The sequence below is a fragment of the Narcine bancroftii genome, chromosome 5 (genome assembly GCF_036971445.1).
Source record: "Narcine bancroftii isolate sNarBan1 chromosome 5, sNarBan1.hap1, whole genome shotgun sequence".
NCBI lineage: Eukaryota > Metazoa > Chordata > Chondrichthyes > Torpediniformes > Narcinidae > Narcine > Narcine bancroftii.
In genome coordinates, this window is record NC_091473.1 from 132,243,623 (window position 1) to 132,315,711 (window position 72,089).

General features: G+C 42.1%; 1 long non-coding RNA gene across 1 annotated transcript; it reads left to right on the top strand.

Annotated features, from left to right (window-relative positions):
* Positions 1 to 897: 897 nt before the first annotated feature.
* LOC138762811 (uncharacterized) lies at positions 898 to 57,574 on the top strand. Its single transcript, XR_011357165.1, has 3 exons — positions 898 to 1,107; positions 6,179 to 6,260; positions 57,414 to 57,574. It is a non-coding gene; the product is annotated as an uncharacterized lncRNA (long non-coding RNA).
* Positions 57,575 to 72,089: the final 14,515 nt, after the last annotated feature.

Consider the following 72,089-nt stretch of genomic DNA (forward strand, 5'->3'; position numbering starts at 1 on the left):
CTGCGGGTCCAATTTTGTCCCTTACTATCCTTTTACTTTTGATATACTTGTAGAAACATTTTTGATTTTCATTCACATTATCTCCCATAAATATAGCCCTAATCATCTCATCTCTCACTGCCTCCACACACAGCAATTAAATGGAAAGTCCAAGCCTTTTGACTTTTTTCCTCCAGCTCTCTATCCCCTTTCCACTCCATCCCCCTTCCTGATGTGCCCTCCCTCCCTTATCCACCTTGCCGTGGGACTGTGCTCCTCTCCCTTCTCTCCCTTTGCTTCTTCCCCCTACCATTTGGCTTGGGCAGCTGCCGACATTTTTCATATTTTGATGAAAGGCTCAAGCCTGAAACATTGGTTATGAATCTTTATCTTTGAAATGTAAACTACACAAGTTTTACCTGCTGAGTCTCTCCATCTTTGTATTTTTATTTTATGTAAACGGAACCCCTGTTCTAAAATTAAACAGTTTAAAAAGAAAGCACACCAAAATATTTTGCTTCCTTGTACTTTGATACAGTCTGAAAATTTCACAATGTTCACCCTGACCTTAATTCATGTTGTAAACAATGTCTCGGTTGATAGGGTTCTAATGTGCACATCATCCTTTTATTATCAACATTACATCCTTTCATATTCATGTGAGTCTATAACAAGATTAGGGTTTGTTATAAGATTATGTTTCACTGAATTATGCCAGCTGACTTTCGACAATAATGGGTAGACATCATATTAAAATTGTGAGGATATATTTCAAAATGTTAACTAATGCCATTCCCTAATTCAGGAGAAATGTTGGAGCAGTTGGTTCGGCTGAGAGTCGGAGGAGGAGCTTGGAGAGAGTCGGGCTGTGAGTCAGAGGAGGAGGAGCTTGCTGAAAGTGACAGGGTTAATTGGTCAAGGGGCCAATAAAAGGAGTGAAAGGGGGAGGGAGTGGCCAGTGAGGAGTGGAGCAGTGAAATTCCTGGCTTTGGCTTATCAGGCGGAGTGAGACTTCCTGGCTTTGGCTTATCAGGCGGAGTGAGACTTCCTGGCTTTGGCTTATCAGGCGGAGTGAGACTTCCTGGCTTTGGCTTATCAGGCTTCAGCGAAAGCAGGCAAGGAGAAAAGGTAAGCTGAGTTATTTGCCTTCGTATTCAGAGTCATGCCAATAGGGTTAGTGCTCTGTACTGGGTGTCAGATGTGGGAACAACGGGTGACCTCCACCCTCCCAAATGGCCACATCTGCACCAGATGTACTGAGATACAGTTACTAAGGGAGCAAATTAGGGATATGGAGTTGCAGATTGATGACCTGCGGCTTGTAAGGGAGAGTGAGGAGTTAATCGACTAAACTTTCAGGGTGATAAATACTCCAGAATCCATGTCAGGTAAGTGGGAAACTGTCAGGGGAGGAAAGAAAAAAGCAAGGAAAAACGGAGAGCACACCAGTGACTATCCCACTCAGCAATAGTTATGTTGTGTTGGATTCTGTTGAGGGAGATGACTGGACAGAAGATGGCCACAGGCACCAAGTCAATGGCAATGAGCCTGGCAGAGTGGTGCAAAAGAAAAAGAAAAGGAGAAATGCAGTAGTTATTGGGGACTCCATTGTCAGCGGTACAGGCAGGAGGTTCTGTGAGCCAGATAAGTATACCCGCATGGTGTGCTGCCTCCCTGGTGCAAGGGTACGAGATATCACAAATCGGGTCCAAAATATTCTGAGAGGAGAGGGAGAGCAGCCTGATGTCTTGGTACATGTGGGCACAAATGACATTGACAAGAAAAGGGAGGAGGTAATGAAAAGGGATTACAGTGAGCTGGGACGAAAGCTGAAAGACAGGAATGCTAGGGTGAAAGATGGGATTACTACCTGTTCCAAATACAAGAGAAGAAAATAATGTAAGGATAAGGAAAATGAACGTGTGGCTGAGGTGCTGGTGTACAAGGCAAGGATTTGGCTTCTTGGATCATTGGGATCTCTTTTGGGGAAGGCATGATCGTTACAAGAGGGACGGGTTGCACCTAAATCCAAAAGGTGTCAACATTTTGGCAAGTATGTTTGGTACAGCAGTGGGGCAAGGTTTAAACTCATTTGGCAGGGGTATGGGAACCAGAGTGATAGGGAAAAGGGTAGGAAAGATAAAGTAATGGCCAGGAAAAGTAAAATAGGAAAAGTAATGTTGGGAGGAGAAAGTAAAAAATCAGATGGTGCAGTGAGTTTTCGGGTCAATGATAGTCTTAAGAAAATTACAAAGAAAAATAGTGGGCAGAAAAATCAAAAGAAAAGGTAACAGAAGTCACTAGATATTAAAAGGACAAAGAGCATAAGGGCACTTTATCTGAATGCCCGCAGTATTAGAAATAAGGTTAGTGAACTTGAGGCGCAAATCGGTACCCATGCCTATGATTTGGTAGCCATCACGGAAACATGGCTACAAGGTGACCCTAAATGGGAATTAAACTTTCAAGAGTATCATGTGGTGCAAAGAGATAGACAGGATGGTAAGGGAGGTGGAGTTGCACTCTTAATCAAAGATGAGCTCCAGGCAGTAGTGAGGAATGATATAAGATCTAAAGAGCATAATGTTGAGTCCATTTGGGTAGAGATAAAGAATAACAAAGGGAAAAAATTATTGGCGGGTGTTATCTATTGCACACCAAATAACAATAGTTTAGTGGCACAGGAAATAAATAGAGAGATAAGTGAGGCATGTAATAATGATATGGCAGTAGTCATGGGGGACTTTAACTTCCACATAGATTGGGAAAATCAAGTTGGTCGTGGGAGTCTAGAAGAGGACTTCATAGAATGCATCCGCGATAGCTTTCTTGAGCAGCAAATTAAGGAACCCACAAGAGAAAATGCTCTCCTGGATCTCGTGTTGTGCAATGAGATAGGTCGAGTAAATGATGTAATAGTCAGAGACCATCGGGGAAATAGCGATCATAGTATGATTGAATTTCTCATTCAGATGGAAGGGGAAATAGTTAGATCTAAAACTAATATATTATGCTTAAACAGGGGTGACTACCATAGGATGAGGGAGGAATTGGGCAGAGTGGACTGGGAGCACAGGCTAATTGATGAAACAGTTGAGGAACAGTGGAAGATTTTCAAATAAATATTTTGTAATGCTCAACAAAAATATATTCCGGTCAGGAAAAAGGGCAGCAAGAGAGGGAAAAATCAACCGTGGTTAACAAAGGAAATAAAGGAGAGTATAAAATTGAAGGCGCAGGTGTACAAAGCTGCAAAGAGCAGTGGGAAACTGGAAGATTGGGAAAAGTTTAAGAGACAACAAGGGGTTACAAAGCGGGTAATAAGAAATGGGAAAAAGGATTATGAAAGTAAATTGGCACAAAATATAAAAACAGAAAGCAAAAATTTTTATAAATATATAAAACGGAAGAGGGTGGCCAGAGTTAACATAGGACCCTTGGAGGATGAAAAAGGAAAACTGGTAGCAAAAAATGAGGAAATGGCCGAGGCATTAAACAAATATTTTGTGTCAGTCTTCATGGTGGAAGACACGTCCAGCATGCCCAAGTGCGGAGTTAAGGATGCGAATGTTGGGGAGGGCCTTGATAAAATAGTTGTTACAAAGGAAGTAGTGATGGAAAAACTAATGGGACTAAAGCCAGACAGATCACCTGGTCCTGATGATATGCATCCAAGGGTTCTGAAGGAAATGGCAGAAGTTATAGTTGATGCATTGGTGGTCATAGACCAAAATTCCTTGGATTCTGGGCAGGTCCCGGCAAACTGGAAGTCAGCAAATGTCATGCCACTTTTTAAGAAGGGATGTAGGCAGAAGACTGGAAATTATCGGCCAATTAGCTTGACGTCTGTGGTTGGAAAAATGCTTGAAGCCATCATTAAAGATGAAATAGTGAAACTTTTGGAACGTAAGGGTTCAATCAGGCAGACGCAGCATGGTTTTAGAAAGGGAAGATCTTGTTTGACAAACTTGTTAGGAATCTTTGAGGATATAATGGGTGCGGTGGATAGGGGGGAACAGGTTGATGTTGTATATTTGGATTTCCAGAAAGTGTTTGATAAGGGACAAGAGACTTATCAATAAGTTACAGGAAAGCCTCACAGTTTGGCGGGCAGCAACCTCCTTTGAAGAAGACCGCAGAGCCCACCTCACTGACAAAAGGCAAAGGAGGAAAAACCCAACACCCAACCCCAACCAACCAATTTTCCCCTGCAGCCGCTGCAACCGTGTCTGCCTGTCCCGCATCAGACTTGTCAGCCACCAACGAGCCTGCAGCTGACGTGGACATTTACCCCCTCCATAAATCTTCGTCCGCGAAGCCAAGCCAAAGAGAAGAGACAGGAAAGTGGAGTCTGGGGAAGAATATTGGCCTGGATTGAAAATTGGTTGTCTGACAGGAGGCAGAGAGTCGGGACAAATGGGAGTTTTTCAGGTTGGCAGAGAGTGGTAAGTGGGGTGCCGCAGGGGTCAGTGTTAGGCCCACAACTGTTCATCACTTACATTGATGACTTGGAGGAGGGGACAAAATGTGGTGTAGCCAAGTTTGCGGATGACACCAAATTGAGTGGAAGAGCAAATTGTAATGAGGATGTGGAGAGTCTGCAGAGGGATAGAGTTAAGCTGGATGAGTGGGCAAAGGTCTGGCAGATGGCGTACAATGTTAGTAAGTGTGAGGTTATCCACTTTGGCAAGAAAAATAAAAGAGCTGAATATTATTTAAAGGGTGAAAAACTACAGCATGCTGTTGTGCAGAGGGACTTGGGAGTGCTTGTGCATGAATCGCAGAAAGTTAGGTTGCAGGTGCAGCAGGTTATTAAGAAGGCAAATGGAATGTTGGCCTTCATCGCTAGAGGAATTGAATTCAGGAGTAGGGAGGTCATGTTGCAACTGTATAAGGTACTGGTGAGACCGCACCTGGAGTACTGTGTCCAGTTCTGGTCTCCATATTTGAGGAAGGATATACTGGCTTTGGAGACGGTCCAGAGGAAGTTTACTAAGTTGATCCCTGGGATGAAAGGGTTGACATGATGAAAGATTAAATCGTTTAGGATTGTTTTCGTTCGCGTTCAGAAGAATGAGAGGAGATCTTATAGAAACATATAGGATTATGAAGGGTATGGATAAGATAGATGTAGGAAGGTTTTTTGAGCTGGCCAGGGAAACTAAAATGAGAGGACACAGTCTCAAGATTCGGGGGAGTAGATTTAGAACAGAGATGAGGAAAAATAGTTTTTCCCAGAGAGTAGTGAATGTTTGGAATTCTCTAACCAGGGAAGTGGTTGAGGCTGCCTCATTAAACGTATTTAAAATTTGGTTAGATAAATTTTTACATGATAGAGGAATTAGGGAATATGGGGAGAAGGCAGGTAGGTGGAGTTAGGTCATAAATTAGATCAGCCATGATCGTTTTGAATGGCGGAGCAGGCTCGATGGGCCATTTTGGGCCTTCTCCTGTTCCTACTTCCTATGTTCTTATGTTCAGTTTTCCACTATGTTCCACTCTGGATCCACTGTTACACTTCCTACTCGGTACCCTCATTGCGATATTTTAAAATTGTCCCATTAAATTCTCTGATGACATCCTCATCATAATTAGTATAGCATTATCCCCAAATAAGTACGGTGAACAGCAGTATTCGGCAGAGAGTTTCAGTGATTTAAGCTATTTGGAAGTGCCAATGTAGCACAGTACAGTACATGAAAGAGACGTGCACATTCCCAATGTGAAATTGTGCACCTTCTCAGTCAGGTACATTTGTCTGGTTTGATGCAATTCAGATTCTCAATGAGACTATCTTATTGGGGCAGAGTAAATATTCTCAATAGAAAAGAGGACGATATCTAAAAAAATAAGACTGACATTGGGTTCTTGTCCAAAGATTGTCACAATGTAACCAATTTAGGAAAGAATTTGGATAACTTTCTGTGCTTGACTAAATTTACAGCAAAAATAATGAGATGTCTGTTTCTAAACCCTTTAATTCCTTATAGTACAGTAAAACACTAGTATCTGGCACCTGTGGGGATTGGTAGATGCTGGTTAAGTGTATTTTCTGGTAGCTTGAGACTGACTTACAATGCCTAACTAATACACCTGAATTAAAATGAAACAGTTTAAAAGGCAAAAATACTATACTGTACTTACACTGAACAAACTTCACTTGCATGAATATATAAACATTAAAGCATCTTATTTTCAGGCAACATTCTTTGAAAACATTTTAACCGTCACTGCATCTGCAAGTTCATCCCCCTCCACGGAGACAAACAATAACTTTAAAGGTAATTAAGTTCACCCCCCCCCCCCCAATAAATTTACAAATGTAGCCTCTGACCAGAGTGACTCTTACTAAGCAGACACTTTAAGAGAGTCACCCCAACAGTGAGCGGCATCCACCACCTCTTCATCCTGGGTGATGCCATGGCTGTTACACACAAGTAAAGCACAACCAAGGGACTCCACTGGCTGCATATTTGCTCCCATTTTCATCAAAGGGGTATGAATTTCTTCAGAGAACATTTACTTTTATAATTTTAAACATTCATTTTTACCTATTATATTATTCTTATTTATTTTAATTTTTAAAATTTATTTTCTTCGTTTTTTTTTGTGCCGGTTGCTTGAGGCTGCCAGTTCCTAGAATTCCAGATACCAGGGATTTTACTTTATAACTATCTGTTGATCTTAAGCTTGAATATATATAACGACACTGGGGTTATAGCTCTGAGGATGATCAACCGAGAGAAGAAATTCCTCCTCATTTCCACCTGCTTGTGTTGAAACTATTCCTTCTTGTTCTAGCTATTCCCCCTCAGGGAAACATCCTCAAAACATCCACCTTCTCAATCACCCTCAGAAAACAAACTGCTGGAGGAACTCAGAGGGTCAGGCAGCATCTGTGAGGGGAAAGGAATTGTTTTGGACTGGGAGCAGTGAGGAATGATAGTCAGTGTAAAGAGAGGGCCAGTTGGTGATGGGAGGAGAAGCAGGAAGGACAGATAGTGGAGGGAAGTGATAGGTGGAAGCAGCTAAATGGAGTTGTGGTGGGAGGAGGTGAAAATGGAGGCATCATCTGCCGTTTCTTGTGTCACCATCCGAATCCTGCACACTTAAATAAGTTTATTTCTTATTCTTCCAAACTCCAATGAGCATTGGCCAAGTATGCCAAACCCTTCTTCACACATCAACTCTTTCATCCCTGGATTTAAACGAAATTCTGGAGGGACTCAGTGGGACAGGCAACGTCAATTGGAGGAAGAGAATGGTTGCCATCGAGAGTTCGTAGGCATCCCAGAATTCAAACTAGATGAATTAAAAACCTACCTACTTTAATACTTTGTATCTTGAGGCTATGTTTCCCTCTTTCTAGTTCCACCTCTTTCTTCTCGAAATATATGAAATTATGAGATAACTTGGGTTTTCTTTTTCACTGGCAGGTGAAACTAGAATTCGGGAACTTAGCCTCAAGATTCATGTCGTTATCCCTCATCTATCGGCCTCTGCATAATAGATTTGCGAAGAGACTGATTTATTTTTGTTCATTATTTATTACTGTATATGTATTGAAGGCCATTATCCCATTTGCATTTGTAGTCAGTTTGTTTACAGTTCTTTTGTTGAGTACAGTTTTCAGTTGCCTGTACAGATACTATCACGGTAAAAGGAATCTCAGGGTCATATGGGATGTCATGCGACAATAAATCTGAACTTTGATCTTTCAAGAACCCCCCCCCCCCCCTCATTTTTCCCAATTCCAATGATCACAGTCCAAGGCTAAATAATCTCTCTTCAAGAGCTAACCTGTCCTTTCCAGAATCAACCTGATGAACATTCTTTGCACCGTCTCCAAAGGTGATATATATTTTCTCAACTTAGGAGGCCAGAACTGCACGCAATTCCCCTGGTCCATCCTCACAATATCCTGTACAGCTGCAGTAGAACCTCCCTGCTGTTAAATTCAATCCCTCCAGCAAATGAAGGCCAACATCCCATTTCTTTCCTGATTACCTGCTCTACCACCAAACTAGCCATCGAGAGTTCGTAGGCATCCCAGAATTCAAACTAGATGAATTAAAAACCTACCTACTTTAATACTCTGAACCTCTTGCAAAAAAGGCCTGCTTTTCATTAACTACCTGAGTTATTTCAAGCTATCTTTTTGAGTTTCATGTTCTAGGACCTCTGATCCATTTGTACCACAATATTTTGTAGTCTCAATGGTTTTAAATAGTAACTTGTTTTCTCGGTCTTCCGGCCATCATAGATAACCTCACGCTTTCCCATGTTATACATCATTTGACAAATTCTTGCCCACTCACTTAACCTATCTATAAATCCCCTTGGTGGCTCTTTCTGTTCATCATAATACACTAATCCACCTGGTCTTTGCTGTCAGCAGCAAACTTAGCAGGAGCAATTCATTAGGATGGTTAAGAGAGTTAGCTTCAGAATATTAGATACATCTAAAAATATATGAGGCCATTCAGCTCATTGTATACATACTGGTCATACCTTCCAATGTTAGGTCCATGGCCCTGAAAGATAGATCTCACTGAATACATATCCTTCTGAACGTGATGAGAGTCAGTGCAAATGTTGTTCCCCTTCATGTATTTCATTGAGATATCTGGTGCCCCTGCTGTGGTCTCCTCTACATCGGAGAGACTGGATCCAGACTGGAGTTCATTTCGTTGAATACCTTGTCTCTACCCGCCACAATAGTGTGGATCTCCCAGTGGTCACACTTTTCAATTCCCCACTCTATTCCCTTGCCGACATCTGACCATGGTCTCATGGATTGCCAGACTGAGATCACCTGTAAATTGGAGAAAATATACCTCATATTCAAGATTTCTTTTATTGTCTACCGTAAGGCAGACCATTTCCCACCATTTCCCTATCATTCCTTTCCTCTTGCTCTGTTTGAATTCTGGGATGTCTGTTTGTCGCTCTCCCTCTCTCTCTCTCTCTCTCTCTCCCTCTTTCTCTTCCCTTCTCTCATTTTCTTTTCCCAGAGCCAAAAGCAATCCCCCTTCCCTAATCTATTCCCACCTTTTCTCTCACCAAATTAACACCCTTTGTCTGCGGGTCTGTACTCCTATTCCTCCTCCCCTCTTCCCTTTCAACAGTCTTTTATTTAGGCACCTGCGTGCTTTTTAATTGTATCTGAAGAAAGGCTCAGGCCCGAACATTGGTCATATGTCCATAGGAGGTATATGAAGTGATTGAGTTCAAGGAACTGGAAGTTGTTGAAATGATGGAGTGCGTGTGAAGTGTCCCAGATGTAGGTGGGGGAGGACTGGACCAGAGTGGACAACACAGAGTCAAGGTAAGCAGAGACCAATTTGGTGGGGCAAGAGCACCAGGAAAATTGGGTTTGTGGGTTTTGGGTAGGAGGTAGAAACAGGCAGTGCGGGGCTGGGAAACAATAAGGTTGGAGGCCATGCCAGGGAGATGACTGGAAGAAATTAGTTCAGAGATGGTGTGAGATACAGTGGTTTGATGCGTTTTGGTGGGATCCCGTTGGAGGGGTAAATCAGAGGAGGTGCCTGAGAGTTGTCATCTGGCTTCTGGCAGATAGAGGTCAGTGCACCACACCACAACAGTGTCACCCTTGTCTTCACGTTTGATAGTGAGGTTTGGATTAGTGCGGAGAGAATGGCTTTGCAAGGGGGTGAGATTAGAATGAGTGAGGGGAGTAGTGAAGTCGATACGATTAATGTCACTGTGGCAGTTGGAAGTATAAAGTCCAGAGCAGGTAGAAGACCGGAACAAGGTGTCCAGGAGGAGAAACACATTTTAAAGTGGGAGAAAGTGGGTGGGGTGGGAGGGGGGGGAGGGTGGAGAATCATGGTTGTGGAAGTAAGCATGGACACAGAGGCGACTGAAGGATAGTTCAACATCTTGGCATGTGTGGAACTCATTAAGATGTCGGCAAAGGGGAATGATATTGAGGACTCTACTGAGGACAGAGTGTTCTGTCTCTGAGAGGCGAAGGTCGGAGGGGATGGTGAAGACCAGGAAGGGGTTGGAGGGAGGTTTATTGGGGTGGAGTGTGTCAGAGACTGGAGGAGGATGGGGTGGATCAGGAGATGGAGGGTAGGATGGGTCCGAGGGAGGATGGGGAGGGTTACATCTCTTTTTTTTGAAGACTTTATTTAAAATTTTATAACATGAATACAATAGAGAATTACATTTAAAGAAAAAAAAATTAAAATGGTATGATTACAATATTGCATCAGAAAACTACACAAAATAACCCCCCCCCCCGTTAATTGTAACACAATATTAGTAATCTAACTTAAAATTAGTCCAGCCCTCCCCGCCCCCCCCAAAATAAAGAGTGAAGAGTTAATAAAATTAACAATATTATATATGGGAAAAAAAAACCCACTAACAAAAAAAGAGATAAAACTTAAGGGTTACGTCTCAAGATGCATTTACTGTCATATATATAAAACACAATCTTTGTTTCACAAAGAGGCATCATGAGTCCAGCATCACCATCAATATGAGAAAAAGTGCAAAGAGAGAATCTTCAGAGATGTCAAGTGTTTCTGGATCCTGCCATCCTATTGTAACATCTGTAGCCACATGGCCTCCTATCCCTTCCAGTGGTGAACTCGTGCTCAAGGCTTCCAAATCTCCCCAATCCCCAAACTGATCAGGGAGCTACCAGTGGCCGAATCCCTTCTGGAACCCTGCTGGCGATCAGCACCCTCATGAATCCTGGTCCCACTGCCCTGGCTTCCAGACATTTGTCACCAGCGGCCTGGAACCTGGTGTGAGTCTGCTGCTGTGGTTTCTTATCATGTAGGGCCCCTTCCCAAGTTTTTCTTCTTGGTGGGGGTTGTTCTCCCATTCTGGTGACCTGTGCTGGCCTGATGATCCCCTGGAGTCTGCAGCCATTAAGGACTAAATTTCTGAGCATGGTGTCCGTCATCTTGAGCATGGTCCGGTATGGGTTTTTGATGTTTAAATAAAATGCTGGTGACCCTAGATTCATCGGCAGTTTAAATCTGCTCAGGGAAGTTGGACAGAGCATTATAACCCGGTGTAGAGTGCTGAAAGATGGATCTCCGCTCCCCTGTTCCTCCTGGGACCAGAGGTAGCACAGCTGTCATAACAATGTAGTAGTGCTACCATCTTGGTGGTCAAGTGACCATTTGTGCCCAGGTTCCGTGGAATTAATTTCAGTGCAAGGAACGTTTGATCCAGAAATCCTGCCAGGTGACTCCTAATGAAGCATTTAAATAGCCCTTTTCACGCACTCTAAGGAATAAATATGAACAAAAGAAAATAGGTGCAGAAGTAGGAAACTGGGCCACTCAAACCTTCTCCCCCATTGATTATTACTCATCTGTCCTCAGCCTCAATTCCTCTTGCATGTGTGTTATGTCTGGTTGTGTGTCTGCATGTTTTGCAATGAGGAGTAGAGAAAGCTGTTTCGTTGGGTTCTACTTGTACAATCAAATGACAATAAAATTGACTTGACTAGACTCTTCTGCGATTATTCCCCATAGCCCTCATTTCGCCAAACTTTCAGATTTCAGAGTCCAGATTTATTGTCAGAGTACATACTTGACATCAAATACAACCCTGAGATTCTTTTTCCTGCGGCCAAGGCAGAATTATCACTCAATCGCAGTAGGAAAAAAATGTACTCAATGTACGCATATAAACAAATAAAGAAATGTAAATAAACTGACTATGCAATACAGAGAGAAAAAAAAATCAATATAGTGCATAAGTGAGAGTCCTTAAATGAGGCCTGATTGAACTTTGTTCTTTTTTTAAAATTTTTTTTATTTAATTTTTTATTTTTCACACCATAAACCACATTAACCATGATACACACTTTTTCCTTTTCAAACATATACAGTGCCATTTTCTCCCCCCCCCTCCCTCCTCCCATCCCACCCTCCCTACCTCCCCCCTCCCGTCCATTTAAAGTACAAAATCTAGGATACATTAAACCAGTCAAACAATGTTGTCATTCAATAAAAATACACAATAAATTCCACTGAGTCAATTCTTTTCATTTCCTTCTCCTTCCGTTAATTTAGGTAGTGAATGTCCCCGGTAGGTTTTCGCTATTGTGTTTCATGTAAGGCTCCCATATTTGTTCAAATATTTCAATATTATTTCTTAAACTATATGTTATTTTTTCTAATGGAATACATTTATTAATTTCTATATACCATTGTTGTATTTTCAAATTATCTTCCAATTTCCAGGTTGACATAATACATTTTTTTGCTATGGCTAGAGCTATCTTAACAAATCTTTTTTGTGCACCATCCAAATCAATTCCAAATTCTTTGTTTTTTATGTTACTTAGGAGGAAGATCTCTGGATTCTTTGGTATATTGTTTTCTGTAATTTTATTTAATATCTGATTTAGATCTTCCCAAAATTTTTCTACTTTCTCACATGTCCAGATTGCATGAATTGTTGTTCCCATTTCTTTTTTACATCGAAAACATTTATCAGATACTGTTGGGTCCCATTTATTTAACTTTTGAGGTGTAATGTATAGCCTGTGTATCCAGTTATATTGTATCATACGTAACCTTGTATTTATTGTATTTCTCATTGTTCCAGAACATAACTTCTCCCATGTTTCCTTTTTTATCTTTATATTTAAATCTTGTTCCCATTTTTGTTTAGTTTTACCATTTGTTTCCTCATTCTCCTTTTCTTGCAGTTTAATATACATATTTGTTATAAATCTTTTGATTATCATTGTATCTGTAATCACATATTCAAAGTTACTTCCCTCTGGTAAACTCAGACTGTTTCCTAATTTGTCCTTCAAGTAGGATCTCAGTTGGTAATATGCCAGCGCTGTATCTTGAGTTATATTGTATTTATCTTTCATTTGTTCAAAGGATAATAATCTATTTCCTGAAAAACAATTTTCTATTCTTTTAATCCCTTTTTTCTCCCATTCTCTAAAGGAAAGGTTATCTATTGTAAAAGGGAGTATATTATTTTGCGTCAATATTAGTTTTGGTAATTGATAATTTGTTTTATTTCTTTCTACATGAATCTTCTTCCAAATATTGAGGAGATGATGTAATACTGGAGAACTTCTATGTTGTACCAATTTTTCATCCCATTTATATATGTGTTCAGGTATCTTTTCCCTATTTTATCTAATTCTAATCTAGTCCAATCTGGCTTTTCCCTTGTTTGATAAAAATCTGATAGGTATCTTAATTGTGCGGCTCTATAATAATTTTTAAAGTTTGGCAGTTGTAAGCCTCCTTGTTTATACCATTCTGTTAATTTATCTAGTGCTATCCTCGGTTTCCCCCCTTTCCATAAAAAATTCCTTATTATTTTCTTTAACTCCTTGAAGAATTTCTCTGTCAGTTGTATTGGCAATGCCTGAAATAGGTATAATATCCTTGGAAAAATGTTCATTTTAATACAGTTTATCCTTCCTATTAGTGTTAGTGGTAAATCTTTCCAATGCTCTAAATCGTCCTGTAATTTTTTCATTAGTGGATAATAATTGAGTTTATATAGTTGGCCGAGATTTTTATTTATTTGTACACCTAGGCATCTTATTGCTTGCATTTGCCATCTAAATGGTGATTCCTTATTAAATTTTGAGAAATCCGCATTATTCATAGGCATTGCTTCACTTTTATTTACGTTGATCTTGTAACCCGACACTTCTCCATATTCCTTCAATTTCTTATATAATTCTTTTATTGATAGTTCTGGTTCTGTTAAGTACACTATCACATCATCTGCAAATAAACTGATTTTATATTCCTTGTCTTTTATTTTTATCCCTTTTATATTATTTTCTGTTCTTATCAATTCTGCTAGGGGTTCTATAGCTAACGCGAACAATAACGGTGATAGTGGGCATCCCTGCCGTGTTGACCTGCTTAAGTTAAATTGCTTTGATACATATCCATTTACTGTCACTTTCGCCAATGGTCCCTTATATAATGCTTTAATCCAATTAATATACTTCTCCGGTAAACTGAACTTTTGCAATACTTTGAACAAATAATTCCATTCTACTCTGTCAAAGGCCTTCTCTGCGTCTAAAGCAACTGCTACTGTTGGCGCTTTATTCGCTTCTACTGCATGAATTAAGTTAATAAATTTACAAATATTGTCTGTTGTGCGTCTTTGTTTGATAAATCCAGTTTGGTCTAGATTTACCATTTTCGGTACATACTCTGCTAATCTGTTTGCTAATAGTTTAGCTATTATCTTATAATCTGTGTTAAGTAAAGATATTGGTCTATATGACGCTGGTGTGAGTGGATCTTTCCCTTGCTTTAGTATTACTGTAATTATTGCTGTTTTACATGAATCTGGTAAGCTTTGTGTTTTATCAATCTGGTTGATTACTTCCAGGAGGGGCGGAATTAATAAGTCTTTAAATGTTTTATAGAATTCTATTGGGAATCCATCCTCTCCTGGTGTCTTATTATTTGGTAATTTTTTTATTATCTCTTGTATTTCTACTATTCCAAATGGCTCTGTTAATTTATTTTGTTCCTCTATTTGTAGTTTTGATAGTTCAATTTTAGTTAGAAATTCATCTATTTTCCCTTCTTTCCCTTCATTTTCAGTTCGGTATAATTGTTCATAGAATTCTCTAAAGTTTTCCTTGATCTCTTTTGGATTATATGTAATTTGTTTGTCTTTTTTCCTTGATGCCAATACCATTTTCTTAGCTTGTTCTGTCTTAAGCTGCCATGCTAGAATTTTGTGCTTTTTTTCACCTAGTTCATAATATTTCTGTTTTGTCTTCATTATGTTCTTCTCCACCTTATATGTTTGTAGTGTTTCATATTTTATTTTTTTATCTGCCAATTCTCTTCTTTTAGTTGTATCTTCCTTCATTGCTAATTCTTTTTCTATATTTACTATTTCCCTTTCCAACTGCTCTGTTTCCTGATTATAGTCCTTTTTCATCTTGGTTACATAACTTATTATTTGCCCTCTAATGAACGCTTTCATTGCATCCCATAGTTTAAACTTATCAGTATAAACTGATTTTGTATTTATTTCAAAATACATTTTAATTTGTCTTTCAATAAATTCTCTAAAATCCTGTCTTTTAAGTAACATGGGGTTTAATCTCCATCTATACATTCTTGGAGGGATGTCCTCTAACTTTATTGTCAATATTAAGGGTGAATGGTCCGATAGTATTCTAGCTTTATATTCTGTTTTTCTTACTCTATCTTGCATACGAGCTGATAACAAAAATAGGTCTATTCTTGAGTATGTTTTATGTCTAGCCAAGTAATATGAATATTCCTTTTCCTTTAGGTGTTGTTTCCTCCATATATCCAAAAGTTGCATTTCTTCCATCGATTTAATTATAAATTTGGTTTCTTTGTTCTTTCTGTTAATTTTTATCCCAGTTTTGTCCATATTTGAATCCAAATTCAGGTTGAAATCCCCTCCTATTAATGTGTTCCCTTGCGTATCTGCTATCTTCAAAAAAATATCTTGCATAAACTTTTGATCTTTTTCGTTAGGTGAATATACATTGAGTAGATTCCAAAACTCCGAATATATCTGACATTTTATCATTACTTATCTCCCTGCTGGATCTATTATTTCCTCTTCTATTTTAAATGGCACATTTTTACTAATTAATATAGCTACTCCTCTAGCTTTTGAATTATATGATGCTGCTGTTACGTGTCCTACCCAATCTCTCTTTAATTTCTTGTGCTCCAATTCAGTTAAATGTGTTTCTTGCACAAATGCTATATCAATTTTTTCTTTTTTCAGTAAATTTAGCAGTTTCTTCCTTTTAATTTGGTTATGTATTCCGTTAATATTTAAAGTCATATAGTTCAACTTAGCCATTTTATACTTTGTTTATCTTCCCTTTCCGTTTCTCCATCATTACTTTTCCTTCTTATCCATTTCTGCTTTCTTGTTTTGAACATTTTATAAGACAACATTTCTAAAACATCAAACATTTTCCTTATTCTCCTATTTAAAACTTCTTTAGCCCCAATCTCCCCTTCCCTTCCTGAGTTGTCCTTTATCCCTTGTCGGACAAGCACATCTCCCCTCCCCATTTGGATTTGCGAATTCACTCGCAAACGTCAGCTGATTTTGCAGTGACCGTAACTCCTCCCCACCCAGCCCCCCCAGAAAAGATTTCAATTTTCATATGTAACAAAGGTCACTCTTTTAATTCCCTCCTTATTCCCTCTATTCCATTTCCTTCCCTTATTAATTCTTGTCTATACTCTATATATTTTCCTCTAAATACGGATACATTCATGTATGCACACTATATATATATATATATATATATATATATACACACACATATACTTCTTTACCCACATACATATAGATCGTGTTAATTTTTACTCTTATTACATGTCTTCATCTCTCTGCTTGTTTTGTAGTTGTTCTGCAAATTTCCTTGCTTCCTCTGGATCCGAGAATAGTCTTTTTCCATAAAATCGTTTTCGCTGTATTGAACTCCTTCCTCTTCTTCAGGAGTTCAAAACTTATGTCTTTTTAGTTTGCAGTCTTTTGTACTCTCATTACACGTCTTCATCTCTCAGTCTATTTTGTAATTGTTCTGCAAATTTTCGTGCTTCCTCTGGATCCGAGAATAGTCTGTTTTGCTGTCCTGGAATAAATATTTTCAATACCACTGGATGCTTTAGTATAAATTTATACCCTTTCTTCCATAAAATCGCCTTTGCTGTATTGAACTCCTTTCTCTTCTTCAGGAGTTCAAAACTTATATCTGGATAAATAAAGATTTTTCGCCCTTTTTGTACTCCAGTGGCTTGTTGTCCTCTCTTACTTTCTCCATTGTTTTCTCCAGTACCTTTTCTCTTGTAGTATATCTTAGGAATTTTACTAAAATAGATCTTGGCTTTTGTTGTGGTTGTGGTTTAAAGGCCAATGCTCTATGTGCCCTTTCTATTTCCATTTCTTGCTGTAGTTCTGGACATCCTAAGATCTTGGGGATCCAATCTTTTATAAACTCTCTCATATTCTTGCCTTCTTCATCTTCCTTAAGGCTCACTATCTTTGTTATTTCTTCTGTTATAATTTTCCATTCTATCTATTTTCTGAGCTAACAGCTCTTGTGTCTCTTTAACTTTTTTATTAGATTCCTCTAATTTCTTTTTTAAGTCCTCTACCTCCATTTCTACTGCTGCTTCTCGTTCTTCCACCTTGTCCATTCTTTTTCCCATTTCTGATAAGGTCATATCTATTTTATTCACTTTCTCTTCTGTACTGTTTATTCTTCTTCTTAAATCACTAAATTCTTGTGCTTGCCATTCTTTAAATGAATCCATGTATTCTTTAATAAGAGAAAGTATATCCATTGTCTTGCCTTTCCCTTCTTCTTCCATTTCACTGTACTCTTCCTCTTCCTCTTCTTCTTCCTCTGGGTTGGCCATCTGTTGTTTATTTGTTGTCCTTTTCTTCTCTTCTTTCTTGTTTTCGTTGTCTTCTATATTCTCCTCTTGCTGCAGCTGTTCTGCAGCTGTCATTGCCGGCTGTGGAGATCGACTCCCCAGCTGGTCGCCCCTCCCGTCGGTGTGTTTTTTTGCAAGCGCGGTTGCGCACTTTTACTCGGCTCAGCGAGCCATTTTTGTAGTCCACTTTCTACCGACCTGAGGGAGCGGGTTTCTCTCTCCACCGCGGGCCTCTTTGAACAGGTAAGGCCTTCTCCTTCTTCTTCCGTTGTCTTCTCTTCCTCTCTTCTTACCGTTGGTTTCGATTTTTCTTTTTTCATTGCCATCTTCTTTCCACCTTTATACTCACTTTACTTTAATTTTTATTTTTGAGCCTTTGTGTTTTCCTTTATTTTTTTCGACTTTTCTGGAGAGGGCTGGAGTTCACCGTCCGGCCACTACTCCATCACGTGACTTCCTCTTTTTGAACTTTGTTCTTGAGGAGTCTGATGGTAGAGGGGTAGAGCTGTTCCTGAACCAGATGTTGCGAGTCTTGTACCTCTTTCCTGATGGTAGCAGCGAGAAGAAAGCATGTGATGGGTGATGTGGATTCTTGATGTCTGCTGCTGCTCTCTGATGGCAGCGTTCCCTGTAGATGTTCTTGATGGTGGGGAGGGTTTTGCCTGTGATGTCCACTACCATTTGCTGGACTTTCCACTCAAGCTTACTGGTGTCCCATTATTAGTCTGTGATGCAGCCAGTCAGCACACTTCTGTAGAATTTTTCTAGAGTTTCCGATGTCATACAAACCTCCACAAATTCCTGAGCAAATTCATCTACTTTCTCTTTAAGGCCCATCTATCTAACTTCTACATCTTTCTGCGGTGAACAATTCCAGAGAATCACCATCAAATATTCTGAAGTGTAGCCACAGTATAATGCTGGAATCAAGTCAGCTAATTTCTGCAAAATTCACCCAAATACCAGTGCAATAGGACAAGCTGATTCTCCTGTCAGCTGGTATAGGAGATTAAATGGAGACATGGAAATAGTGATACCTTTCCAACCTTTGAATTGCTTGTTGTAGGTTTCCCATATCTCTGTAGTGTGACAGAGTATTTAGAGGTGGTTTGGGAGGAATTATTAGAGGAGCTTGCACACACACATTTTAAAACACAGAATATTTGCAGGACTTTCGCTGAATGCTTATTGCAGGAGGCAACAAAGTATCGACAGCAGCTTGACTGGGAGAGCATGTGATCTTTGCAGGCAGAGGAGAAAAGTTTTGCTCTCAGAGAGGGACGGTGTGAAACACAGAGAGAGGAGACAGAAATCAGTTCCGGAAGGACAAATGTGGCAAACTTTGGAAGGCTCCAAAGGAGAAGACTGGTGGTGTGAAAGGTGACCTGAAAGAAAGAGGATTATCTGGAGAACCCTGAAGAGGGCAAGTTTCGTCAGCAAGACTGATTGAGAAGGAATCAGTGTGGATGTCCTGGAAAAAGAATCTCTCTCTGAAAACCAGCAAGAACCCTCCTGAGTGGTAACCATTTGTCTGTTAAGCACCAAAGACTTGGTGAACTTTGTTAATGCAAATTTCTGTGCACAGAACAAGAATTGCCTGCAACCAGTGAGATTGGACTATGATCAAAGAACTTTTCTAATCTCAAATTTACATTATGCACACCTGCGCTTAGTGTTAGAGGGGGGATAGAGTAGTTAGGTAGGTTAGTTAAGTAGGTTAAGTAATAAGTTAGAGTTTAATTCTGTTTTCTTGTTTAATTATAATTAAAAACTACTTTCGTTTAAGTAACCCTGTGTTGTGGTGAATATCTTGCTGCTAGTTTTTGGGGTTCTCTGGACTCCGTAACAGTAGCAGGTTTCATTCCTGTCTGCTGCACCATAAACTTGCAGTGATCAAAAAGACAGGGCATTGGGTCAGAGAGGGAATGAGGTTAAAGGGAAAATAAATGGAAGATTAAAGGGGAGCAAAGATGATAAGAATTTGGAGGATGCTGTGGACAATGGAATGATGTAAAGGGAAAGTGATAACAAAGGCTATTGGTTGGGAGGAAGGACTTGAGGCCTGTATGATCCCCAGAACATTTGGTCTGGATCTTCCTCCGGCTGCCTTGCTCATTTTAATTACCCACCCACCCCCCCAGAGGGAGATGACAGCATGAGCAGAACTGCAGGTGGCTCCTGTTGGCACGTTTTCTCATTTACAGAAAGGACTTGGGAAAAGGTAACTATAATATTGGCAAAGTCAGTTGTGGGAAAAACTTTCCAAACTAAAATTTGAAATACTATCAGTAATCGTTAAAAAATGTACGGCTTAGTCGGAAACAAATAATGGGAATGGAAGTGGATGCAATATATTTTTTATTTGGACTCCTGCTAATATTCCATACCAAACGTTTGGGCACGATATTTGTTTTTTCTCTCTCTCTCTCTTTCTCTCTCTCTCTCTCTCTCTCTCTCTCTCTCTCTCTCTCTCTCTCTCTCTCTCTCTCTCTCTCTCTCTCTCCCCCTCCCATCTCATTCATTCTATGGATCTCTCTCAGTTTGTGTGTGTGTGTATTTTTCTGTCTCTCTTTTTCTGTCTGTTATTCAGTGGGGGTATATTAGTAGTGAACATCTTATATTGTGGATTCTAAGAGCAAGATGCATACATGTGTGTGTGTGTGTGTGTGTGTGTGTGTGTGTGTGTGTGTGTGTGTGTGTGTGTGTGTGTGTGTGTGTATTTTTCTGTCTGTCTCTCTCTCTCTTTCCCTCCCAATATGTCTACCTCTCTGAAGGCTCTTTTCTTGAGAGACAATGATAGTGTAAACAGCCAGGATCTTTTCCTAGGGCAAAAGTGCCATACGGGGCGATTATTTCACACAGCAAGATGATGCCTGGAACAAGGTTCCAGGACCTCTGTTGGAAGCATTTAAGAGGCCTCTAGATGGACACAAGGGAGGGATATCTACCAAGTGCCAATAATAAATTTTTGTTTGATTTGGACATCATGTTTGGCACAGACACATGGGTTGAAGGGCCTATTCCTGTGCTGGAATGTTCTATGTCCTATGGTGTGTAGCACCGTGAATCTACTGAAATATTCAGAGATTCAGGCAAAAAATATGAGGTGACAACAGGTAACTGAGTGACCGACTGACCTGCTTCTTATCCCATGTTTCTCTAACTGATGACGTCACATGTTCCACATGATCAGACAGGATTATTGGAATGACAGGGTAGTGAGATTTACTCTGGAGTATAAATTAATGGCATTTGCTTGCGATGCCAGGTATAGTTTCTGTACTCACATTGTAAGATCATGAGGTTTGCTGTGCTGAGATTCCACAGTTGTTTAAGTGGAAAATAAATAGTTTGTCTTTGCATACCATTAGCATAGTTTAGAGTTTATCTGACTCCACTCCCTGTCAAATTACCTTGTTTCAGCTGAATGGAATGTGCCCCCATCACTGATACAGATTCATCCTCCTGGTGCCCTCTCCTAGATAGAGGAACTAATCCAATAATAACTACCACTGTGTAATGTTCGTAGGCTATCACAAGACAGATGTTAAAAATAATCGACTTTGATTACACCAAGCAATATCGAATTAAACCAACTTTGATGCAAAATGTCCAAACGCTTCACAGGCAAATTGTCAAAGATATATTGGGACTAATAACCAAAAGCAAAGCCAGAGAAGCATCTTCCAAGCTCTGACAGTCTGAGAGCAGAGAGGTGGGAAGGTTGAGGTCTAGGGCATGGAGAGTTGAGGACACAGTTGCCAGAGGTGGAGAGATCATAGCTGTGAATTTTCAGGAGGACAGAACTGGAGTAGTTTGAGAGGGGGTAAAAAAGCAATATACTGCTGACAACACAAAGAATCAACGCTATTAATGCTATATACAGATTTGGTGGAGAAACTTAACAGGTCATGCAACATCCTTAAGGAGTAGAAGATAACCAACGTTTTGCACCTTTATTAAGAATAGAGAAAAACAGGTAGGTGCTCCAAGACTTACGATGGTCTAATTAAAGATTTTTCAAAGTTGCGATGGTTCAAATCTGTACTTTAAATTCTGAATTCCAATCTGTTCCTGCTCTGGCGATATGCGGTACGCTACTCTCTCATGATGCTGGGTGATGGCAGCATCGCATGAGAGTATCAAACAGCCTACCCTCTGCGAGGCTGATTCAACCACACTCACGATCTCTGTAACAATCACGTGAGCAAGTGCACTGTAAACGTCCCATCATGTCTACTAAACGCCCATGCGTGTCTCCTTACTATCCAGCAATTAGCTTTAGTTCAATGCTTCAGACATTCTTCATGCCCAGTGTGTACGTTAATGATTTTTTCACTGTGGAATACAGGTATTCAAAATTTGATTATTAAAAAATGGTAGGTGCAGGAGGTGTTCTTTCTCGATTTATGATTTTTCTGACATGATGGGTTGGCCAGAACCTGACCCCATCGTAAGGTGAGGAGCACCTGTAGATGCCTGAACAGAAGGGTGGGAGAGGAGGAAGGAAGGAGAAGGGGGAGGAGCATCTAACAGGTAGGTGGTTAGAAGTAAAAAGAATGAGGAGTGATACGGGGAGAGGGCAGAGGATAAAAAGGGGGAGCTCTCTGGTAGGAGAAGGAAAGGAAGTGGGTGAGATGCTGGAAAAAAGGAGACAGAGGGATAGAGAAAGATAAACACAGGAGAGAGTTTAACAAGCACTTTTAATAACCTTAATACGGACCATAATGCGTATTTATTTTACTTTATGATTTCTGTCATAGTTGGAGTTTCATTATGCACTTTAAAAATAAGGCATTTTAAAGTCATGATAGTTTTGGCACAAGAACAAAATTCCATATCTCAAGATTTGTTCCAGGCCCTCAATCGAATCCATACTTGGTATGCTGATTACATTTGAATTTGAGCCTATATCAGTGTCCAGTCAAAATATACACAGCAACGAAGCAAATTGCTCTCAAATTTTCCTTTGGGAATCTCTGTGCCATGATAACTTGCGTTGTTAAAAAATATTAAACAAACCTAATGCGTTCAACAATAAATCCACAGATACATTCAAATGTCCTGCTCAAACTTAGCAGTACAGAAAAATCCCTATTATCCAGAATTCAAGCAACCGCCAACCTCAAGCAATCGGCATAAAAATTGCAGAAAACAAATGGGTTAAAAAGTACAGAAGTTTAAAATTGGCGCACCTCGCCATTAGTTCTCTATTCACGCAACGTGCAGTCTCAAGCAACCGGAAGGTTCGCTTATCTGGCATTTACCAATCCCCGTGGGTGCAAATGTGCCATTGCACATTTGCTGTATTTGTGAAAGTGCTCAGAGCTATTCTCATGGGTCCATAATCTAGCCTCCTAGATCCTTTTCATTTTCTGATGGGCACACTCTATGATTGTTCTTTCACTTACTTGGTGAGGTTAGGACAGTTTGTTCCTAATCAAAGCATCTGTCCATACAGAGCCCGCACATCTTGCTCCATTTCTCCATTCCTCAGGGTGTTCCGGTTCCCTTCCACATTCCAAAGACTCGCTGGTAGGTTACCTGGCTCCTGCACATTCCTCCTTATTGAAGGCTAATGGCAAAAAAGAATAATAATGGGAGATCGTGAACATTGCTCAAATCATTTCCCCTTCTTTGTCTCTCAGTCATCTCTCTGCACCACCTCTCCCAATCATCTGCCGCAATGATCTCCACAATAACTTCATGCCCTGTCTCATCCCTCCCTTGCCTCTGCAAAAGTATCCATGGGCATTTTAAATCTGCCATTGCACATTTGCTGTCACATACTCCACAGAGTATTCTTGCATTACTCAAGAGGATATACATTGAAGTGGTGAATCTCTGCCTTGAAGAAAACATCACACGCACACCTTCCAAGCAACACAGCAAAAGGGTTTTTTTTAAGAAATAAACACACCACCTTAGAACCATAGAATATTACAGCATAGAAAACAGGCCCTTTATTCCTTCTAGTCTGTGCCAAACTATATGCCAATCCTCCATACGCTTCCCATCCATGTACCTGTCCAAATTTCTGTTAAATGTGAAAATTGAGCCTGCATTCACCATTTCAGCTAGTAGCTCGTTCCACACTCCCACCACTCTCTGTTCTCACTCATTCTCCCCCAAACCTTTCCTCTTTCACACTTAACCCATGTCCTCTGGTTTGTATCTCAGCTAATCTCAATGGAAAAAGCGGTTTGCATTCACTTTATCTTCTGTATACCCCTCATAATTTTGTATACCTCTATCAATTCTTCTGTGGCACCAGGGAATAAAATCATAGCCTGTTTACCTTTTCCCTGTAATTCAGTTCCAGTCGTCATGGCAATATCCTGGCAAATCTTTTCTTCACTCTTTTAATTTTATTGATATATTTCCTGTAGTTCGGTGTCCAAAACTGTACCCAATATTTCAAATTTGGCCTCACCAATGACTTACACAACTTTACTGAAACATCCCAACTCCGAAACTCAATACTTTTATGTATGAAGTCCAATACACCAAAAACTCTCTTTAAAGCTCTATGTGCCTGATGAAACTTTCAGGGAATTATGTATCTGTATTCTCTTCATTACTTTACTTACTTTGGCTTGGCTTCGCAGACGAAGATTTATAGAGGGGGTAAAGGTCCACGTCAGCTGCAGGCCCGTTTGTGGCTGACAAGTCCGATGCGGGACAGGCAGACACGGTTGCAGCGGTTGCAGGGGAAAATTGGTTGGTTGGGGTTGGGTGTTGGGTTTTTCCTCCTTTGTCTTTTGTCAGTGAGGTGGGCTCTGCGGTCTTCTTCAAAGGAGGTTGCTGCCCGCCGAACTGTGAGGCGCCAAGATGCACGGTTTGAGGCGAGATCAGCCCACTGGCGGTGGTCAATGTGGCAGACACCAAGAGATTTCTTTAGGCAGTCCTTGAATCTCTTCTTTGGTGCTCCTCTGTCACGGTGGCCAGTGGAGAGCTCGCCATATAACACGATCTTGGGAAGGCGACGGTCCTCCATTCTGGAGACGTGACCCACCCAATGCAGCTGGATCTTCAGCAGCGTGGACTCGATGCTGTCGGCCTCTGCCATCTCGAGTACTTTGATGTTAGGGGTGAAGGCGCTCCAATGAATGTTGAGGATGGAGCGGAGACAACGCTGGTGGAAGCATTCTAGGAGCCGTAGGTGATGCCGGTAGAGGACCCATGATTCGGAGCCAAACAGGAGTGTGGGTATGACAACGGCTCTGTATACGCTTATCTTTGTGAGGATTTTCAGTTGGTTGTTTTTCCAGACTCTTTTGTGTAGTCTTCCAAAAGCGCTATTTGCTATATCTCGTTGTCGATCCTTGCATCTGATGAAATGGTGCAGCCGAGATAGGTAAACTGGTTGACCGTTTTGAGTTTTGTGTGCCCGATGGAGATGTGGGGGGGGGCTGGTAGTCATGATGGGGAGCTGGCTGATGGAGGACCTCCGTTTTCTTCAGGCTGACTTCCAGGTCAAACATTTTGGCAGTTTCCGCAAAACAGGACGTCAAGCGCTGAAGAGCTGGCTCTGAATAGGCAACTAAAGCAGCATCGTCTGCAAAGAGTAGTTCACGGACAAGTTTCTCTTGTGTCTTGGTGTGAGCTTGCAGGCGCCTCAGATTGAAGAGACTGCCATCTGTGCGGTACTGGATGTAAACAGCATCTTCATTGTTGAGGTCTTTCATGCTGAAGAAGATTGAAAAGAGGGTTGGTGCGAGAACACAGCCTTGCTTCACGCCATTGTTAATGGAGAAGGGTTCAGAGAGCTCATTGCTGTATCTGACCCGACCTTGTTGGTTTTCGTGCAGTTGGATAACCATGATGAGGAACTTTGGGGGGCATCCGATGCGCTCTAGTATTTGCCAAAGCCCTTTCCTGCTCACAGTGTCGAAGGCTTTGGTGAGGTCAACAAAGGTGATGTAGAGTCCTTTATTTTGTTCTCTGCACTTTTCTTGGAGCTGTCTGAGGGCAAAGACCATGTCAGTAGTTCCTCTGTTTGCGCGAAAACCGCACTGTGATTCTGGGAGAATATTCTCGGAGACACTAGGTATTATTCTATTTAGGAGAATTCTAGCGAAGATTTTGCCTGCAATGGAGAGCAGCGTGATTCCCCTGTAGTTTGAGCAGTCTGATTTCTCGCCTTTGTTTTTGTACAGTGTGATGATGATGGCATCACGAAGGTCCTGAGGCAGTTTTCCTTGGTCCCAACAAAGCTTGAAAAACTCATGCAGTTTGACATGCAGAGTTTTGCCGCCAGCCTTCCAGACCTCTGGGGGGATTCCATCCATACCTGCTGCTTTGCCACTTTTCAGTTGTTCAATTGCCTTATATGTCTCATCCTGGGTGAGGACCTCATCCAGCTCTAGCCTTAGGGGCTGTTGAGGGAGCTGGAGCAGGGCAGAATCTTGGACTGAGCGGTTGGCACTGAAAAGAGATTGGAAGTGTTCTGACCATCGGTTGAGGATGGAGATCTTGTCGCTGAGGAGGACTTTGCCGTCTGAGCTGCGCAGCGGGCTTTGGACTTGGGGTGAGGGGCCGTACACAGCCTTTAGAGCCTCGTATAAACCCCTGAAGTCGCCAATGTCCGCGCTGAGCTGGGTTCGTTTGGCGAGGCTAGTCCACCACTCATTTTGGATCTCTCGGAGTTTGCGCTGAAGATGGCTGCATGCGCGACGGAAGGCTTGTTTCTTCTCTGGACAGGACGGCTTTGTAAGGTGAGCCTGGTGGGCAGCTCGCTTCTTTGCCAGCAGCTCCTGGATTTCTTGGCTGTTTTCGTCGAACCAGTCCTTGTTTTTCCTGGAGGAGAAGCCCGGTACCTCTTCGGTGGATTGCAGTATGGTAGTCTTCAGCTGATCCCAGCGGGTTTCAGGGGATGAGTCCTTGAGGCGGATTGCATCGTCGAGCTTTGCTTTGAGGTTTGCCTGGAAGTTTCCTCTCACTTCGTCTGACTGCAGGTTTCCAACATTGAACCTCTTTCTGGGGGCTTTACTGTTCCTGGGCTTTGGCTTGAAGTGAAGGTTGAACTTGCAGCGAACCAGCCGGTGGTCAGTGTGGCATTCCGCGCTGGGCATGACCCTGGTGTGGAGCACATCTCGTTTGTCTCTTTCTCGCACCAGGACGTAGTCCAGGAGGTGCCAGTGTTTGGATCGGGGATGCATCCAGGTAGTCTTCAGGCTGTCCCTCTGCTGATAAAGGTTGTTTGTAATACAAGCCGCTGTTCTACGCAGAGCTCCAACAGGAGGCGCCCATTGTCGTTGCACTTGCCGACACCATGCTTGCCCAGGATTCCTGGCCAGGTTTCTGAGTCTTTGCCGACGCGAGCGTTGAAGTCGCCAAGGATGACCACCTTGTCGGCTGTAGGGGTGCGTTGAATGAGGTTGCGCAACCTTCCTGGTAAACTCCTCAAAAAACTCTGTAAGATTGGTTAAACATGACTGACTACATACAAAGCCATATTGACTATCCATAACCAGTCCCTGGCTATCCAAGTACTAGTATATCCAATCTCTTGAGATACTTTCCAATAATCTACCTACTACTGACGTCAGGCTCACCAACCTATCATTTCCTAAGTTACTTTTGGAGCCGTTTTTAAACAATAGAACAATATGAGCTGTCCTCCAATCCTCCAGCACCTCAAAATGGTTAAGGATATTTGAAATATTTCTGCCAGAGCCCCCACAATCTTTATACTAATCTCCCTCAAGGCCCGTGGAAATATCTTGTCAAGCTCTGGGGATTTATCCATCCTTATTTCCTTTAAGACAACAAACATTTCCTCCTCTTTAATCTGTATAGGTTTCATGACCTCACTGCTTTATTCCTCATATCCTTCGACTTTGAGCTAGTTTTCCGAGTAAATACTGATGTTAAAAAAAAAAATATCTCTCCATACAAAGCCAACCACTCTGATCTTCAAGGGGACCAATTTTATCCCTTACTATCCTTTTGCTTTTCATATACTTTCAGAAATCCTTAGGATTTTCCTTCACAATGTCTTCCAAAGCAGCCTCATGTTTTTTTTTGGCCTTCCTGATTTCTTTTTTGAGGATTTTATTGCATTTGTGGTATTCTTAAGAACCTCCTCTGCTCCTTGTTGCCTATGTCTGATGTACACCTCTTTTCTTAAGAAACTCAGCATGTCAAACAGTGTCCTTTATATCATATTTGGTCGTCCTTCTGTTGGAAGAAGACACGCTGTTGCGCAGTTCATCTGTGGACACGAAGGTGACTTTGCGATCCCAGTCTGGTAGCACAGAGTCTCGCACAATGGGGGCACTGGAAGTCCGTTTTGGTAAAAACTGTGGCTGCTGCTTTGTGACGCCGTGCAGAGTTTTCCATCAGTGTTTAGCAGCACCTGCCTTCAAAACTGGCGAAGGCTTCATAGCACAGGGCTCAGGATCTGTCAACAGCCTCAGCTTCTGGTTCTCTTGTCTGGATGCCACAGTAGATTAGGGTTTCCTTCACAGTGTCTTTATAGCACTTGCGTGGTTGACCTTAAGGTCTCCTTCTGGTCTTCAGCTCACTATAGAGTGGCTTGAGAGGCCTATGGTAATACAGATGCTCCTGTTTCAGAGGACCCCAAAACCCAGCAGCAACAGAAATTCACCAAGACAATGGTGACTTAAAAAAAGTTGCTTTTAATTATCTTCAAACATTATAATAAAATCAATCTAAATCATGATTAACTTAATCTATCTTTACCCCCTTTAATTCTAAGTGCTGTTAGGTCTGCTTTGTTCATGAATGAGTGAGTCAGACACCAGACTGAGTCGAAATCAAGGTTCTTTATTACCGGATTGTAACACTTGCAACTAACAGTGTTAGTTGGAGAAGGCGCATTCTGCCGTTATCAGCAAGTGGTGTTTTTTTTATACCTCAGGATACGTACTTAGTAAATTATCATACCATTACATTGTCCAATGAATTAGCTGTTGCTATCCTTCTCTGTTAGTCTGCTGCTCATCATTCTTGTTAGTGCAAAGCTTATCTTGAGTGTACAAGGTCACATCTGCATTCTGTTACTCCTTAGTACTGGGTGACTCCTTCTCCGGTCCCATGTCATGATGTTTTTACCTTACAGTGCACATGTATGTGTTCAGGAAAGATCTTTGTTTCACTGTCCAGTCATTCCCTTCTCACTTCTCCAAGTTCATTGGTATCAGGCAATTTTCATTCTGTGCACAGAATGTAACATTTATGATCCTCGCCAGGCTCTGGTTCTTTTTGTTTTGGAAAATATTATTTTTAAACTTTTCCAAAACAAACATTGTATCACATCTGAAAAAACAATCCTTTTAAACGTATTTACACTTGCTTTTAATATAATTCACTTCTCAGACACAAACTCTATATCAGCTTACTTACAATTTCCTGAAAATTAAACAACATCCAAAACAATTAAAGTGACAAACAGAAAAATGGTAAAAAGAAAACTTCAGCTTCACTGCTTTTATCTTCGTGTATTTTGTTAGCTTTTTAGAACTGTGGGCTGTTGTTACACCTGCGCACCAAAATGCTCTAGATACAGTTGCCATATTTTGGCAAAGGAATCGTATTTATTTCTTAAATTAGGCTTGGGCACTTTAACTTAAATTGTTATCGCAAAGGAAGGTCTTTGTTGGTGTCAGAGTGAATTATTTGTTGGACACACACACACGCAATCTGATCTTCTTCAATCAGTCGCTTCAGTGTCTTTCCAAAGAAACTTGCCCCCTTTTGGGTTTTTCTAAAAGATAACCCGGGTTACCACAGAGTTCTTCTTTTCCCCCTGCTCCAGGAAAAACACATTAACCAGCCACTTCCTCTTGTAATTGATGGCAAGGGTTGAGAATAGGCTGAGCTCACAGCTCAAAACCCATCTTCAAATGGGGTCTTCTAGCAGGAGTGCAAAGCTTGCAGCCTCCAACCAATTCCTGCTGTAAACTGACTCTCTCTCTCTCTCTCTCCAAAGAATCACATTTTTTTCCCTCTCTCATGACCCCTCTTAGAATAGCAACCTTCAACCAGCATTAGCCTTAAAAGCACAAAACTTTCAATTCTTGAGCCTAGGCCTATGATCCATTAACACCTACTCGTAAATTTGTAGGTTCTACTTTAGGCATAGTTCTTGCATTTTTAAATGCGATGTGATGTCGTTTGTGAAATGTTAATAGCCCCTTTAACACTGGCATTCAACTAAATTGGCTGTTCAATGTCCCAGGATAGGAGACTCCTAACTGGGACACTGAACGCTTTCACACTTGCAAGGAGCCATCCCTGCAATTAGGACTATTCTACCTTCTACCAATGCTGTCATGATGCTGTAATGGATAAATATTGGGAGAATTTGGTAAGATTAGTGAGTTACATACATACACACATTTTAAAACCGATCTTATTTGAAAGACTGAAGAATTCAGTAACATTGCAGGATCTCGAGAATGTGATGTGCACATTTCACAAATAGGTGCTAATTGAAATGACATCTCATGAAATGAATAGCCATTGTTTTGGAGGAGACAAACTGGCTGCAACTACCTACAGTGTGTTCACAGAAAGGTCACACCTGGGTTTTGTTTATCTAAGACAACAGCTTGACCAAGAGAGAAGAACTCCTGTGGTTTGCTGAAGAAGGTGGGGGTTTTTGCAAGTGAGAGAGTCTTCCTGGCACTCTCAATTGGAGAGAGAGCGAGAGAGGGAGAGAAGATAAGCCCTCTCAGCTTGTGTGTCTGACACTGAAAGGAGCTGAACAATGCAAGCCAGGAAGAGCTGATTGAAAACAGAAAGTTCCAGAACAGTGGATGGCTGGAAGTGCTATCTATCTGATGTTTCTCTTGGAATAAAAACTCTGTGGTGGTAGCCTGAAGAAAGAGGTTACCATCTGGAAAACCCTGATGGGGCAAGTTTCATCAGCGAGACCTTGAGGTGACTAATGGTGGTACCTTGGTTGTGGAAATCCTGGAACAACAAATCTCTCTGCAAACCCTACAAGAACCTTACTGAGCGGTAAACATTTACCTTTCGAGCACCAAAGCCTGGTGAACTTTATATATGTTAAATTCTGTGCACAGTATAAGAATTGCCTGCATCCAGAGAACTTGGAAGAAGAAGTGAGATTGAACTGTGAACCAAAGAGCTTTTCTTAAATTTACACACACATCATACACGTGCGCTTAGAATTAGAAGGGGGTTAATTTGGGTTAGTTAAGTACAGAGATAAGTTAAAGTTCGAATTTGTTTTAATGTTTAAAGATAATTAAAAACAACCTTTGTTTAAGTAAATACTTGTCTTGGTGAATGTCTATTGCTACTGGGTTTTTGGGTCCTTTGGGCTCATAACAACTCATCTGCCTAAATCCCATTCAATGTATTATGATCTTATATTTGAACAAAATTAATCATGCCTAATTATAACATAATAAAGCTTTATGTACAGCACATTATGAGCCCTTCAGCCCCTGTTGTTGTTGTGCCGACCTATATAAACCTTTATAAGGGGAAGTGGGAAACTGCTAACAAGAAATAGCAATAGTGGACAATTTTTAAACAGGGTGGAAAAGTTGGTAGCGCTATAGCGCACGTTTTATATTGTGTGGGAAAGTTTGTAGTGCTATAGCGCACATCTTGTATAGCGTGGGAAAGTTGGTAGCACTATCGCATACATTTTATAAATACCATGGGAAAAAGCAATGGAGGACCTTTCCTCCCAGAATTCCATGCGGCAGAGAAAAGGCTGTATGCCCAGCTGCAAGCACAGAGCATTCATGGAGGATTTTCTCTGCCGCATGGAATTCTGGGAAGTCAAGTCCGCCATTGCTTTTTCCATGGTCTTTATAAATTGTGCACTATAGCGCTACCAACTTTTCCATACTGTTTAAAAATTGTCCGCTATTCCTATTTACTGCTATTTATTTCCTTTCTCTCTCTCCCACTACGACTTTCCCACAGCAAAGCTTATACCTTCATTGTAATCTTTTCTTCCTTCACATTCCTGCACTCATGCAAAAATTAGTCATTTTGATCCCACAATGCAATTACCCACTTCACACTTGCCTGATTGCAACTCTGACATGTACAAGGAGTCGAGGCCGTCAATCCCTGGCGTGAGATGATGTCATCTGATGCTGGCGTTGAGATGATTTTTGCTTTCACGCTAAGCACTTTAAAGGTCGATTGGCAGTTAATTCCTGGGATCACTTGCAAGTGTGAAAGGGGCTAAAGTCTGTTTGTGAAGTGTACCTAAACTAAACCCCTACAATCTATACCTTTTAAAGACATATTTTAATTTTATTAACCCAATCCGTAACACAGCCCAACAATCAAGGCCTGTTGCTTTCTTTGGACCCTGCGTGACCTGCTGAGTTCTTCCAGCACTTTTGTACATTACTCTAGTTCCCCAGCAGTTGCAGGCTCTTTGTTTGATATCCATCTTTGCCTCCCTTAATTGGAGAAATTTTTCTCAATTCCCAATGATTTGATTTGTTATCAAAGTTATACCATTTTGTGCCTTAAGTTGTCCAAATAGATCAATTACATAAAAAAATGGTTAAAATTTTGTACAATTTCAGGCAGGATTTTTTTGTGATACAGTTGCTACTTGATTTATCAGGAGATTAATGTTTTTGCTATTGCATAAAGAAAAGATATTTATCCAATTAAAATATGATGAAATAAGTAACCCAACAATCTTTTATCATCGGACTGACTTGATATACTTTGAAATTAAAAAAAATAGAAAATGCTGGAAAACACTCAGCAGGTCAGGCAGCATCTGTGGAAAGAGAATGTGAGTGAACGATTCAGACCAAAGCCTGTTTATTAGAAGGATAATGACTTTGACCTGAACTGCTAAACTCTGTTTCTCTTTCTGCATCTGTTGTATGACCTGATGATGATTTCCAGCATTTTCTGTTTTTATTTCACATTTACAGCATCTGAAGTTATTTTGATTTGGACACATTCACAGCAAATAAATCATTTTATGTTGAATATTTTTATGTTTGAGCACTGGGTTAAAATGAGGTCAGACTTTAGTTACATGTCACAGGCAGACAAATTAATTCAAAACTGCATTCCTGAATAAACACTTCCATGTGGAGAGATGTGTACATGTGGTAGAATGTGTCTAACTGGAGGAAAGTCCCACATAGTAGTTGACGTAGGACTTAATTTCGGCCCTTCGGGTCTACTTCACAATTCAGCAAGGTCATGGCTGATCCAATTGTTACCCCAGCTCTGTGGTTACCTTTCGTACCTTTTCTAACCAAGAATCTATCCAACCCCAGCTTTAAAATAGTTGGAAACTTTGCTGCCACTCGAGAAAGAGAAATCAAAAGACACTTGACCCTCTGACAGAAACTAAAGTCAGCTCATCTCTGTCTAAAATGGGCGTTATTTTTTAAAATGTCACTCCCTAGTTCAAGACAGTCCCACAAGGAGAAACATCCTCTCCACATTCACTCTGTGAGGACCTTGCACATTTCAATCAAGTTCCCTTTCAGTCTTCCAAACACTAGCGTACACGAGTGAAGGGGAAAAGGAAGATGAAGGGGAAGAAGGTGAAAAATTACACAGATGAAGGAGAAGGAAGGGGAAGGAGAAAGAGAAAGAGAAGGAGAAGGAAAAGGAGAAGATGAAGGAGGAGAAGAAGAAGACAATGTGCGGGAGCCTCACCTGCTTTAAGCAGGGTCGAGGACAGTAACGTTCTTCTCACCTGCCGTTCATCAGCAGGGAGGCACGTGTGCCATCATACCCCAGTACTGGAGCCAGTACCATACTTCCGATCTTATTACAACGTGATAATGCGGAGTAAAATTACATGGAGAAAGGAATGGTTAATCTAATGCAAGGAAATTAATTGTGAAGTTCATGGAATTTCAGGGCAGGTAAGAGAGAACAATCTTCATATGATTCAAGAACTTCTAAGACATGGAAAGGGAAGCAGTAACAAGACTTCCCATATGCTACATTTCATGCCTTTTTCAGGACATCTCAAAGTGCTTTCCAGCCAGCAGAGTACCTGTATAATCCACACTGTGATTTTGGAGCCCAATTCATGCACAAATAGCAAGCTGCCATTAGCAGGAATGGAACTGCAGCCAGAAATTCAGAGTTTTAAACAGAAGAATGCAGGAAGATAAGGAAATAGAAGCCAGAATAGGCCCCATGTTTCATTTCCAATGAGGAACAGGACTCATTTTTCACCTCAGCACTACTTTCCTGCATTACCCTATATTCCACGGCTCCTTGACATAAATTTATCACTCTCTGCCTTGAATGTGCTCGGTGGTCAAGCCTCCGCAACCATTTTCTGTCGAGCAGGGTCTTAAATCTGAATAAAGTACACTATAAAACTACTAGGTTCTAATTAAGCCGTGGTAGAAGGTGAACCTACAAGAAAATGAAGAACAATGAGCCTGGGGCTTGGGAAGGTCCAGAAACGAGCAAAGTTGGGCCAATACAGTAAGGAAAAAGAAGATTTAGATTTCAGTAAGTTAAGTTTATTGTCACCTGATTGTACAAGTACAACCTGATGAAATAGCGTTCGTCAAGTCCTCGGTGCAAAAAATACAGGCACACAACCAGACATAACACACATGAAGACAAACAATATGTATTGGAGGACAAGTATTCATATATACAAATAAATAAATATTGTTTCATGGATATGGGAGTTGCGGATGGTTAGTGTGAGCAGTTCCTTTGGTCATTTAACATTCTCACTGCCCATAGGAAGCAGCTGAACCTCAGGCTGGTGGTGCCGGCTCCGATACTCCTGTATCTCTTCCCCGACAGGAGCAGCTGAAAGATGTTATGTGGAGCTTGCCCTCTTCAAACAATGATCCTGGTAGATCACATCAATGGTGGTGGGGGGGGGGGGGGGGGGCGAGGGAGTTTCCAGTGATCCTCTCTGCCACTATTATGCTCCTGTGTATTGACCTCCAATCCATTTCACTGCAGCAACTGTGCCACACTGTGAAGCAGCCAGACAGGATGCGCTCGGTAGAACTCCTATAGAAGTAATTGTGGTGGTAGCATTGCCCGCTTGAGTCTTCTCAGGAGGTCCAGTTGCCGTTGCATCTTCCTGACAAGTGAGGAGATGTTGAGTGCATACCTGACATCACATACATCCCTGAGATTCTTTTTCCTGTGGGTGAGGCAAAACTACCACTTATTGTGGTAGTGCACATGGAAACAAATAAAGAAATGTAAAGACACTGACTGCAATTCAGAGAGGAAAAAAAATAAAGTGCAAAAGTAAGAGTCCTTAAATGAGTCCCTGATTATGTTTGTGGAAGAGGAGTCTGATGGTGGAGGGGGAGCAGCTGTTCCTGAACCTGGTGGTGTGAGTCTTGTGGCACCTGTACCTCTTTCCTGATGGTAGCAGTAAGAACAGAGTGTGTGCTGGGTGGTGTGGATCCTTAATGATTGCTGCTCCCCTCCAACAGCAGTGTTCCCTGTAGATGTTCTCGATGGTGGGGAGGGTTTTGCCCGTGATGTCCTGGCCGGTGTCCACTATCTGTTGCAGGGCTTCACGCTCAGGGCATTGATGTCTTCATACCAGTTGGGGACAATTTGCAAATTGGAATATAAGTTAAAGCAAGTGAAAAATCAAAAAAAAATTGTAAGAGCTTTTACAGATGCACAATTAAAAAAAAAATGTAGACATACTGCACGGTAACAGGCCATTTCGGCCCACGAGTCCGTGCCGCCCAATTTACACGCAATTAACATACATCCCCGATATGTTTTGAACGGTGGGAGGAAACTGGAACCCCCAGGAAAAACCCATGCAGACATGGGGAGAAGGTACAGAATCCATACAGACAGCGTGGGATTCGAACCCCGTTCCTGATCGCTGGCACAGTAAAGGCATTGCGCTAACCACTAGGCCAACTGGGCTGCCCAAAAAGGAAAAGAAATGGATTACAAAAAAAAATCCAATGGGTCCTTCGAGACATGTTCAAAAGGGAAACACAAATGTTGCAAATGCTGGCAGACATTAAATTGCTGGAGGAACTCAGCGGGTCAGAGAGTAGGTCTATCTATGGGTAGAAAGAGTCAATGAGCATTTTGTATATTCAAAAGGGAGTTGGATGTGGCCTTTATGGTTAAAGGGATCAAGGGTTATAGAGAGAAAGCAGGAGTGGGGTGCTAAAGTTTTCATGATCAGATTGAATAGTGCTCCAGCCTCGAATGGTCTGAATTGTTTTGATTCAGTGATTTACGGACAGAAGTTACATGGAAGGTTGGCGTGGATATCGTAACAGTTAATGCAACTCTGTTACAGCGCCAGCAACTGGGATTTGAATCCGGCCTTGTCTGTCAGGAGTATGTTCTCCCTGTGTCTGTGTGAGTTTCCCCCAGGCATTGTAGGCCAATTGGGTGGCACAGGCTCATGGGCTGAAGGGGCCTGTTACTGTGCTAATATATCTAAATTAAACAAAATGAAATGGCAGAGAAAGGAAACTAGTTTGTTCATGTCTTTATGGAAAACGTTCAAGTTTATTATCTTCTGATCATACAAAGCTATGAAACTGTTCTCCAGTCCTCAGTGCAAAAACATATGCAGACTTAACACAGACATGCAGGCAAACAATAACATAACATAACATAACAATTTGCAGCACGGAAACAGGCCATTAGGCCCTTCTAGTCTGCACCGAACCAAACACCCCTCTCTAGTCCCACCTCCCTGCACAATGCCCATAACCCTCCATCTTCTTCTCATCCATATACCTGTCCAACCTTTTCTTAAATAATACAATTGACTCCGCCGCCACTATTTCTCCCGGAAGCTCATTCCACACGTCTACCACTCTCTGAGTAAAGAAGTTCCCCCTCATGTTACCTCTAAACCTCTGCCCCTTAATTCTTAACTCATGTCCTCTTGTTTTAATCTTTCCTCCTCTTAACGGAAATAGTCTATCCATATCCCCTCTGTCTATCCCTTTCATAATCTTAAATACTTCTATCAAATCCCCTCTCAACCTTCTACGCTCCAAAGAATAAAGACCCAATCTGTCCAATCTCTCCATATACTCTAGATGCTTAAACCCAGGTAACATTCTGGTAAACCTTCTCTGCACTCTCTCCACTCTGTTTATATCCTTCCTATAATTAGGCGACCAGAACTGCACACAGAACTCCAAATTAGGCCGCACCAACGTCTTATACAGTCTCAACATCACCTCCCAACTCCTATATTCCATGCAATGATTGATAAAGGCCAGCATACTAAAAGCCTTCTTCACCACCCTATTCACGTGAGTTTCTACCTTCAGGGAACAATGTACCGTTACTCCTAAATCTTTCTGCTCTTCTGTATTCATCAATGCTCTCCCATTTACCACATATGTCCTGTTCTGATTCTTCTTACCAAAATGAAGCACCTCACACTTATCAGCATTAAATTCCATCTGCCATTTTTCAGCCCACTTTTCTAAGCAGCCCAAATCCCTCTGCAATCCTTGAAAACCTTCTTCATTATCCACTATTCCACCTATCTTAGTATCGTCTCCATATTTACTAATCCAATTTACCACCCCATCATCTAGATCATTAATGTATATAACGAACAACAATGGGCCCAATACAGATCCTTGAGGCACACCAATGGTCACCGGCCTCCAACCTGACAGACAATTATCCACTACCACTCTCTGGCCTTTCCCTTTCAGCCAATGTTCAATCCATTTGACTATCTCAAAATTTATACCTAAAGACTGCACCTTCTTAACTAACCTTCCATGTGGTACCCTATCGAAGGCCTTACTGAAGTCCATATAGACAACATCCACTGCGCTACCCTCATCCACATTCCTAGTCACCTCTTCAAAAAATTCAATCAGATTGGTCAAACATGACCTTCCTCCCACAAATCCATGTTGAGTGCTCCTGATCAGACCCTGTCTATCCAGATGTTTATAAGTACTATCTCTAAGAATTTTCTCCATTAATTTACCTACCACAGACGTCAAACTTACAGGCCGATAGTTGCCAGGCTTCCTCCTTGAACCCTTTTTAAATAACGGAACCACATGTGCAATGCGCCAATCCTCCGGCACTATCCCCATATCTAATGACATTTGGAAAATTACCGCCAGAGCCTCTGCTATTTCCTCCTTCACTTCTCTCAATGTCCTGGGGAAGATCCCGTCTGGTACCGGAGACTTTATATTCTTCAAAAGCCCTAAAACTACATCTTTTGTAATCTCTATATTCCCCATATTTACCCAATTTGCTTTTTTTTTATCTCACATCTCCCAATATCCTTCTCCTTAGTGAATACCGAAGAAAAGAAACTGTTCAATATCTCCCCCATTTCTCTAGGCTCCACACACAGTTTTCCGCTCTGATTCTCTAAGGGACCAATTTTGTCTCTAGCTTTCCTTTTACCATTAACATATTTGTAGAACTCTTTTGGATTAGTTTTCACCCTGCTTGCCATAGTTTCCTCGTACCTTCTTTTAGCTTTCCTAATTCCTCTCTTAAGATTCCTCTTACATTCAATGTATCTTTCAAACATCCCCTTAACTCCATGCTTCTTATATCTAATGTATGCCTCCCTTTTTCTTCGAACCAAGTTTCCAATATTCCTTGAAAACCTTCTCCTTACTGCTCTGTACTATTTTGTTCCCTCCCCCCAACCATTCCAGTTTAAAGGATCCTGAGTAGCCCTAGAAAATACCTCTGCCAGGATTCTGGTCCCCCTGGGATTTAAGTGTAACCCGTCCTTACTGAATAGGTCACATCTCCCCCAAAAAAGGTCCCAGTTATCCAGAAACTTAAAACCCTGCCTCTTACTCCACCCCTTCAGCCACGTGTTAATCCTCCACCTCATTCTATTTCTATTCACACTGTCAAGTGGCACAGGGAGTAATCCAGAGATTACCCCCTTTGCGGTCCTTCTTTTTAACTCCCTACCTAACTGCCTGTACTCACTTTATAGGACCTCCTCTCTATTTCTCCCTATGTCATTGGTACCTACATGTACCATGACCTCTGGCTCCTGTCCCTCCCACTTTAGGATATCCGGGACTTGAGCAGCAACATCTCGGACCCTGGCATCAGGGAGGCAAACCACCATCCGGTTCTCCTTGCTGCGTCCACAGAATCCCCTATCCATTCTCTTAACTATGGAGTCTCCTACCACAATTGCCCTCCTCTTCCTTTCCCTCCCTTTCTGAGCTACAGGGGCCGACCTCGTGCCAGAGGCACAGCCACTGTCGCTCCCCCCAACCTTGATGTCCCCCTCAACAGTGCTCAAAGAGGCATACTTATTGCTGAGGGTTACATTCACAGGGCTCCTCTCTGGCACCTTACGTTCTTTTGTCCCTCTCCTAACAGTTACCCACCTTTCATCCTCCCATGGCCCTGGCGTGACCACCTGGCTGTAACTTCTGTCTATGACTACCTCTGTTTCCCTAACCAGCCTGAGGTCATCGAGCTGCAGCTCTAGTTCCCTAACACGGTCCCTGACAATCTGCAGCTCGACACACCTAGTGCAGATATGGACATCCGGGAGTCTGGAAGACTCCAGGACCTCCCACATCCGGCACTCCCGACAACACACAGCCTTTCTTAAGTGGACTCCGAGGAATTTGGTACTCTCTACTCTCTCCTTTACAGAGCTATTATGTGTAGTGGAGAGTGGTTATCCCTTTCCTCCTGAAGGGCACAATCATCTTCATCTTGTCCTTGTTGAGACTCAAGTTGCTGTTCTCGTACCATTTCAAGAGATTATCCACTTCTTCTCTGTAGGGCGACTCATCGTTGGACAGCTCCAGAGTAAATGAGCAATTAAAAAACCATGCATTGATGAGAAAGTGGCAGAGGTAAAATTATAAGGTCTGAAAGGAAGTAAACCCCAAGCACATGTCGACATGAATCCTACTGATTTGAAGGAAATCGTGATTGATTGGCTGCAAAGGATATCATCCTTCAAAATTGCAATGACTATGATAATTTAAACTCCTCGAGAGGTTCAGGAAGGCAAATGGTGGTGACAACTTGCTCAAATTACTCAGAGCCATGATGAGGCCACATCTGGAATATCATGTGGAGATCTGGTCATGATAACAAAGGAAGGTAATGTTTATACTGAAAGCACCAAGGCAGAAAGGACAACAGACCAAGAGTATAGATGGGTCCTTCAATGTGATAGACACGGTCCATGATGTGAGGAAAAAGATAAGCTATACTCTTATTCAATGGTAGAACAAACAAATGGGGATCCAAATACTTCAATTTTTTGACAAAAGGCATCATTGAGTTATGCAGAGGGCTCATTATACAAGAACATAATAAATAAATTGATAGGTCATTTGGCCCATCAAACCTGCTCTGCCATTCAATAAGATCATGGATGATCCCGTCATCAACTCAGCTCCATTTTTGCTTAATCCTCCTGTTATTCAAAAATCTATTCATCTGTGTCTTAAAGACATTTAATGAGTCCATTTCTCCTGCTTCCTTGGGCAGACAATTCCACAGATCCTCTGCAAGAAGTAGTTCCTCCTCATCTCTGTACTAAATGTAATCCTCCGAACTTTGAGGCTATGTTCCCTACTTCTAATCCCACTTGACAGTGCTTTTATCCTGTCTATATCTTTCATAATTGTACATAAGATCCCTCCTCATCCATCTGAGCTCCAATGTGTATAGTCCCAGGTTACTCAATCTCTCCTCAGAAGTTAAACCCTTCATGTTTAGAATCAGTTAGACTTCCTCTTCACTGCCTCCCAAACCAGTCTATCATTTCTCAAGTTAGGAGACTAGAACCCAAACCATATAGAGGGCAGGTAACTGTACCCTGACCAGTTGCAGCAGAACCACCCTGCTCTTAAATGCAATCCTTTTAGCAAGCAAGACCAGCCACCCATTTGCCTTCTTGATTACCTGCTGCATCTGCAAAATAATGATTTGTGGTTCATGTATATGCACTCGAATTCTTCTCAGTGGATTGTCACCATGTCGGGTTGGAGAAGCATGTGTGGTCCTGTGATCCTGAGAGGGACGCCGTCCGGTGTTATGCTCCTGGTAGGGTCACCCATAGCAGTAGGGTCGAGGGTGAGGTCCCTGACAAAGAATGAGTGGAACAGGCAAACAAAGTTAATCTGAACTCAATGGCTGTGAAGGCGGATGAAGGCTACAACAAATCCATCAGCTCCAATTGTTGTGGTTTCCATGCCATTGGAATTAATTGGTTGATTTGTGAAGTATCATGTGTTTCTTGGAGTGCAACATCAAGTGCATGTTAAACAAATACGCACACAGGCGTTTTCGCTTTATGGGCAACAGAATGAAGGCCATCATCCTTGACCTTGAGGGATAGCATGACTCCTAAATCTCTCTGCAAAAAAGCATTCCACTTAATTAGTGGTCCACTTTACTAGTTTTACTTCCAAAGTGAATGACCTGACATTTACTGATATTTGCCAGACCCTTTCCCACTCATTTAACCTACCTATATCTCCATGCAGACTCTTTGCCCTCTTAGTGTCACCTTACAAGTCTATCATTCAAGATTATGTTTCCCTGCCCATGATATGGACACATAGTCCTCTAGTTCATTCCTAGTTACTGCAAAGAAAGAAGCTTATGTTCACATTTATTATAATCCAATTGTACAAGACAACCTAATGAAACAGCATTCTCCAGTCTTCAGTACAAACACATGATGAGACTTTCCCACTGGGAGTAGCTGAAGGATGCTATGTGCAGGGTGGTAGGGGTCCTCGACAATTTTATGTGCCCTCTTCCGAAAACAATCCCATGAGATCACATCAATGGGGGGGAGGGGGAGATCCCAGTGATCCTCTCTACTGTTCTTATGGTCCTGTGGATTGACCTCCAATCCATTTCTCTCCAGCATCCGAACCACACTGTGAATGCAGCCGGCCAGGATCCTCTCGATAGAGCTCCTGTAGAAGTTTGACATAATGGTGGCTGGTAGTCTTGCCTGACTCAGCCTTCTCAGGAAGTGCAGTCATTATTGCACCTTCCTAAGAAGGGGATGTGTGTCCTTGATACGTCACTAGTTAAGTGGACTCCAAGGAAACTTGATGCACTCTACTCTCTCCACTATGGAGTTATTAAAGTTTAGTGAAGTGTGATCATTCCTGGTCCTTCTGAAGATCACAATCATCTCCTTTGTCTTGTCCAAGTTGAGATTCAGGTTGTTATTCTCACAGCATATCAGGAGATTTTCTACCTCTTCTCTGTGGTGCGGCTCAGCATTGTTGCTGTTGAGGTCACCCACTGTCATGCTATCTGCAAACTTGATGACACTGAGTTGGATCTGGCGACGCAGTCGAGGGTCAGTAGTGTGAACAAGAGCTGCCTGAACACACAGCCCTAAGGTGCTCCAGTGCTCAGTGCGACAGCGCTCGACCCGGATGGACAGTAATCTTTCTGTTAGGAAGTCTAGAATCTAATTGTACAGAGGGATGTTGAGTCCAAAAAAGGACAGGTTCTCCGCCAGGCTCACGGCAATGATCATGTTAAATGCTGATCTGAATTCAATGATCAGCAGTCTGCTTTTCCTTCAGGGGTATTGGAATGGAAGCTACAGCATCATCAGTGGAACAGTTCTGATAGTAGGTGAATTGAAATGGGCCCAGAGTCTCTGGGAGGTGTGCTTTGATGTGTTCCATCATAGACGTATCAATGGTTGCTGAAGCAACATTCATATCTCCACATTGATGAAATTAGGAAAGTTATTTTGAGTTAAAATACATTGTTGGGTTGGGGAGGAGGAAGATCAGCCTTGCCAGAAGCTCACTAAATCTGGTCTGGAGGTTCTCCATGCTAAGTTGGGGGTTTGTGAAATAGAAAATAAATGAGTTTCCATCAGGATTTCTCATCTTGAAAACAAAACATCTTTTTCTGAGGAAGTCGAGGGAAATTTAATTATTTTTTTCTTGAGAAATGTCCTTCAGACTAAATATTAGAGAGAGATAATGAGACACACATTTGGTCAATAAACATGCAATGTCACAAAAAAATTTACTTCAACCCACTCACATTCCAGTTGCTATTTTGCAGGGCAAGTAGATGGTCAGTATTTTTATCCCACACATGAGCGCCAAGATGTACATGGACTTTTATTCCCCACTCTCTTTATACAGAAAGCAGAATCCTTATAAACCCACTGACAATTACTCAAAAGCGCTTTGTTGGCTGTGGTAAATCTGAGAATTATCTTTACTTGACCGCATGGCCTCTTGCATTGTCTGACCTCATTCCAAGGAAGCATAAGGGGTGGTCAGAGACTCAAATCAGGAAAGCGAACCAGCAGCCAAATTTGTTATTAGGCATCTGCAGTCAGACCTGTACTAACCTATTTACTCAGCTTTACATGTAATTATTGTAACAAGACTTCTACATAATCCAGACTCTCAGTTGGACAATGACTTCATTTCCTCTGGAGGGTCTCTCAGCAGCCTCCAGCCTTCCCAAAGCAACACAACTCAATTTGTCTTCTTGCCCAAAATCCATGAGCAGCATTATCCATAGATTCCGCCTGCTCCTGACCCTCCAAACCTATTTCTTCCCATCTTTAGATGGGGGGATTTTGTTCAATAGTCAAGAGGTCATGTTGCAACTCTGGTGAGATCACACTTAGTGTATTATCTTCCATTCTAGTTACCTAATTATGGGAAGGATGTGAAGGTGCAGAGGAGATTTATCAGGATGTTGCCCGGATTGGAAATGAGGCAAGGTTAGCAAAGCTAGGACTTTTTTCTTTGCAGTGGAAAAGGTTGAGAGATGACTTAAAGATTGCAGCAAGATTCAAAGAATCTACAAGATTCTGAGAGGCATAAATGAAGTGGGCAGCCAGCACTCTTTCCCAGGGCAGGAATAGAGAACTTCTGTACAAGGTTTAGGGGAGACATCAGGGGTAATTTGTTACACAGAGTTGTGGGTGCCTAGAATGCCTTGCCAGGAGTTGTGGTGGAAGCTGAAACATTAGAGATATTTAAGAGATTCTTAGACAGGCACAAGGATGAAATAAAAATAGAGGGTTATGAGGTTTGGTTTTTTTTTCAATAGGAATATGTAGATCGGCACAACACCAAGGGCCAAAGGGCCTGCGCTGTTGCTGTATGCTCTATGTTTTCTCTCTAATCTCATAATTCCCCATGTTCATCCCTAATGTCTTTTAAAAATTTGAAAATCTCAAATTCCCTGGTCCCTACTGGCTCAGCTTAACCAAAGATGGACAATTGCTCTGCACTTGTATCACACATTGGAATTGGCGGAGGGTCCTTCATTTCTTTGAGCAGAGGCCCAACCACTTCACCTCCAACAACACTGTGACAGGTTATGTTATATTTTATATTGTATATAGATAGGTTTTGAAGGAGATAAATTGTGGGTTTTTTTTAGTTAGGTCACAAAAAGATACAAACACTTCACCACACAGATCTCATTTAAAATGCCAGAGCTCTGCTCAAGTCAAACAGTCCAGGCTCCGAGTGCCTTTGCAAAATCTTTGATGAATGTCTATTGAGACTTCACAAGTAGGTATTAATTGGACATGTGGTGGAGAAATGGATTATTGTTTTGAAAAGCAACAGATGAATGGACTCGGAAGATTGGGTCTGGTGCTGCAGTCTGTCTGAATGCAGTTTGCTGTTCCAAGAGGGTCATGAGGTTTTCTCTGTGTGTGTGAGAAAGAGAGAGAGAGAGAGAGAGAGAGAATGCTGGCAAGCTTGTTTGAAAACCCCATCTTGAGGATGGATTGTGAGTTCTTAGTTTAGGCTGTTCAAAGCCCTTATGGTCCATACAAGAGGAGATGGCTGGCTGTATTATGTTTCACCTGAGATTAAGGAAACAGAAAAGGAACTCTGTGGTGACCTAAAGGGGTTAGCATCTAAAAAACCATGATAGGGTTTGGCAAGACACTGAAGTGGCTGATTGGAAGGAATCAGTTTGTGTCCAACGAGCAACAAATCTCTCTTTGAAAATTGACAAGAACCTTCCTGAGCCAGAACCATTTACCTTTCAAGCACCAAAGCCTGATGAAATTCATAAATGTTGAATTCTGTGCACAGTATAAGAATTTCCTGATACCAATGAACTTGGAGTTGTGAGAAGTAAAATTGGACTGTGAAATCAAATAACTTTTCTGAACTTACATACATTTTACATACACGTGCGCTGAGAATTAGTAGGAGGTTAAGTTAAATTAATAGTAATAAGTTAAAGTTTGATCCTGTTTTCATGTTTAAAGAAAATTAAAAGTAACTTTTGTTTAAGTAACCATTTGTCTTGGTGAATTTCAATTGATGCTGGGTTTTGGTGTCCTCTGAGCCTGTCACAACACATTCATCCGCCTGGCTGAACTTGTTCTCATATTGACCAAATTATTTTTCAGCTCCTCTCATTTTCTCCAGATCAAAGTTGTTGCTTTTGTCTTGAGACACAAAAGAGCGCCAAGATTTGCAATGACTTTCCCGCTCTCTTTATACAGAACACTTTGTTGGCAGGTCCTTTCCTTCAAGCCTACGCAAGCCCACTTCCTCAACTCATCTTCTCAATAAAGTCACAGACTTTATCAAAATAGCTGTGGACCTATGTGTCCCCATCACATTGTTCAGGGTTTTCCCACAACCAGAAGCCCTGGACAAACAAAGAAATCTGGAACCTGGTGAGAGCCAGATCATGAACTTTTAAGTCAGGAGATCCAGATTCTTGTGGGAGGAGCAGGTTTGACCTTGGGAAAGCCATCTCCCATGTGAAGTGGAGTTGCCAAATGAAAATGGAAGCAACAAGGGCCTAAATTACATAACCTGCAAAATCAAATCTGGTGCAATAGTTGACAGCAAAGCTTCACTCCCAGATGAACTCAATGTGTTCGCCGGCCGATTCGACCACACAAACAAGGAAGAGCCACCACAGCGCATCCCCATGTTTCCTGATGATCGTCTCCTGTGCGTTTCTGAAGATGACATGCGGGTTTTCTTCAGGAGAGAGAATCCTGTAACTAATTTATGTTACTCTTTAATTTAATGTTAAACTATAGTTCTCATATATAAATGTCTCAGGAGATGTATTCTTAGTAAGCTAGTTTTGGTGGTTACAGGGGCACAAAGACAACACATGGCTCTTTGAGATAGAAAACAGAAGTCAGTTTGAGATGAAAATGGATGCTGATTGAAGTTAGAGTCAAGAAGATATTAGAAACAATAGGTGATATTTCAGAAGCATCTGTATAAACACCTGGCCATTTTTATTTCAGAGGAAAGCAGACTTCTCAGAGACATGTGGACTTAAATGCTTTTAGCACATTTGTGTCAAAAGATCTTGTGAACTTCAAAGAGATAATTCATGTCACATACCATGTGACATGAGAAATGACAGAAATATATTATCGAAATGAGAGACAAAGAATTGAGTTCAGTTTGGAGATGACAGTAGTTAAAACCCTGTGACTGTTGTGCATTACTCCTGGGAAAATAGGAACACAGAATCAGTGGCTGTCTCTTTGGAAAAGAGGACATATTTCCATTGGGTCTATTTATGTAAGGCCACTTCTTTTATCCCTTGTCTGGTATGCGACTGCATCATGGAAGAAGATAACCACATTTTTTAACCCTTATTTGGGTTTGTGAATTCATCGTGGAATTGGAAAACCACTTCATTTAACCCTATTTGGGTTTGTGAATTCATCGTGGAAGAAAATAGCTACATTGTGAGTAAAGAGGCCTGAAGATATGATGTTTAAAAGAGCTTTACAATTATTTCTGAACTGAGAATTTAAGAGCTTCAAGCAAGACTAAAATGATGCTCAACTATTGAAGATTGACTTTTCAGAGTGGGACTTCAAATACACACACACACACACACACACACACACACACACACACACACACACACACACACACACACACACACACACACACATTTACATTTGCACATAAGGGGGTTAAATTTAGATTTAAGTAAGTTTAGAGATAAGTAAGAAATGTTATGTTGTTAAGAGTTTAATTAAAAAAACTATCATTTTGAATTTACCATTGTCTAGTGAATTTTCCATTGCTGTTCCTGTGTTAATATTAGCAAACTCCCTTTAGTTCCAAACAAAATTTAAAAGGGTTGTTAGTTCAGAACATATCTGGGGCTTGTCTAAGCTTACTCATGCAAGAGATCCTGGGATAAAAACCAAAGATTTGAGCTTAATGAGAGCTTATTTGATCGATAAAGATTTGATTTGTTTGGTTAGAAATCTTTTTGAAAGCTAATTAAAAGGCTTATTGTGTGTCTGGATAAACAACAGCAATGGGGTTTGATAAATATTTGGCATCGCCAATCTGTGTAGATTTAAAAGTGGAGACTTGGTAAGATTCTGCAGAATTTGCTTATGAGAATGTCTTCAACCCAAAATTGAGTATAGGTCAAGTGAAACTTTCCAAACTTGGTCAGATTCTGTAAAAAGTACAAAACTTATGTGTGGACCAAGTGAAATTGTCCAAATGGATATTAAAAAGATTTTGGAATCACAAAACTTTTCAGATACGAAAAAGGCAAGAAAGGAGGAGTTATTGCTTATTGCTAACGAGTTGAAACTTATGGAGGTAAGAATGTAAAAGAAAGTGATTCAGAAAATTATTCCTGACTACTATGTAAAATGGTATTTTTGAAGAGAAAGAGTTAAAATAATGTTTTGAGAGATCTCTTGAACAGCAGTTACAGCTGACAAGGATGGAGTTAGAAAAATATAAAATTGAAAAAAGTATGAGTTAGAGAGAGAAAAACAGATTAGAGGGAGAGAGATGGAAAAACAGATTAGAGGATGAAACAGAGATGGAAAAATTTAGATTAGAGCAGTGGATCTCAACCTTATTCTTTCCACTCACATAAACTTACTTAAATCTAAATTTAACCCCACCATCAACAAATGTAAATGTATGCGTTTGTGGGTATATTTAAAGTCCCACTCTGAAAAGTCCATCTTCACAAGTTCAGCATCGTTTTAGTCTTGCTTGAAGGTCTTAAATTCTCAGTTCAGAAATAATTATAAAGCTCTTTTAAACATCTTTTAAACAGGCGTCTTTACTCACAATGTGGCTTTAAGTAATCCCTATGCCATCAGTGCTCTGTGATTAGTAAGGGATTACTTAAGGTGGTATGTGAGTGAGAATGGAAGGTTGAAAACCACTGTTCTAGACCCAATTGTTACTGGAATATTTTGCTTGAGAAAAATTGTCATTGGCCCATTTCCTTTGGAGTTATGAAACTGTGCACATAATGAGTCAATTAGGGATGATTAAAACAGTGGTTTTCAAACTTTTTCTTTCCATCCACATATCACCTTAAGCAATCCTTTATTAATCACAGAACAGCTATGGCATAGGGATTACTTAAAGTGGTATGTGAGTGGAAAGAAAAAGGTTGAGAACTATTGGATTAGAGGGAGAGGGGAAGAGAGAGAGAAAGAGAGAGAGAGAGAGAGAGAGAGAGAGAGAGAGAGATATGGAAAAACTTAGATCAGAGGAAGCTGAAAGGTATGAAAGGTAGATGCAGTTGGACGTAGAGTTAGAAAAACTTAGAGCTCAGGGGAAAACAAAAAGAATTTGAGAGAGAGAAATCGAGATTTTGAAAAATTCAATTGAAGTTACAGTTGGTTAAGTTGTGTTAAATCCTTATTTTAAATTAAAGCCATGAAATTTTTCAAAACATTTCAAAAGAAAAACAGAAAAGAACCACTCCCCCCTCCAACATATTAATCAAACCTCTCCCTTTAACTTGCACATCTAATATACGTAGGAAATGTCTCTCAGACAGCATCCAAACACCCTAATTCATTAAATAATGGCAATAGTTCATGAATGGGCCAAACGTCTTGTAAAAATTCACCTTTACATCTTTAGTGTTATATCTGATTTTTTTTGAAACTTAGGAAGGACATGACCTCTTGTAACTATTGAGTATGAATAGGTGGAGTGCTGTCTTTCCATTTTATCAGAATTGCCCATCGAGCCATCAATGAGGTACAAGCTAAAATTCGCTTCTGTGATGAAGTCAGTGATATTTCCTCTTTATGAGAAAAACCAAATAGAGTGATTAAGGGGTACGACACTAATTTAACCTTAATTTTTTTAAAAATTAAGTTTGAAAGTAATTTTTCCAAAAATTTTCTAAACTAGAGAAAGTCCAAAACATGTGCATCAATGAAGACTAAATATTTTACATTTATCACATAATGAATCGATCAGAATAAAAGCAAGATAGTTTAAATTTTGAAATATTTGCTCTATGCGTGATTATGAATTGCAACAAACAATATTGTGCAGAGAAGGAGGATTTATTAATCAAATTTAGAACAGTACCCCATCCTCATCTAGAAGTAACAAATCCAAATCATGCTCTCAATCACTCTTGATCTTAACTAGTGTAACTATTCTCAAATCCATCAAATTACTATAAACAATTGATATTGATCCTCTGTGAGAAAACTGAAACAAAAAATAAATCAAGAATGCTTGTTTCAGAAGTCTGTAGAAAATCAAAGAGCTTGGACTGAACAAAATACCTGACTGTAGATATCTGAAAAAAAAAGGCTATTGGGTAATTTAAAATTTGCCCTCAATTGTTTGAAAGAAGCAAAATGATCTCGAATAAAAAGATTTTAAAATTTTTAAATCCCCATTCTACACTATCCCCTAAAAACCTGCATCTGACAAAGAAGATTAAAAAAACATGATTAATTATAATAGGACTGGTCAGAGAAAAACTATGGCTTCCAAAAAAAATGTCTAAATTGTGCCCATATTCTCAACCTATGCCTCATTATTGGATTGTTTGTTAATTTAGAAAAAAAAATGTTGATGCTTTTTTCAAAAAATTCAATTCCATTTCCAAGCAAGAAGGGGGGTCAATTAACATCAAATTTTTGGAACTCAACACTATGTAATTGGATCCTGGGTTTCCTCACCCCCAGACAACAATCAAAGAGGATTAGTAAAAACATCTCTTCCACAATCTCCATCAGCACTGGAACACCGGAGGGGGCTGCATTCTTAGTCCCCTGCTTTAATTGCTATACACCTATGACTGTGTGGCTCGGTACAACAACAACACCAACCACAAATTCGCTGATAACACCACAGTAGTGGGTTGTATAAAAAGGGGCGACAAGTAAGCATGCAGGAGGGAGATGGAAAACTTGGCCAAATGGTCTACCAACAACAACTTTGCACTCAATGTCACCAAAACCAAGGAGCTGATTGTTGACTTCAGGAAGGAAACAAACAAAGGTATATGACCCAGTGATCAGTGGGCGATCAGAGGCAGAGATGGTGAGCAAATTTAAGTTCTTGGGAGTCACTATTTTAGAGGATCTTTCCTGGACCCAGCACACTAATGGCATCATGAAGAAAGCATGCCTCTACTTCCTCAGGGGTTTGTGGAGGTTTGGTATGACATAGGAAACCATGGCAAATTTCAACAGTGGAAAGTGTGGTGTCTGGTTGGATCATGGTCTGGTATGGGAACACCAATACCCATGAGCATAAAGCCCTGCAAAAGGTATTGAACACAGCCCAGGATATCACAGGCAAAACCCTCCCCACCATTGAGAACATCTACAGGGAATGCAGAGACGTGGCTTCAGGGGGAACGTGACTGGGAGCTCAACATTCAGGGTTACTCGACATTCAGAAGGGTTAGACAGAATGGAAAAGGAGGTGGAGTAGCCTTGTTGGTTAGGGAAGAGGTGAATGCCATAGAAAGGAAGGACATCAGTGTAGAGGTTGTGGAATCCATATGGGTAGAGCTGTGAAACACCAAGGGGCAGGCCATCTAACAGTGACAGTGAGGTTAGTGAAGGAGTCATGAAGTAAATTGGTAATGCATGCAACAAAGGGATGGCAGCTGTAATGGGTGATTTTAATCTACATGTAGATTGGGTGAACCAAATTGGTAAGGGTAAGTTTGAAGAGGATTTCTTAGAATGTATGCGGGATTGTTTTCCAAATCAGCATGTTGAGGAACCGACAAGGGAACGAGCCATTCCAGACTGGGTATTGAGTAATGGAGAAGGGTTAATTAGCAATCTTGTTGTGAGGAACCCCTTGGGCAAGAATGACCACAATATGGTGGAATTCTTCATTAGGATGGAATGTGACAGAGTTGATACGGATACAAAGGTTTTGAACTTGAAGAGGGGTAACTTTGATGGTATGAAATGTGAATTTGCTAAAATAGATTGGCAAATGGTACTTAAAGGACTAACGGTAGAAATGCAATGGCAATCGTTTAAGGATAGCTTGGAGCAAGTGCAGAAAATGTACATCCCAGTTTGTACAAAGAATAAATTGAGGAGGGTAGCGCATCTGTGGCTAACAAGGGAGATCCGAGAGAGTGTCAAATCCAAAGAAGGAGCTTACAAATTAGCCAAAAAGAATAATATCCCTGATGATTGGGAGAAATTCAGAGTTCTGCAGAGGAGGACAAAAGGATCAAGGAAAGGTAAAAGGGATTATGAGAGGAAGCTGGCAGGGAACATAAAAAATGACTGTAAAAGCTTTTATAGATACATTAAGAGAAAGAGGTTAGTTAAGACAAATGTGGGTCCGTTGCGGACAGAAACAGGTGAGTTGATCATGGAGAACAAGGGTATGGCAGTCTGTATGAATGACTATTTTAGTTCTGTCTTCACCAAGAAAGACATAACTAATCTACAGGAAATTATTGAGGATCGGGGATCTATTGTGATGGAGGGCCTAAAGGAAACAATTGTAAGTCGAGGTTTTATTAGTTAAGTTGCAGGGATTAAAGGCGGATAAATCCCCGGGGCCGGATAGTCTGCATCCGAGAGTGCTGAAGGAAGTAGCCCAGGAAATAGTGGATACGTTGGTGATAATGTTTCAAACCTCTTTGGATACTGGATTAGTTCCTAAGGATTGGAGGGTGGCTAACGTAACCTCACTCTTTAAGAAGGGAGGGAGAGAAAAATCGGGAAACTACAGACCAGCTAGCCTGACATCAGTAGTAGGGAAGGTGCTAGAATCGGTTATTAAAGATGCAATTGCAGTACATTTGGAAAGTAGTGATTTCATCGCACAAAGTCAGCATGGTTTTGTGAAAGGGAAATCATGTCTGACGAATCTAATAGAGTTTTTTGAGGATGTAACCAGTAGAGTGGATAGGGGAGAACCAGTGGATGTGGTATATCTGGACTTTAGTAAGGCGTTTGATAAGGTTCCGCTCAAAAGACTAGTGTATAAACATAAAGAGCATGGTATAGGAGGACTGGTATTAAGGTGGATAGAGAATTGGTTGAGGGACAGGAAGCAAAGAGTAGGAATAAATGGGTTCTTTTCAGAATGGCAGCCAGTGACTAGTGGAGTACCGCAGGGCTCAGTGCTGGGGCCGCAGTTGTTTACGATGTATATCAATGACTTAGATGTGGGAATAGATAGCAGTATCTCAAAATTTGCAGAGTATACGAAGTTGGATGGCAGGGTTAGCTGTGTGGAGGATGTTAGGAGAGTGCAGGGTGATTTGGACAAGTTAGGCGAGTGGGCCAGGATGTGGCAGATGCAGTATAATGTGGATAAATTCGAGGTTATCCACTTTGGAGGTAAAAACAGGAAAAAGGATTATTATTTAAATGGTATCTGTTTAGGAAAAGGGGAGATGCAGCGAGACTTGGGTGTTGCTGTGCATCAGTCATTGAAAGTGGGCATGCAGGTGCAGCAGGCGGTGAGGAGGGCGAATGGTCTGTTGGCATTCATAGTGAGAGGATTTGAGTACAGGAGTATGGAGATCCTGCTGCAGCTGTACAGGGCCTTAGTGAGACCACACCTGGAGTACTGCGTGCAGTTTTAGTCACCTTATCTGAGGAAGGATATCCTTGCCTTGGAGGGGGCGCAGAGAAGATTCACTAGGCTGATACCGGGGATGGAGGGACTCGCATATGAAGAAAGGTCGGATAGACTAGGCTTGTATTCTCTGGAATTTAGAAGATTGAGGGGGGATCTTATAGAAACATAAAATTCTTAAGGGTTTAGACAGACTAGACGCAGGAAAGTTGTTTCCAATGCTAGGAAAAACCAGAACCAGGGGTCATAATTTAAGGATAATGGGGAATTATTTTTAGGACTGAGATGAGGAAAAATTTCTTCTCTCAGAGAGTGATAAATGTGTGGAATTCTTTGCCACAGGAAGTAGTTGAGGCCGGTTTCCTATCAATGTTTAAGTGTAGGTTAGATTTGGCTCTTAAGTTAGGTTAGATTAGGGGGTATGGGGAGAAGGCAGGAACCGACTACTGATCAGCTATGATCATAATGAATGGCAGTGTAGCCTTGAAGGGCCAAATGGCCTACTCCTACACCTATTTTCTATGTTTCTATAGGTGAGGTACAGGTGCCACAAGATTCACACCGCCAGGTTCAGGAACAGCTGCTACCCCTCCACCATCAGACCCCTCAACAACAAACTCAATCAGGGACTCATTTAAGGACTCTTTTGTACTTTATTGATTTTTTTCCTCCCTGTACTGCCCAGTTAATTTACTTACATGTTTTAATTTATTTTCATGTACTTTGTGTACAGTTATTTTTTGCACTGCCAATAAGTGGCAATTCTGCCTCGCCTGCAGGAAATCGACAATATATCTGAAATCTGAATCCAATAGCTGCATTTGTGCTGCTTCATGTAACCACATTGAACCAGAGAACTCCAAAACATCTTTATTTACATCTTCACATGACCCATCATTAATACTTTCATACTCTCTCCATCTCCAGGAAAAGGCTAGTGACAAATATCCATTACAAGCCCATGCACTCCTGCACCCTGATGAATTATACTTCCTCACAATCTCCCTCCTGCATGGACTCCACTACATTCTCTCAGTTCCTCCATCTTTTATTTACTCCAATGAAAAGACTTTCCACACAGATACCTCTGAAATTATTTCTTCTTTTGACATGCTTTCCACTCTAACATGCTTCTGAGACAACTGCATCTCACCTCTTTCCCCTACCTCTGTTCTCGCCTCTCATCCTCTGGACAGAGCAAGAACAGAGATCCTCTGATTCTCATCCTGCATCCCACCATCCTCCACAGTCAATGGTTTATCTTTCCTCATTTCCAAAAATTTCAAGCAGGTTCCACCAACAACTACATATTCATTTCTCTTTCTCTTTTAGCATTGTAAAAGGTCTGCTCCCTTTGAGAATCCCTGCTGGACTCTTTAATTCACACCAATGACTTAGAAACATAGAACAGATACAGCCCTTTGGTCTATCTAGACAATGCTGAATTATTTATTCCACCTAGTCCCTACACACGGACCTTACTGCATCCATCCATCTACCTATCCAATCTTCTCTTAAATGGTAAAATTGAACCCACATCCACCACTTCCACTGGTAGCTTGTTCCATACTCTCACCATTCTTTGCATGAAGAAGTCCCCCCCCACCCCCAATGTTGCCTTTCACTATTAACCCATGTTCTCTACTTATTGTCTCACCTAACCTTAGTGGGAAAAGCCTGCTTGCATTTACCCTTTCCGTACCCCTTGCAATTTTAAATGCCTCTATCAAATCGCCTGTCATTCTCTGATACTCCAGGGAATAAAGTCCTAACCTATTTCACCTTTCTCTATAACTCAGGTTTTCAAGTCCCTTGTATCCTTGTAAATTTTCTGTGTTCTTCCGATCCACATGTAGCAACTTTCTTCTCGTGTCTCTCTCGTCTCACTCTCCAGGCACCCATACAAGGTGAAAGAGTGATTCATGTACATTTCTCCTCATCTAGTGTACCATGTTGGGTGTTCACAATGCAGTCCCACCCCAGTGAGGGAACAAACTTAGGTGGTCACTTTGTGGAGGACCTGTCTTCAATCTGTGGGGGCAGCTCTAAGCTTCTCATTGCTGGCACATTAAATTGCCAACCTACCCATGCTCTGACCTATCTATCTGTGGTCCTCATGCACTGTAATACTGAGACCCAACACAAGTTTGAGAAGCAGCAGTCTTTTGAACTCAATACCGAATTTTGCCATATAAAACTAGCTGGGATGACTCAAGTGGGTTGATCCAGAGATATGGTTGATGTTTGGTGCCAAGACCCGACATCAGGGCAGGTGGGTTTTACAATTTTTAAACCTTAGACATGCAGCACGGTAACAGGCCCATCCAATTGTACCCAATTGGCCTTCAACCCCAATACTTTTTCTTTGAAGGGTGGGAGGAAAATGGATCACCCCGTGAAAACCCACACAGATTTAGGGAGAACATAGGAACTCCTTACAGACAGTGCCGGATTCCACATATCTAAGGTAACCATATAACCATATAACAGTTTATGGCATGGAAACAGGCCATCTTGGCCCTTCAAGTCCACGCCAGTTCACTCAAACAATTCCTCTAGATCTCCCTGCCTATTCTCTGCCTATAACCCTCCAACCCCCTCCTATCCATGTATAAATCCAGTCTCCTCTTAGATGATAGAATTGATTCTGCCTCAACTATTTCTTCCAGAAGATTATTCTATTCAGCCACCACTCTCTGAGTGAAGAAGCATCCTCTAATGTTTCCCCTAAACTTTTGCCCCCTTTCCCTCAACTTGTGTCCTCTTGTTTCAACCTCCCCTGCTCTCAGGGGCAAGAGTCTACTTGTGTGAACCAGATTGCAAAATATCGGGTATTCTCTACGATTGATCTGAAGTCGGCGTATCACCAACACCTGATCCGCCCAGAGGACCGCCAGTATATGGCGTTCGAGGTGGATGGCCACTTCTACCACTTCCTCTGGGTCCCTTTCAGTGTCACAAATGGGGACTCCGTCTACCAGCAGGAGATGACCAGATGGTAGACCACTACAATTTGCAGGCCACTTTTCCATACCTAGATGACGTTACTATCTGCAGCCATGACCTGCAAGATCATGATGCGAACCTCCGCAAGTTCCTCCGGGCAGCAAAATGCATGAACCTTACTTATAATGAGGTTAAGTATGTGTTCAGGATAGCACAGCTAGCCATACTTGGCTGCATAGTTGAGAATGGTGCCATTGGCCCCGAGCCTAACCACATGTGTCCACTGATGGAGCTACCCCTCCCACATACCCTCAAAGATCTGATGAGATGCCTCAGGTTATTCTCATACTATGCTCAATGGTTCCCAACCGTCCGCGAAGCCAAGCCAAAGAACCAAATCTATCATAAGAGGATGCAGACTTCTGGAGGTATGTCAGGGTTGGGGGGGCCAGGTGGCGAGTGAAATGGGGGAAGGACCAGAATATTCAATTTTCGAAGAGTAGCTATGAAGTATTGACCTGCACGTTTCACAAATATTTCTACGACTGATTCCACCTACATTGAATTCGTCCCTCGTTATTGAATGAAGATCTACCGGGCCCAATGCCTGAAGAGGGCGCACAAAATCAGTGAACCGGTGCGGACTCGACAGGCCAACGTGGGCCTGTTTCCGCTCCGTAAATGGTTATATGGTTATATGTGGACAAGATTCGCCCATTGGTCAAAGCTACCATGTTTCCCCTGTCAGCAGAAGCCCAAGCTGCCTTCAACAATATCAAAGATGACATCGCCAAGGCAAACATGCATGCCATAGTCGAGTCCACACCTTTCCAAGTGGAGAGTGATGAATCTGACTTTGCCTTGTCTGCCATACTCAATCAACTGGGCAGACCAGTTGCCTTTTTCTCATGACCCCTCCAAGGCCCTGAAATTCGCCAATCCTCCATCGAGAAGGAGACCCAGGCCATTGAGGAGGCAGTATGCCACTAGAGGCACTATCTCGCAGGAAAATGGTTCACCCTTCTCACAGATCAGTGAGTGGTCAAATTCATGTTTAATAATAAGCAAAAGGGCAAAATCGGAATGATAAGATCCTCAGGTGGAGAATCGAACTGTCCACTTACAATTATGACATTCTCTACCGGCCCAGAAAACTTAATGAGCCCTAGGACGCTCTTTCCCGAGGAACTTGTGCTAGTATTCAAATGGACAGACTGCAGGCTCTCCACAATAACCGTTGGCACCCTGGAGTTACTCAGTTTTTCTATTTCATCAAATTTCAGAATTTACCACACTCAGTCCGGACAATGACTAAAAACTGTCAGGTCTGTGCTGAATGCCAACCCCAGTTCTACCGGCCGGACAAAGTGCATCTGATCAAGGCTACCCGCCCCTTTGAGCACCTCAGCATTGATTTCAAGGGACCCCTCCCCTCCTCCAACCAGAATGTTTACCATCATCAATGAATATTCCCTTTTCCCCTTTGCCATACCTTGCTCAGATATGACCATGGCCAGAGTTATCAAGGGCGTCTAGAATAACTTCACTCTCTTTGGGTACCTTGGCCTCATCCACAGTGACTGTGGTACATCATATATGAGTGATGAGTTACGGCAGTACCTACTGTCCAGGTGTATCACCACGAGCAGGACCACCAGGTATAATCCAAGAGGTAACGGGCAAGTAGAAAGGGAGAATGCCACAGTATGGTATTGAGGTCATGTTATCTCCCTGTCTCCCAATAAGTCCTCCCAGATGCACCTCACTTCGTCTGATCACATTTATGTACGGCCACCAACAACACTCCTCACAAACAGCTTTTGTTTTCCCTAGGAAGTCTGCATCAGGGACTCTGCTGCCTACCTGGCTTATGTCCCCAGGACCTGTCCTGCTACAAAAGCAAGTCAGGCAATCTAAGACTGACCCACTGGTCAACATGGTCCTCCTTCTCCACGCGAACCCCCAGTATGCCTACATTGCTTTCCCTGATGGACGCGAAGACACAGTCTCGAACTGGCACCTTGATCTATCAGGGGTCTCCCCGACCACCATTGACTTCCAAGAGACAACCACTCCCACTTCAATTTTAGGGGTCCTGGAGCTTGCAGCTGAACATCCCCAACCATTGCCACGTTGTTCGCCGCAGACCTCCTGATAGACTTAACCTGTAAAATGTATATATGCATAGTTGTTTCATCTTCTCTTTTTTCTTACCCCGCAGGACTCTTCTCAAAAAGAATGTGCTAAACCACTGTTGTGCCACGATTGGCTGCTGCCAGCTGGACACGGCTCACGAGACTGATCCTACCCATAGCCCCTTGCATGTTTCCCTTTCTCTTTGCTTTGATCAATCAATGAGGTTGATGTCTTTAGTTAATAAAAGCCTGATTGTTTCACAACTTCAGTCTTTTACAATAATTGATGATAAATCAGATAGAGAGGGGAAGAGACAGAGGGGAGAGAGAGTGGTGAGAGACAGAAGAGAGGAGCTAGAGAGAGGGGGAGAGAGAGAAAGGGGAGAGAGAAGGCAGCGAGGGAGAGAAAGAGAGAGAAAGTAGAGAGAGGGGGAAGGGAGTGGAGGAGGGTGAGTGAGAGAAGATAGGGGGTGAAGGAGGGAAGGAGAGAGGGAGAGAGAGGGGAAGAGAGAGAGAGAGGGAGAGAGAAGGGGAAGAGAGTGGTAGAGAAAGGGGAGGGTGAAAGAGGGGAGAAAGTGGGTGATATAAGAGGGGAAAGAGGGGAGGGAGAGAGAAGGTGTGAGTTAAGAGATGGAGGGGAAGGGAGTGGAGGAGCATGAGAGTGAGGGAGGAGATGGAGGAGAGAGAAAAGGGAGAGAGTAAGAGAGAAAGGGTAGAGAGAAGGAGAAGGGAGGGAAAGGAGGAGAAAGAGAGGTGGAGAGGGGAAGAAAGGGGGAGAAGAGAGAGGGGGATGGAAGGAGGGAAAGAGAGGGGAGAGAAAGGGGGAGGGAAGGGTGTGCTACCAATCAACCACAATCAGACAGAGAATAGTGATTAATAGGCTTTAATCACCTTAAAGTGTCAGCACTGCTTGCATGTTGCTAGCCCAGTTCCAAGGCAGGTACTGAGGGAGGGGTTTGGGCTTAACAGCCCTTATGGGGATGTCTGGGAGGGAGTAGTCACAGGGGCGGGCTAGCTACCACCACAAGGGGTTAAGAGAGGGGGATAGATAGTGGGCAGAGGGAGGGAGAGAGAGAGAGAGGGGAGAAGTGGTGCAAGAGAGGGTGAGATGGCAGAGACTATAGGGAGAGAGAGGGGGTGATGAAGAAAGGTGCAAAAGGGGGAAGGGAGAGAGAGGTAGGGGAGGGGGAGAGGCAAGAGAGGGGGAGAGAGATGAGTGAGAGAGAAGGGAGCAAGAAACAGTGATAGAGAAAGGGGGAAAGGGATAGAAAAAGGGGGAAGGGATAGAGAAAGGGGGAAGAGGAAGAGAAGGAAAGGGGAGGGGATTGAGAGAGAGGGGGAGAGAGAGGGAGAGAAAGAATGAGCGAGAGAGAGAAAATTGTTCAGGGTTTTTCATAAAAATTCAGATCTTACAACCTTGGCAGCGGAAAGCAAGACCACCACTGTGAAGGAATTAAAGTTAGAAATAAACAAAAGTGTAGTGTTGGAGGACCACAGGGATCCTGTTGTTTCTATGACTGAAATAGATGGGTATTTAAGAGGGGTCTATGGGATTTTGTTGGAGAAGAAAAGGCTTTGGAAAATAAAGGGGATTATAAAACAGAAGCTTTTTCAGAAAGAAGAAGCCTCCAACAAGATTTTCTTAGCTTTATCCAGGGAAAATAATGGAACACTGTCAGGAGAGGGTTTTATTTATCAAGAGGAAATAAAGGGGCTGCAGCAGGAATATGTTGGGAAATGGTACAAAGGTGCAACTCGGCACTATTAGTGATGGAATGGGCAAATGGGAAATGGCTAGACGGTGTCAAACACAGCAGCATGTTTGTGAGAGGTTCAGCTCAGTTTCATTCCTGGGATGGGAAAGGGAGCCAAGGAGGTGAGTTAGTGAGTTAGCTGTGACTTCAATCTTCCCCATGTTTGGTCGAAGGAGGTTTCTGCAAATTCACTTTTGGAAATCAGCTCCATGATGCGGTGAAGCCAATTCAGTGGATTTCTCCAGTGTGGCGTGAGAGCAAGCGAGCTGAGTGTAATCATAAGGCATATGTAAAACCTAAAACTTCATGTTGATGTGATATCACCGAGGTAATCTGATGCTGTTTCAAGATTCAACATTCCTTTATTGTCATGTAATAAAACAGAAGGTGTGATATGACACAAAATTTCCTTTGTAAGGCAGTCAAAGATTCACCATTAACACAAATTGCCTGGTGTCCCTTACAGGTAGGGAAAAAGAAGGAAAAGAGAGCCTTCCCAGTCACTGAGTATCCGTTGATTCACCCCCGGCGCCCACGCAGCCTCACAGACTTCAGCCCAAACCATCAGCATCCCAAACTCCAGATCCAAACCTTTGACACTATCAAGAAGTCTTCAGAGCCCTCTGGTCCTTCTTGCATCCTGGTTTTGATACCTGGTACCCCTTCAGCCAGTCTTGAGCCAATCTCCAGTTAATTCCCCAGTTCTATAAAGGTAGCTGTTACAAATAAACCTCTCCAATTTCAATTGATCTCAAACATTAATTAATTAATGTATTTATTTTATATGTAATAACCTGTCTGTCCTCGGGAGCTAAGCAGGTGCAGGCCTGGTCAGTACTTGGAGGGGAGACCGGCTAGGAACACCAGGTGCTGTAGGTTTCTGGGAGGGGCCTTGGACAAAATGGCAACTCTCTGACTGTCTTATGATAGAAAAAAGTTGAAGAATTTCATGCATGTTACATTCTAAATGTAGTATTACAACACAATAATGGAACCTTTACATTTAACTTGTAGCAATGTTTGCACCTGTAAAACTTCTACAAAACAACAAATTTTGTGACATCTTTCTAACAGTAAATTCTAATTCTGATTCTTAATTAATGTTACAAGTCTGAACTTTCTTTCCAATCTATTATTCATTTGGTGTTGGTTATTTGTGTGCTGCGCTGTTGGTCAGAATCAGACATACACAAGGTAAAGACTGTCTTTCTTTCTTTGGCTTGGCTTCGCGGACGAAGAATTATGGAGGGGGTAGAAAGTCCACGTCAGCTGCAGGCTCGTTTGTGGCTGACAAGTCCGATGCGGGACAGGCAGACACGGTTGCAGCGGCTGCAGGGGAAAATTGGTTGGTTGGGGTTGGGTGTTGGGTTTTTCCTCCTTTGCCTTTTGTCAGTGAGGTGGACTCTGCGGTCTTCTTCAAAGGAGGTTGCTGCCCGCCAAACTGTGAGGCGCCAAGATGCACGGTTTGAGGCGATATCAGCCCACTGGCGGTGGTCAATGTGGCAGGCACCAAGAGATTTCTTTAGGCAGTCCTTGTACCTTTTCTTTGGTGCACCTCTGTCACGGTGGCCAGTGGAGAGCTCGCCATATAACACGATCTTGGGAAGGCGATGGTCCTCCATTCTGGAGACGTGACCCACCCAGCGCAGCTGGATCTTCAGCAGCGTGGACTCGATGCTGTCGACCTCTGCCATCTCGAGTACTTCGACGTTAGGGATGAAAGCGCTCCAATGGATGTTGAGGATGGAGCGGAGACAACGCTGGTGGAAGCGTTCTAGGAGACGTAGGTGATGCCGGTAGAGGACCCATGATTCGGAGCCGAACAGGAGTGTGGGTATGACAACGGCTCTGTATACGCTTATCTTTGTGAGGTTTTTCAGTTGGTTGTTTTTCCAGACTCTTTTGTGTAGTCTTCCAAAGGCGCTATTTGCCTTGGCGAGTCTGTTGTCTACAGGCTTTAATCCACAAAGACTTCCACAGAGTCAGGCTGGCTGTGGCTGCTGCAACTCTGAGTGAGGCCACTGGAAGCCTGTGCAGGCTTATATCCCGGAGGGACCGTTTGACAGCTGGCCAGGTGTTGTCCTGTCCCCTTACACTCCTGCAGGTAGAGAGGTTGCCCCCTGCAGTAGGCCGGTGGTACACTCCTGCAGGTACAGAGGTTACCCCCTGCAGTAAGCTGGTGGTACACTCCTGCAGGTACAGAGATTGCCCCCTGCAGTAGGTCGGTGGTACACTCCTGCAGGTAGAGAGGTTGCCCCCTGCAGTAGGCCGGTGGTGGTACAATCCTGCAGATAGAGAGGTTGCCCCCTGCAGTAGGCCGATGGTGGTACACTCCTGCAGGTAGAGAGGTTGCCCCCTGCAGTATGCCGGTGGTGGTACACTCCTGCAGGTAGAGAGGTTGCCCCCTGCAGTAGGCCGGTGGTGGTACACTCCTGCAGGTAGAGAGGTTGCCCCCTGCAGTAGACCGGTGGTGGTACACTCCTGAAGGTACAGAGGATGCCCCCTGCAGTAGGCCGGTGGTGGTACACTCCTGCAGGTAGAGAGGTTGCCCCCTGCAGTAGACCGGTGGTGGTACACTCCTGAAGGTACAGAGGATGCCCCCTGCAGTAGGCCGGTGGTGGTACACTCCTGCAGGTAGAGAGGTTGCCCCCTGCAGTAGGCCGGTAGTGTACCACCTCAATTTGTGTCCACTATTATTTCTGAATAATGCTCAAGAATGTCTGTTTCTGATTTTGAGATTAGAGAATAATTATTCACAATAACAAGTGTCTGCCTTCTTTCTTCCAGATCTGTTATTCAGCCAGTTAGCTCCTGATTACTGGTTAACCATCAAACTGGCTGATGCAAGACAGCCCATGGAACCAGATCTGGGAACCATTCACTCCCAGGGACATAACGAGGAGTAACGCTGCAATTTTAATGCAGTAATTAGATATGCCTTTTGTTGTAAATAATTCTCAGGATGCTTTTCTCATTTTTGTTAGGAGCATGTATAATGCAATTAGTTGCTTCCAACCGGACAGCCAGCCATTGGCACCAGCTGCTAAAATGAGGATTATTAATTTGATAACCATTTTTTCTTTCGATCCAAAAGTAAGTGTAAAGTTAGATTTATAAGCTACTGTGGCCAAGAGCCAATGCGAAAGAATTTAAACTTGCTGACCAAATGAATGCATACAATGTCTGCAACAGATACCAAGATAACCTTGTGAGAGTTGCAATACCAAAGAAAACAAAAAAAAATATAATTCAACAGGGAGCGGGAAGTTATTGTCATTCTGGAAGAGCCAGCAAACTTCAACAGAAGATAGAGCAGTTCAACCCAATGTCTCAGAGTTTGAGAGGGCAGCAAGGGCAGATACTAAAAGAGAAAGAGACAATGTTAACTTCTACAATTATGTTATTTTACCAGTTTTAAATGCCACGAACTTCAGAAACTGTTTTGCAAGTCAATATCTTCCATCCAGGTGCGATAACAGTGCACTAATCAGTCATGGCATTTACCATCACTGCATCTGTAGCTTTTGATGATCTGATAGAGTGACTCAGTCATTGTGTTCATTTAATAGCAGCCTGAGATGTTAAGATTTCATTCTGAGACTGTGTGGTGTGGTGCAGTGTGAACAAACAGGCACAAACAACAAAAGCCTGTACTACAGGCTTTAATTTGTTTAAAACTTGCACACCGGGTTCTGTATCCTTAATGGTTTTGTGAGTTCTGCTCCTGCAAGCGGGCAGCGTAATTCTTTATGTGGGGCCGGTGATGGCAGGGAGCCAGTCTCCCAGGTTACCTCCCTGCAGGTACAATGGGTTTCCCCCTGCGGTAGGCAGTGCAGGAGTGCAGACAATCACAGACAGTCCAGTGGTAGTATTACCACAGACTGGAAATACCTTCTTAAATGTTTCTTCCTTTCAGGTCTGTAAAGACATGATCCAATGTGTTCCAGTATAGAGATGTGCTTATTAACATCGAGATTTATCATCAAAAAGCAATGAAAGATGTCAAGCCAGAGCAACTCAGCCATGCTTGTATTAACGCCCTCATGAAATGAAACCGGAAGCCCATGAGGGTGCTCCTTTTAAGTTAAATTTTCAAATTAATTTGCAAGTTAGGCCCAAGTTAAATGCTACATTGGCATAATGTTATCTGTTGTGATTTTCTGTGAACTTTTTTTCTTGTCAATCCAGAAAACTTTTTGTGAGCTTCCTGTATGGCATGCAAAATTATAATTTCCATTGGAACTTATACACACCTGCTGGTGTGAGTCTTGTGGCACCTGCACCTCTTTCCTGATGGTAGCAGCGAGAAGAGTGTGTGTGCTGGGTGGTGTGGATCCTTGAAGATTCCTGCTGCTCTCTGATAGCAGCGTTCCTTGTAGATGTTCTCAATGGTGGGGAGGGTTTTGCCTGTTATATCCAGGGCTGTGTTCACTACCTCTGGCAGGGCTTTATGCTCAGGGTTATTGCTGTCCCCATACCAGACTGACAATAAAGTTAAAAGTTCAAATTTCAGATTTATTGTCAGTGTACATATATGACATCACATTTTGAGATTCTTTTTTCCTGAAGGCCAGGTAAAATTTCCATCTGCACTCAGTTAAAATGCTTTTGAAGGCGGTAAGTGTGATAGAATATAGATATGTTTTTGGGAGATAAATTGGGAAAGGTTTGTTAATGTAGGTCACATACAAACACTTTAAAACAGATTTTATTTGAAATACTGGAGCTCTGCTAATGCTAGACATGTCGGCTCTCAGAGCCTTTGCAAAAGCTTTGGAGAGTGCCCAAGAGACTTTACTAATGGATTGTTGTTTACAAAAAGGCAACAGATGAAAGAACTTGTTGGAGCCACATATTGTCTGGAAGGAAACTTGCTGTTTTAAGAGGGTCATGTGGTTTGGCAAGCACAATGAGTCAAATAGGCTTTCTCAGAGAGAGAGAGACACACACAGAGATCAGTTCTACAGTGTTACAGAAATTAGCAGCAGCTGAGACTGGAACAGGACAAGTTGACAAGCTTGTGGAAAACCCCATTTGGAAGACAGCTTGTGAGTTCTCGGTTCGGCCTGGTCAAAGCCCTTGTGGTTCATGCAAGAGGAGAGGACTGGCTGTCTTATTTCAAGTGAAACATTAAAGAGAAACAAAAAGGAACACTGTGGTGACCTGAAAGAAAGAGGTTATCATCTGGAGAATCCTGAAGGGGCAAATCTCGTCAGCAAGACACTGAAGTGGATGCTTAAAAAGGAATCAGTTGTGGGTGTCCTGGAACAACAAATCCCTCTCTGAAAACCAACAAGAACCTTCCTGAGCACTAACCATTTACCTTTCAAGCACCAAAGCCTGATGAACTTTATAAATGTTAAATTCTGTGCACCGTATAAGAATTGCCTGCAACCAGTGAACTTGGAGAAATGAGAATGAGATTGGACTGTGGACCAAAGAACTTTTCTGAACTTACACACAGATTGCATACATGTGTGCTTAGAATTAGAAGGGGATTAAGTTAGGTTATTTAAGTCAATAATGATAAGTTAAAGTGTGATTCTGTTTTCATGTTTAAAGACAATAAAAAGCAACTTTTGTTTAAGTAACCATTTGTCTTGATGAATATCTATTGCTGGTGGGTTTTGGGGTCCTCTGAGCTCATAACAACACGTAAATAAATAAAGAAATATAAACAAACTGGGCAATACAAAGAAATAAAATCAATAAACTGCAAAAGTAAGAGTCCTTAAATAAGTCCCTGATTGAGTTTTTTGTTGAGGAGACTGATGGTGGAGGGGTAGCAGCTGTTCCTGAACCTGCTGGTGTGAGTCTTGTGGCACCTGCACCTCTTTCCTGATGGTAGCAGCGAGAAGAGTGTGTGTGCGCTGGGTGGTGTGGATCCTTGAAGATTCTTGCTGCTCTCTGATAGCAGCGTTCCTTGTAGATGTTCTCAATGGTGGGGAGGGTTTTGCCTGTTATATCCAGGGCTGTGTTCACTATCTCTGGCAGGGCTTTATGCTCAGGGTTATTGCTGTCCCCATACCCATGCAGCCACTCAGCATCACATCTGTAGAAATTTGTCAGGGTTTCCAATGTCATACCAAATCTCTGCAAGGAAAGATCTTTCGAGATTGTGACTCCCAAGAACTTAAGTTTTCTGACCCCCTCTATTTCTGATTCCCCCAATGATCGCTGGATCATAGTCATCTGTTTTTTCTTCCTGGTCAAAAATTTGACTCTATTCAATTTAATTCAACCTTTTTTTTTAAGCAGAAGCGGAATTCATTCACTAAGTAGAATAGATTGGGGGAACGAACCTGGTGGGCATGCAGCTCATTGTAGAAAGGAAATGAGACGGGAGATTGTTTGCTAGGGCTATTGAGGAAGGTTTAAACTAATGGGTCAGGGGGATGGGAACCTACAAAGAAAGAATGAGGAGGGTGGTACAGCGACCAAAGCTAGAAGTTAGGAAGGAGAAAGAGGAAAATAGAGGGCAGAAAAGTCAAAAAATCACTGGATTCTAAAAGGACAATGAGCATAAGGGCACTTTCCCTGAATGCCCATAGTATTAGAAACAAGGTTAGTGAACTTGAAGCACAAATCAGTATCCAGGCATATGATTTAGTGGCCGTCACAGAAACATGGTTGCAAGATGGGCATGATTGGGAATTAAATTTTCAAGGGTATCAGGTAATATGAAAAGATAGACAGGATGATAAAGGTGGTGGGGTGGTGCTCTTAATCAAGAATGAGATCATGGCAACACTGAGAGACAATAAGGAACAGAATGTTGTGTCTATCTGGGTAGAGATTAAGAATATTAAAGGGAAAAAAATCCACTGGTGGGAGTTGTCTATCGCCCACCAAATAACAATAGCACAGGCAATTAACCGAGAGATAACTGAGGCACGTAAGGGCAGAACGGCAGTTATCGTGGGGGACTTTAACTTCCATTTAGATTGGAAAAATCAAGTTGGGTCGAGGGAGTCTGGAGGATGACTTCATCGAATGCATCTGTGATAGCTTTCTTGAGCTGCATATTAAGGAACCAACAAGGAGAATGCTACTTTTACACCTAGTATTGTGCAGAGGCAGGTAAAATTAACGATCTTGTAGCCAGGGATCTTCTTGGAAAAAGCGATAATAGTATGATTGAATTTATCAGACAAATGGAGGGTCCAATCATTAGATCTAAAACTAGTGTAATATGCTTGAACAGGGGAGACTACAACAGGACAAGGGAGGAATTAATCAGCATGGACTGGGAGCACAGGCTAGTTGGCAGAAGAGTTGAGGAACAGTGGAAGACTTACAAAGAGATTTTCATTGCTTGTGGTGATATGTAATTACACCACTAGGGCACCAGGGGCCATCCTGGTGACCTTGTATATAAAGCAGTCCAGAGCTACAGTCTAGCCTCCCAGGTTCGTCTTGCAGAGAGACAAGACCTCTTAGTGTACATATTAGTTTATTAAAGCTGTCTTATACTCACACTGCTGGTGTGGTTATTGTCAGTACAGTGCTCAACAAAAATATTTTCCCATTAAAAATAAGGGCAGTAAGAGAGGGAAGAGTCAAACTTGGTTAACTAAGGAAATAAAAATAAGTATAAAATTCAGAGCTCGTGTGCAAAGTAGCCAAGAGTAGTGGAAAACTGAATGATTGGGAAAACTTTAAAAGGACAACAAAGGACAACTAAACAAAAAATACAGAAAGGGAAGAAGGATTATGAAGGTAAATAAGCAAAAATTTTGTAAATATATAAAACAGAAGAGGATGGTTAGAGTCAACATAGATCCTTTGGAAGATGAGGAAGGCAGATTGATATTGTTGTAACTGTGTTCAAACGTTTGGGCTGCATGCATAGCTCAGGAATTTAACTTCCACTTTGAGTTTACTCAGAGAATTAACAACAGGCACAGTTTCACCAAACCACACCCGAATTCTCTTTACTTCTTTTCCAAAAAGTGGAGTGAGTTAAGCTGTGTTACTCAGGTGTCTCAGCTAGGATACATTCGGTTGGTTTAGTCCATCTGTCCGGTCCAACCTGCACGTGTTAGAGAACCTCCCTGATCTTCCTCAGGATTCTCCCCAGCTGCCACTCATCTCATTTAACCCCGTAGTCTCACACCAGCACATGTTGTCCAACCTGAAATGTTCAGTTTTGATCCATGCTGGCAGTTGAACTGTCTTTCCATATCCAAATCTCTGCATCCAGGTTGTGACTTTTGTGGGGAAATAACGTCAAATGGAGCTCTAATTTTCCTACCGAAGATGTTTTCAGCAGGTGAAATCCCACCAGGAGTTTGTGGGTTTGGAGTGATCCCGTAATTTAACAAGAATGTCTGTTGGACCCTCGCCCTTGGCTTTGTGTAGAGCCCGTTTGAACGTATCCATAAACCGTTCTGCCTGACCATTGGACTGTGGATGATATGGAGGTCAGTGGATATGAATGATGCCATACTGTTTGCAGAATAAATCGAAGTTGGCTGCTGTGAATTGTGTCCCATTGTCCAAAACTAATGTTGCAGGAGAACCAAAACAATTAAACATGGAGTTAAGTTCCATAATTGTAGTCGATGCAGTTGGTCAGGTCACTTTGATGATCTCTGGCCATTTGGAGTATGCATCCACTATGATTAGATAGTACTCCCCATTAATTGGTCCTACTTAGTCTATATGAAAATGATTCCATGGCCAATTTTGTTGTGGCCAGGGATGTAAATTTGTCTCGACGGATTTTGCAGCCGAGGCACATCGGATCTATGACCGTGTTAATTGTTCGATCTGGTCATCCATCAGAAGCCAATAAACATAGCTTCGAGCAAGTGCATTTCCGTGATTTGTTCCAGGATGTCCCCTGTGAAACTGTTTTAGGATTGTTGATTGCAGAGTTTGTGGTATTACAATCCTTTCTGCAAACAAAAGACAGCCATTAGAGATTGTTAATTATTCTAATCTTTTAAAAAATGGTTGAATTTCCATTCTTGGACAAGTTTTTGGCCACCCTGTATGATGGTAACGCACTTTCTCTTGAAGAATGTCATCTTCGCTCGTTAACTCTCTGACTCTTTCTGCTGTAACCAGCAGTGAGTTAATAACATCTTTGAATATCTGGTTGACCCCCTGCCTCTACCGAGAGTTCCGCGATGAGAATATCTTCCAGCTCTATTTCCTGTTCACTAATGAGTCGTAACAATGCATAAACTTGTCTGATACTTGTGGTCGGCAGGTATTTAATTCTGAAATCATACCCAAGAAGTTGCCCATGTTTGCCGTGTAAATTGGAATTCCTTTCTTTGAACCAAATACTACTAAGAGTGGCTTGTGATCTTTCAGAGAGTGAATTGCCACCCATAGAGCATTTTATGGAATTTATTCACCGCAAAAACAATTGCTAGAGCCTCCTTTTCAATTTTCCCCTTAGTTACACTCTGCAGCGGTTAGAGAGCATGCTGCATGTGCCATGGCCTTTTGATTCCCATCTGGGAATATGTGTGAAATGACTGCACCCACCCCCGACTGTGATGCATCTGAAGCTACGACAATCTCCAAATTTGGATCATAGTGCGTCAAAAGGAGGTTCGATTTTAACATTGTCTTAACTCAATTAAATGACTCTTGACAGTTTGAAGTCCAATTCCATTTGCTACCCTGTGTAAGGAGCTTGTTGAGTGGATCATGGAGTTTATGCGTCTCCAGCAGAAATGAACTATGATGACTAATAAGACCCAAGAATGAACGTAGCGTGATCACTTCTGTGGGTGCAGGCATACGCCTGACAGCATCAGTGTTTTGTGGATTTGGCCACCATCTATGTTCGTCAATGACGAATCCCAGATTTCATGAGCATTTTTCTGGAAGCACTCGCAAACCATAGTCTCTGATGCGGACAAAACGCAATCAAGATGATCAAACAATTCTCAATCGTGTGCTCCCATGACCAGGATATCATCTAGGTACACTGCAACTCCCGGAACACCACTCAGGACTGTGTCTGATCTGTTGAAAGATAGCTGGAGCAGTCTTCACTCAGAATAGTAGACGGGTGTATCTGAACAGTCCATGGTGCGTGTTGATGGTTAGCAATTTTCTGGATTCGGCATCAACCTCCACCTATAGATAAGCCTCTGCTAAGTCAATCTTCACAAAGCATTTGCCACCATTCAGCAACAGGCATTGGCAGTGGGTATTGATGGGTGTCCAATGCTGCATTCAGACCAGTTGAAAAATCAGCACAGAGACGTATGGATCCATTCGATTTCTTCATCACCACAATAGGTGCAGCCCATGATGAGTAGTTGACCTGTTCAATTACTCCTTTATGTTGCAGCCGTTCCAATTCATGCTCCACTTCTCGTAATGCTGCGTATGGGATAGGTCGTTTTGGCTTGAAAGTCAGTTTCACATTTGGCAGAAGACAAAATTTCGCCTTCGTTATAGTGGATCGTCCAAGCCCTTTAGAAAATACCATTGCATAGTGTTGCTTTAACTGTGCCAGCGATTCTTGTACTGTATTTGCCGCTGTTGGGGTATGTGCCACTTCCAACTTTTGACAAAGTGGATGGTCTGGTAGGTTCAACCTTTCAATCCAGTTGAGACCCATGAGATCGAGGTTAGGACATTTTACCAGATAACATGATCCATTTCCTTCTGTGCTGTTTAAGCTGATGGAACAGACAACTTTGCCTACCAACTCCAGGATCCCCCAGAAGTGTTCCATGCCATGTTATTGCTTGGAGTTACCTCTGGCTGACCAATCTGTTTCCATGTTTTCTTTGATATTAGGGTAATGTCAGACCCTCTATCAATTTGAAGACTTACTGGGATGCCGTTCACATATTTTGTGCATTTGGCGTTTGACACCTTGAAAGTTGCTTTAATTGGCTTCACCTAACTTATCAGGTGTTTTCCATCTGCCAGTTTTACAGCATACTGCTTTATTCCCCCGACACTTGCATTTACTGCAGCGCTGCTGTCTGTACGGGCAGTCACGAGCGTAGTGCCACTCATTGCAGTTCCAGCAGGCTCTGGGCAGTTTGGCTGGGCGGGTCACATTTTTATTTGGTCTAGCGGGGTCTACTGACCTGACTATCTGGACCTGGCTTGAGGATGGATGTGCCGCTTCCTCCATTTTGCTGTCATGTTTTCAATTAATTAAGCATTGGGAGTCGGCGGTTAGTTTTCGAAGGGTCGTGTCAGACTCCTGCTCAATCTTCGCTAGCAACTGCATTCTGAGGTCTGCATCTTGGTGCGACTGCACTCCCGCTACAAAGTCTAGACACTTGAACTGGTCTTCAGTCAGCGTCGAAAGTTTAAAACGCTCACACTATAGATTTACCATACTTGTGTATGCCACAGAATCTTGGGTATATCTCTTGGTCATTTTTAAACACTGATGCTGAAGATTGAACAGATGTTTGTTCACTGACTATTTCTGCCATTACATCATGTTTCCCTGAAACTGAGCTCCCGGGGAAGTTTTGGCAGGATAAAGTTTATGTAGCGCTCATGTTCTCGAGTTCCTAACTTCTTCAACAACAGCCTAATCTTCCACGCCTCACTGAACTTGGAAAAGTCTTCTGAAAACAAGTCTTCAAACTTTTTGTACCAAGTTTCATAAATGCATGACTCTGAGTGATGGAGTCCATTAATGCTTATGAAGAATTTGTTCTAACTGCAGGCTCACCTTCCTCAATGACTGAAGCTCCAACAGACATTTTTGCCACCAGCTGGTCCATTAGCTTTGCTTGTATCCTTTCAAAGCTCTCTTGCTGTTGTTTGAGGACAGCCTTGAGCTGTTCCATTATTACTGAAATTTATCTTCAGTTATCCAAGGTCCTCATCACCAAAATATGTTGTAACTGTGCCTAAAATGTTTGGGCTGCACGTGTAGCTGAGGAATCTCGCTCCCACTTTGAGTTTACTCAGAGAATTAACGTCAGGCACAGAGTTTCACCAAACCACACCTAAACTCTCTTTACTTCTTTTCAAAAAATGGAGTGAGCTATTTATAGAAATTTACACAAGCTTGACTTCAAGGCACAAGACATTCTTGTGAACCATTCAGTTGATTGATGGCTCCAGTGGTAATATCCACTCCTGGCGACTGTGGGTCGCTCTGACTAGCAGATATTGAGTAATGAGAAAATGGCAGAGCCAATGAACAAATATTTTGTGTCAGTCTTCACGACGGAAGACGTGTCTGGCATGTGAAGGGAGGCGAGGGCCTCGATAAAATAATTGTGACAAAAGAGATAGTGATGAGCAAACTAATGGGACTGAAAGCAGACAAATCCCCTGGTCCTGATGGGATGCAGAGGGAAATGGTGGGAGTTATACTCGATGGGTTGGTAGTCATTTACAAAAATTCTCTGGATTCTGGGCAGGTCCCGGCAGAGTGGAAGACAGCAAATGTCACACCACTTTTTAAAAAGGGATGTAGACAGAAGATGGGCAACTATCAGCCAGTTCGCTTAACGTCTGTAGTCGGGAAAATGCTTGACGCTATCATTAAGGATGAAATAGCGAGACATTTATAACCATATAACCATATAACCACTTACAGCACGGAACAGGCAAGTTCGGCCCTACTAGTCCATGTCGTAGCAAATCCCCACCCTCCTACTCCCACTGACCAGCACCCAGTCCATACCCCTCTAGTCCCCTCCTATCCATGTAACGATACAGTCTTTCCTTAAATGTAACCAATGATCCCACCTCGACCACATCTGCCGGAAGCTCATTCCACATCCCCACCACCCTCTGCGTAAAGAAATTTCCCCTCATGTTCCCCTTATAATTTTCCCCCTTCAATCTTAAACCATGTCCTCTAGTTTGAATCTCCCCCTTTCTTAATTGAAAAAGCCTATCCACATTTACTCTGTCTGTCCCTTTTAAAATCTTAAACACCTCTATCAAGTCCCCTCTCAATCTTCTACGCTCCAGAGAAAAAAGCCCCAGTCTGCACAACCTTTCCCTGTAACTCAGACCCTGAAATCCTGTCAACATTCTCGTGAACCT